The sequence below is a fragment of the Saccoglossus kowalevskii genome, chromosome 16 (genome assembly GCF_978046115.1).
Source record: "Saccoglossus kowalevskii chromosome 16, keSacKowa6.1, whole genome shotgun sequence".
In the NCBI taxonomy this organism is placed as follows: Eukaryota; Metazoa; Hemichordata; class Enteropneusta; family Harrimaniidae; genus Saccoglossus; species Saccoglossus kowalevskii.
The window spans coordinates 33,414,877-33,486,965 of NC_140656.1; the positions used below are offsets into that span (position 1 = coordinate 33,414,877).

Consider the following 72,089-nt stretch of genomic DNA (forward strand, 5'->3'; position numbering starts at 1 on the left):
AGCCAGGGTAATGAAATTAAACGGTACCCACCGAAAAATACACAGGGTCAAAACCCTGACCAACACATTGAAATAAAGTCCAAGATTGGTCGGTTATGTACGTACTTATCCAAAATGAATTCATAACCATTTTAACACGTAGCCAGGGTAGTGAAATTAAACGGTACCCACCGAAAAATACACAGGGTCAGAACCCTGACCAACACATTGAATTAAAGTCCAAGATTGGTCGGTTACGTACGTACTTATCCAGAGTGACTTCAGACCCATTTTAACACGTAGCCAGGGTAATGAAATTAAACGGTACCCACCGAAAAATACACAGGGTCAGAACCCTGACCAACACATTGAATTAAAGTCCAAGATTGGTCGGTTATGTACGTACTTATCCAGAGTGACTTCAGACCCATTTTAACACGTAGCCAGGGTAATAAATTAAACGGTACCCACCGAAAAATACACAGGGTCAGAACCCTGACCAACACATTGAATTAAAGTCCAAGATTGGTTGGTTACGTACGTACTTATCCAGAGTGACTTCAGACCCATTTTAACACGTAGCCAGGGTAATGAAATTAAACGGTACCCACCGAAAAATACACAGGGTCAAAACCCTGACCAACACATTGAAATAAAGTCTAAGATTGGTCGGTTATGTACGTACTTATCCAAAATGAATTCATAACCATTTTAACACGTAGCCAGGGTAGTGAAATTAAACGGTACCCACCGAAAAATACACAGGGTCAAAACCCTGACCAACACATTGAAATAAAGTCTAAGATTGGTCGGTTATGTACGTACTTATCCAAAATGAATTCATAACCATTTTAACACGTAGCCAGGGTAGTGAAATTAAACGGTACCCACCGAAAAATACACAGGGTCAGAACCCTGACCAACACATTGAATTAAAGTCCAAGATTGGTTGGTTACGTACGTACTTATCCAGAGTGACTTCAGACCCATTTTAACACGTAGCCAGGGTAATGAAATTAAACGGTACCCACCGAAAAATACACAGGGTCAGAACCCTGACCAACATATTGAAATAAAGTCCAAGATTGGTCGGTTATGTACGTACTTATCCAAAATGAATTCATAACCATTTTAACACGTAGCCAGGGTAATGAAATTAAACGGTACCCACCGAAAAATACACAGGGTCAGAACCCTGACCAACACATTGAAATAAAGTCCAAGATTGGTCGGTTATGTACGTACTTATCCAGAGTGAATTCATAACCATTTTAACACGTAGCCAGAGTAGTGAAATTAAACGGTACCCACCGAAAAATACACAGGGTCAGAACCCTGACCAACATATTGAAATAAAGTCCAAGATTGGTCGGTTATGTACGTACTTATCCAAAATGAATTCATAACCATTTTAACACGTAGCCAGGGTAATGAACCAATGCATTGCCTGATATTAAATGTTAACTAACGTTTTAGTACATATGTATAAGCATTCAGTAATTTTAATGAAAAAAAAGTACATTTATCTTAGTAATAGTGACACCTGTTGTTTAGTGTGATGAACCCCCACGGTTGGGTACAGGAGCATAGAAGTTTTTAATTAAAATTGTTTTCCATAAGAAAAATGAAACCATCATACATGGCCTTATAAACAGCCTTTTACTTCATAGTGGGGTGGGTGGAGTAAAGCTGTGATTATTTTTATTACTTTCTGACCATCTAGTTTGCCATTTACCATGTCCATATAAACTAAAGCTCCAGCCAATATCAGATTTGACTACTTGTTTCAAGCTATGGCACTTGGAAATGAGTGTTGTGACATGTGGCAAATGTCCAACTGTCTTGGTTAATAAGATTGGCTATATTTCAACTAGAAACAGGTAAACCAGTATACCTGTATGTACAAAGCCAGTGATCGTTATTCAAGCCAAAGAAACTGCATCTATTTATATAAATACACATGGACAGAGAATATTTTCTTGGAGCACTAAATGTGACAATTGCCCTACTGTCTGTGATAAATATACCACACCAGCTACATAGTGCCCGACGAGGAGTTGGGTAGGTAGTGAAGAAAAACATTGACTGAAGCCTGGCAGAGGACTGAATTGTTGTCAACAGCAACAAACATACTGGGAAAGTCAAAGACAGTGAAAAAACAAACAAAAAAAAAACACACAGGCATATAAATACTAACTTTCTAGGATCTTTATTGACTCCAAGTAATCCAGAGTAGAACGAGATGAATCAACGCTATACTCCGCCATCTTTATTTTAATATTAGATGCAACCATTATTCTGTAGGGGACAACGGGTCATAACTTGAGGGGAGTTAACACCCATGATTTTTAAAATGCCTTGATCAATAAGAGTCTAAGTTACAGGGAACATTATTTTCATTTTTCAGTGGACCAATAAATGCATTTGACAGGAAAATAGAAAAACTCTACCACAACAGCAATTAGAACAGCTTGCTGCATTATAAGTATCACTTCCCTGTCAAATTAGTGGTTCATGCTTATTTGAATCTGAACATAACAGGCCAATTCTATCACACCTTGCTAGGCTTGAACTTCCATCCAATCAGAGCATTCCAAATGAACATGATTCTCCACAAAACTAGAGGGCGCTCTGACCAAAAAATTGCCATGATCTAAATAAAAAGAACTGAATGTCCACAGTTATGTCTGTAGGTGTACCTTACCTGCATGCAAAATAAAGTCCAAGATTGGTCGGTTATGTACGTACTTATCCAAAATGAATTCATACCCATTTTAACACGTAGCCAGGGTGGTGAAATTAAACGGTACCCACCGAAAAATACACAGGGTCAGAACCCTGACCAACACATTGAATTAAAGTCCAAGATTGGTCGGTTATGTACGTACTTATCCAAAATGAATTCATAACCATTTTAACACGTAGCCAGGGTAGTGAAATTAAACGGTACCCACCGAAAAATACACAGGGTCAAAACCCTGACCAACATATTGAAATAAAGTCCAAGATTGGTCGGTTACGTACGTACTTATCCAGAGTGACTTCAGACCCATTTTAACACGTAGCCAGGGTAATGAAATTAAACGGTACCCACCGAAAAATACACAGGGTCAAAACCCTGACCAACACATTGAAATAAAGTCTAAGATTGGTCGGTTATGTACGTACTTATCCAAAATGAATTCATAACCATTTTAACACGTAGCCAGGGTAGTGAAATTAAACGGTACCCACCGAAAAATACACAGGGTCAGAACCCTGACCAACACATTGAATTAAAGTCCAAGATTGGTCGGTTACGTACGTACTTATCCAGAGTGACTTCACACCCATTTTAACACGTAGCCAGGGTAATGAAATTAAACGGTACCCACCGAAAAATACACAGGGTCAGAACCCTGACCAACACATTGAATTAAAGTCCAAGATTGGTCGGTTATGTACGTACTTATCCAGAGTGACTTCAGACCCATTTTAACACGTAGCCAGGGTAATGAAATTAAACGGTACCCACCGAAAAATACACAGGGTCAGAACCCTGACCAACACATTGAATTAAAGTCCAAGATTGGTTGGTTACGTACGTACTTATCCAGAGTGACTTCAGACCCATTTTAACACGTAGCCAGGGTAATGAAATTAAACGGTACCCACCGAAAAATACACAGGGTCAAAACCCTGACCAACACATTGAAATAAAGTCTAAGATTGGTCGGTTATGTACGTACTTATCCAAAATGAATTCATAACCATTTTAACACGTAGCCAGGGTAGTGAAATTAAACGGTACCCACCGAAAAATACACAGGGTCAAAACCCTGACCAACACATTGAAATAAAGTCTAAGATTGGTCGGTTATGTACGTACTTATCCAAAATGAATTCATAACCATTTTAACACGTAGCCAGGGTAGTGAAATTAAACGGTACCCACCGAAAAATACACAGGGTCAGAACCCTGACCAACACATTGAATTAAAGTCCAAGATTGGTTGGTTACGTACGTACTTATCCAGAGTGACTTCAGACCCATTTTAACACGTAGCCAGGGTAATGAAATTAAACGGTACCCACCGAAAAATACACAGGGTCAAAACCCTGACCAACACATTGAAATAAAGTCCAAGATTGGTCGGTTACGTACGTACTTATCCAGAGTGACTTCAGACCCATTTTAACACGTAGCCAGGGTAATGAAATTAAACGGTACCCACCGAAAAATACACAGGGTCAGAACCCTGACCAACACATTGAAATAAAGTCCAAGATTGGTCGGTTACGTACGTACTTATCCAGAGTGAATTCATAACCATTTTAACACGTAGCCAGAGTAGTGAAATTAAACGGTACCCACCGAAAAATACACAGGGTCAGAACCCTGACCAACACATTGAAATAAAGTCCAAGATTGGTCGGTTACGTACGTACTTATCCAGAGTGAATTCATAACCATTTTAACACGTAGACAGAGTAGTGAAATTAAACGGTACCCACCGAAAAATACACAGGGTCAAAACCCTGACCAACATATTGAAATAAAGTCCAAGATTGGTCGGTTATGTACGTACTTATCCAGAGTGAATTCATAACCATTTTAACACGTAGCCAGGGTAATGAAATTAAACGGTACCCACCGAAAAATACACAGGGTCAAAACCCTGACCAACACATTGAAATAAAGTCTAAGATTGGTCGGTTATGTACGTACTTATCCAAAATGAATTCATAACCATTTTAACACGTAGCCAGGGTAGTGAAATTAAACGGTACCCACCGAAAAATACACAGGGTCAAAACCCTGACCAACACATTGAATTAAAGTCCAAGATTGGTCGGTTATGTACGTACTTATCCAGAGTGACTTCAGACCCATTTTAACACGTAGCCAGGGTAATGAAATTAAACGGTACCCACCGAAAAATACACAGGGTCAGAACCCTGACCAACACATTGAATTAAAGTTCAAGATTGGTCGGTTATGTACGTACTTATCCAAAATGAATTCATAACCATTTTAACACGTAGCCAGGGTAATGAAATTAAACGGTACCCACCGAAAAATACACAGGGTCAGAACCCTGACCAACACATTGAAATAAAGTCCAAGATTGGTCGGTTACGTACGTACTTATCCAGAGTGACTTCAGACCCATTTTAACACGTAGCCAGGGTAATGAAATTAAACGGTACCCACCGAAAAATACACAGGGTCAGAACCCTGACCAACACATTGAAATAAAGTCCAAGATTGGTCGGTTACGTACGTACTTATCCAGAGTGAATTCATAACCATTTTAACACGTAGCCAGAGTAGTGAAATTAAACGGTACCCACCGAAAAATACACAGGGTCAGAACCCTGACCAACACATTGAAATAAAGTCCAAGATTGGTCGGTTACGTACGTACTTATCCAGAGTGAATTCATAACCATTTTAACACGTAGACAGAGTAGTGAAATTAAACGGTACCCACCGAAAAATACACAGGGTCAAAACCCTGACCAACATATTGAAATAAAGTCCAAGATTGGTCGGTTATGTACGTACTTATCCAGAGTGAATTCATAACCATTTTAACACGTAGCCAGGGTAATGAAATTAAACGGTACCCACCGAAAAATACACAGGGTCAAAACCCTGACCAACACATTGAAATAAAGTCTAAGATTGGTCGGTTATGTACGTACTTATCCAAAATGAATTCATAACCATTTTAACACGTAGCCAGGGTAGTGAAATTAAACGGTACCCACCGAAAAATACACAGGGTCAAAACCCTGACCAACACATTGAAATAAAGTCTAAGATTGGTCGGTTATGTACGTACTTATCCAAAATGAATTCATAACCATTTTAACACGTAGCCAGGGTAATGAAATTAAACGGTACCCACCGAAAAATACACAGGGTCAAAACCCTGACCAACACATTGAAATAAAGTCCAAGATTGGTCGGTTATGTACGTACTTATCCAAAATGAATTCATAACCATTTTAACACGTAGCCAGGGTAGTGAAATTAAACGGTACCCACCGAAAAAGACACAGGGTCAGAACCCTGACCAACACATTGAATTAAAGTTCAAGATTGGTCGGTTACGTACGTACTTATCCAGAGTGACTTCAGACCCATTTTAACACGTAGCCAGGGTAATGAAATTAAACGGTACCCACCGAAAAATACACAGGGTCAGAACCCTGACCAACACATTGAATTAAAGTCCAAGATTGGTCGGTTATGTACGTACTTATCCAGAGTGACTTCAGACCCATTTTAACACGTAGCCAGGGTAATAAATTAAACGGTACCCACCGAAAAATACACAGGGTCAGAACCCTGACCAACACATTGAATTAAAGTCCAAGATTGGTTGGTTACGTACGTACTTATCCAGAGTGACTTCAGACCCATTTTAACACGTAGCCAGGGTAATGAAATTAAACGGTACCCACCGAAAAATACACAGGGTCAAAACCCTGACCAACACATTGAAATAAAGTCTAAGATTGGTCGGTTATGTACGTACTTATCCAAAATGAATTCATAACCATTTTAACACGTAGCCAGGGTAGTGAAATTAAACGGTACCCACCGAAAAATACACAGGGTCAAAACCCTGACCAACACATTGAAATAAAGTCTAAGATTGGTCGGTTATGTACGTACTTATCCAAAATGAATTCATAACCATTTTAACACGTAGCCAGGGTAGTGAAATTAAACGGTACCCACCGAAAAATACACAGGGTCAGAACCCTGACCAACACATTGAATTAAAGTCCAAGATTGGTTGGTTACGTACGTACTTATCCAGAGTGACTTCAGACCCATTTTAACACGTAGCCAGGGTAATGAAATTAAACGGTACCCACCGAAAAATACACAGGGTCAGAACCCTGACCAACATATTGAAATAAAGTCCAAGATTGGTCGGTTATGTACGTACTTATCCAAAATGAATTCATAACCATTTTAACACGTAGCCAGGGTAATGAAATTAAACGGTACCCACCGAAAAATACACAGGGTCAGAACCCTGACCAACACATTGAAATAAAGTCCAAGATTGGTCGGTTATGTACGTACTTATCCAGAGTGAATTCATAACCATTTTAACACGTAGCCAGAGTAGTGAAATTAAACGGTACCCACCGAAAAATACACAGGGTCAGAACCCTGACCAACATATTGAAATAAAGTCCAAGATTGGTCGGTTATGTACGTACTTATCCAAAATGAATTCATAACCATTTTAACACGTAGCCAGGGTAATGAACCAATGCATTGCCTGATATTAAATGTTAACTAACGTTTTAGTACATATGTATAAGCATTCAGTAATTTTAATGAAAAAAAAGTACATTTATCTTAGTAATAGTGACACCTGTTGTTTAGTGTGATGAACCCCCACGGTTGGGTACAGGAGCATAGAAGTTTTTAATTAAAATTGTTTTCCATAAGAAAAATGAAACCATCATACATGGCCTTATAAACAGCCTTTTACTTCATAGTGGGGTGGGTGGAGTAAAGCTGTGATTATTTTTATTACTTTCTGACCATCTAGTTTGCCATTTACCATGTCCATATAAACTAAAGCTCCAGCCAATATCAGATTTGACTACTTGTTTCAAGCTATGGCACTTGGAAATGAGTGTTGTGACATGTGGCAAATGTCCAACTGTCTTGGTTAATAAGATTGGCTATATTTCAACTAGAAACAGGTAAACCAGTATACCTGTATGTACGAAGCCAGTGATCGTTATTCAAGCCAAAGAAACTGCATCTATTTATATGAATACACATGGACAGAGAATATTTTCTTGGAGCACTAAATGTGACAATTGCCCTACTGTCTGTGATAAATATACCACACCAGCTACATAGTGCCCGACGAGGAGTTGGGTAGGTAGTGAAGAAAAACATTGACTGAAGCCTGGCAGAGGACTGAATTGTTGTCAACAGCAACAAACATACTGGGAAAGTCAAAGACAGTGAAAAAACAAACAAACAAAAAAACACACAGGCATATAAATACTAACTTTCTAGGATCTTTATTGACTCCAAGTAATCCAGAGTAGAACGAGATGAATCAACGCTATACTCCACCATCTTTATTTTAATATTAGATGCAACCATTATTCTGTAGGGGACAACGGGTCATAACTTGAGGGGAGTTAACACCCATGATTTTTAAAATGCCTTGATCAATAAGAGTCTAAGTTACAGGGAACATTATTTTCATTTTTCAGTGGACCAATAAATGCATTTGACAGGAAAATAGAAAAACTCTACCACAACAGCAATTAGAACAGCTTGCTGCATTATAAGTATCACTTCCCTGTCAAATTAGTGGTTCATGCTTATTTGAATCTGAACATAACAGGCCAATTCTATCACACCTTGCTAGGCTTGAACTTCCATCCAATCAGAGCATTCCAAATGAACATGATTCTCCACAAAACTAGAGGGCGCTCTGACCAAAAAATTGCCATGATCTAAATAAAAAGAACTGAATGTCCACAGTTATGTCTGTAGGTGTACCTTACCTGCATGCAAAATAAAGTCCAAGATTGGTCGGTTATGTACGTACTTATCCAAAATGAATTCATACCCATTTTAACACGTAGCCAGGGTGGTGAAATTAAACGGTACCCACCGAAAAATACACAGGGTCAGAACCCTGACCAACACATTGAATTAAAGTCCAAGATTGGTCGGTTATGTACGTACTTATCCAAAATGAATTCATAACCATTTTAACACGTAGCCAGGGTAGTGAAATTAAACGGTACCCACCGAAAAATACACAGGGTCAAAACCCTGACCAACATATTGAAATAAAGTCCAAGATTGGTCGGTTACGTACGTACTTATCCAGAGTGACTTCAGACCCATTTTAACACGTAGCCAGGGTAATGAAATTAAACGGTACCCACCGAAAAATACACAGGGTCAAAACCCTGACCAACACATTGAAATAAAGTCTAAGATTGGTCGGTTATGTACGTACTTATCCAAAATGAATTCATAACCATTTTAACACGTAGCCAGGGTAGTGAAATTAAACGGTACCCACCGAAAAATACACAGGGTCAGAACCCTGACCAACACATTGAATTAAAGTCCAAGATTGGTCGGTTACGTACGTACTTATCCAGAGTGACTTCACACCCATTTTAACACGTAGCCAGGGTAATGAAATTAAACGGTACCCACCGAAAAATACACAGGGTCAGAACCCTGACCAACACATTGAATTAAAGTCCAAGATTGGTCGGTTATGTACGTACTTATCCAGAGTGACTTCAGACCCATTTTAACACGTAGCCAGGGTAATGAAATTAAACGGTACCCACCGAAAAATACACAGGGTCAGAACCCTGACCAACACATTGAATTAAAGTCCAAGATTGGTTGGTTACGTACGTACTTATCCAGAGTGACTTCAGACCCATTTTAACACGTAGCCAGGGTAATGAAATTAAACGGTACCCACCGAAAAATACACAGGGTCAAAACCCTGACCAACACATTGAAATAAAGTCTAAGATTGGTCGGTTATGTACGTACTTATCCAAAATGAATTCATAACCATTTTAACACGTAGCCAGGGTAGTGAAATTAAACGGTACCCACCGAAAAATACACAGGGTCAAAACCCTGACCAACACATTGAAATAAAGTCTAAGATTGGTCGGTTATGTACGTACTTATCCAAAATGAATTCATAACCATTTTAACACGTAGCCAGGGTAGTGAAATTAAACGGTACCCACCGAAAAATACACAGGGTCAGAACCCTGACCAACACATTGAATTAAAGTCCAAGATTGGTTGGTTACGTACGTACTTATCCAGAGTGACTTCAGACCCATTTTAACACGTAGCCAGGGTAATGAAATTAAACGGTACCCACCGAAAAATACACAGGGTCAAAACCCTGACCAACACATTGAAATAAAGTCCAAGATTGGTCGGTTACGTACGTACTTATCCAGAGTGACTTCAGACCCATTTTAACACGTAGCCAGGGTAATGAAATTAAACGGTACCCACCGAAAAATACACAGGGTCAGAACCCTGACCAACATATTGAAATAAAGTCCAAGATTGGTCGGTTATGTACGTACTTATCCAAAATGAATTCATAACCATTTTAACACGTAGCCAGGGTAATGAAATTAAACGGTACCCACCGAAAAATACACAGGGTCAGAACCCTGACCAACACATTGAAATAAAGTCCAAGATTGGTCGGTTATGTACGTACTTATCCAGAGTGAATTCATAACCATTTTAACACGTAGCCAGAGTAGTGAAATTAAACGGTACCCACCAAAAAATACACAGGGTCAGAACCCTGACCAACATATTGAAATAAAGTCCAAGATTGGTCGGTTATGTACGTACTTATCCAAAATGAATTCATAACCATTTTAACACGTAGCCAGGGTAATGAACCAATGCATTGCCTGATATTAAATGTTAACTAACGTTTTAGTACATATGTATAAGCATTCAGTAATTTTAATGAAAAAAAAGTACATTTATCTTAGTAATAGTGACACCTGTTGTTTAGTGTGATGAACCCCCACGGTTGGGTACAGGAGCATAGAAGATTTTAATTAAAATTGTTTTCCATAAGAAAAATGAAACCATCATACATGGCCTTATAAACAGCCTTTTACTTCATAGTGGGGTGGGTGGAGTAAAGCTGTGATTATTTTTATTACTTTCTGACCATCTAGTTTGCCATTTACCATGTCCATATAAACTAAAGCTCCAGCCAATATCAGATTTGACTACTTGTTTCAAGCTATGGCACTTGGAAATGAGTGTTGTGACATGTGGCAAATGTCCAACTGTCTTGGTTAATAAGATTGGCTATATTTCAACTAGAAACAGGTAAACCAGTATACCTGTATGTACGAAGCCAGTGATCGTTATTCAAGCCAAAGAAACTGCATCTATTTATATAAATACACATGGACAGAGAATATTTTCTTGGAGCACTAAATGTGACAATTGCCCTACTGTCTGTGATAAATATACCACACCAGCTACATAGTGCCCGACGAGGAGTTGGGTAGGTAGTGAAGAAAAACATTGACTGAAGCCTGGCAGAGGACTGAATTGTTGTCAACAGCAACAAACATACTGGGAAAGTCAAAGACAGTGAAAAAACAAACAAAAAAAAAACACACAGGCATATAAATACTAACTTTCTAGGATCTTTATTGACTCCAAGTAATCCAGAGTAGAACGAGATGAATCAACGCTATACTCCGCCATCTTTATTTTAATATTAGATGCAACCATTATTCTGTAGGGGACAACGGGTCATAACTTGAGGGGAGTTAACACCCATGATTTTTAAAATGCCTTGATCAATAAGAGTCTAAGTTACAGGGAACATTATTTTCATTTTTCAGTGGACCAATAAATGCATTTGACAGGAAAATAGAAAAACTCTACCACAACAGCAATTAGAACAGCTTGCTGCATTATAAGTATCACTTCCCTGTCAAATTAGTGGTTCATGCTTATTTGAATCTGAACATAACAGGCCAATTCTATCACACCTTGCTAGGCTTGAACTTCCATCCAATCAGAGCATTCCAAATGAACATGATTCTCCACAATACTAGAGGGCGCTCTGACCAAAAAATTGCCATGATCTAAATAAAAGAACTGAATGTCCACAGTTATGTCTGTAGGAGTACCTTACCTGCATGCAAAATAAAGTCCAAGATTGGTCGGTTATGTACGTACTTATCCAGAGTGACTTCAGACCCATTTTAACACGTAGCCAGGGTAAATTAAACGGTACCCACCGAAAAATACACAGGGTCAGAACCCTGACCAACATATTGAAATAAAGTCCAAGATTGGTCGGTTATGTACGTACTTATCCAAAATGAATTCATAACCATTTTAACACGTAGCCAGGGTAATGAAATTAAACGGTACCCACCGAAAAATACACAGGGTCAGAACCCTGACCAACATATTGAAATAAAGTCCAAGATTGGTCGGTTATGTACGTACTTATCCAGAGTGACTTCAGACCCATTTTAACACGTAGCCAGGGTAATGAAATTAAATGGTACCCACCGAAAAATACACAGGGTCAGAACCCTGACCAACATATTGAAATAAAGTTCAAGATTGGTCGGTTATGTACGTACTTATCCAGAGTGACTTCAGACCCATTTTAACACGTAGCCAGGGTAAATTAAACGGTACCCACCGAAAAATACACAGGGTCAGAACCCTGACCAACATATTGAAATAAAGTCCAAGATTGGTCGGTTATGTACGTACTTATCCAAAATGAATTCATAACCATTTTAACACGTAGCCAGGGTAATGAAATTAAACGGTACCCACCGAAAAATACACAGGGTCAGAACCCTGACCAACACATTGAATTAAAGTCCAAGATTGGTTGGTTACGTACGTACTTATCCAGAGTGACTTCAGACCCATTTTAACACGTAGCCAGGGTAATGAAATTAAACGGTACCCACCGAAAAATACACAGGGTCAAAACCCTGACCAACACATTGAAATAAAGTCTAAGATTGGTCGGTTATGTACGTACTTATCCAAAATGAATTCATAACCATTTTAACACGTAGCCAGGGTAGTGAAATTAAACGGTACCCACCGAAAAATACACAGGGTCAAAACCCTGACCAACACATTGAAATAAAGTCTAAGATTGGTTGGTTATGTACGTACTTATCCAAAATGAATTCATAACCATTTTAACACGTAGCCAGGGTAGTGAAATTAAACGGTACCCACCGAAAAATACACAGGGTCAGAACCCTGACCAACACATTGAATTAAAGTCCAAGATTGGTTGGTTACGTACGTACTTATCCAGAGTGACTTCAGACCCATTTTAACACGTAGCCAGGGTAATGAAATTAAACGGTACCCACCGAAAAATACACAGGGTCAAAACCCTGACCAACACATTGAAATAAAGTCCAAGATTGGTCGGTTACGTACGTACTTATCCAGAGTGACTTCAGACCCATTTTAACACGTAGCCAGGGTAATGAAATTAAACGGTACCCACCGAAAAATACACAGGGTCAGAACCCTGACCAACATATTGAAATAAAGTCCAAGATTGGTCGGTTATGTACGTACTTATCCAAAATGAATTCATAACCATTTTAACACGTAGCCAGGGTAATGAATTTAAACGGTACCCACCGAAAAATACACAGGGTCAGAACCCTGACCAACACATTGAAATAAAGTCCAAGATTGGTCGGTTATGTACGTACTTATCCAGAGTGAATTCATAACCATTTTAACACGTAGCCAGAGTAGTGAAATTAAACGGTACCCACCAAAAAATACACAGGGTCAGAACCCTGACCAACATATTGAAATAAAGTCCAAGATTGGTCGGTTATGTACGTACTTATCCAAAATGAATTCATAACCATTTTAACACGTAGCCAGGGTAATGAACCAATGCATTGCCTGATATTAAATGTTAACTAACGTTTTAGTACATATGTATAAGCATTCAGTAATTTTAATGAAAAAAAAGTACATTTATCTTAGTAATAGTGACACCTGTTGTTTAGTGTGATGAACCCCCACGGTTGGGTACAGGAGCATAGAAGATTTTAATTAAAATTGTTTTCCATAAGAAAAATGAAACCATCATACATGGCCTTATAAACAGCCTTTTACTTCATAGTGGGGTGGGTGGAGTAAAGCTGTGATTATTTTTATTACTTTCTGACCATCTAGTTTGCCATTTACCATGTCCATATAAACTAAAGCTCCAGCCAATATCAGATTTGACTACTTGTTTCAAGCTATGGCACTTGGAAATGAGTGTTGTGACATGTGGCAAATGTCCAACTGTCTTGGTTAATAAGATTGGCTATATTTCAACTAGAAACAGGTAAACCAGTATACCTGTATGTACGAAGCCAGTGATCGTTATTCAAGCCAAAGAAACTGCATCTATTTATATAAATACACATGGACAGAGAATATTTTCTTGGAGCACTAAATGTGACAATTGCCCTACTGTCTGTGATAAATATACCACACCAGCTACATAGTGCCCGACGAGGAGTTGGGTAGGTAGTGAAGAAAAACATTGACTGAAGCCTGGCAGAGGACTGAATTGTTGTCAACAGCAACAAACATACTGGGAAAGTCAAAGACAGTGAAAAAACAAACAAAAAAAAAACACACAGGCATATAAATACTAACTTTCTAGGATCTTTATTGACTCCAAGTAATCCAGAGTAGAACGAGATGAATCAACGCTATACTCCGCCATCTTTATTTTAATATTAGATGCAACCATTATTCTGTAGGGGACAACGGGTCATAACTTGAGGGGAGTTAACACCCATGATTTTTAAAATGCCTTGATCAATAAGAGTCTAAGTTACAGGGAACATTATTTTCATTTTTCAGTGGACCAATAAATGCATTTGACAGGAAAATAGAAAAACTCTACCACAACAGCAATTAGAACAGCTTGCTGCATTATAAGTATCACTTCCCTGTCAAATTAGTGGTTCATGCTTATTTGAATCTGAACATAACAGGCCAATTCTATCACACCTTGCTAGGCTTGAACTTCCATCCAATCAGAGCATTCCAAATGAACATGATTCTCCACAATACTAGAGGGCGCTCTGACCAAAAAATTGCCATGATCTAAATAAAAGAACTGAATGTCCACAGTTATGTCTGTAGGAGTACCTTACCTGCATGCAAAATAAAGTCCAAGATTGGTCGGTTATGTACGTACTTATCCAGAGTGACTTCAGACCCATTTTAACACGTAGCCAGGGTAAATTAAACGGTACCCACCGAAAAATACACAGGGTCAGAACCCTGACCAACATATTGAAATAAAGTCCAAGATTGGTCGGTTATGTACGTACTTATCCAAAATGAATTCATAACCATTTTAACACGTAGCCAGGGTAATGAAATTAAACGGTACCCACCGAAAAATACACAGGGTCAGAACCCTGACCAACATATTGAAATAAAGTCCAAGATTGGTCGGTTATGTACGTACTTATCCAGAGTGACTTCAGACCCATTTTAACACGTAGCCAGGGTAATGAAATTAAATGGTACCCACCGAAAAATACACAGGGTCAGAACCCTGACCAACATATTGAAATAAAGTTCAAGATTGGTCGGTTATGTACGTACTTATCCAGAGTGACTTCAGACCCATTTTAACACGTAGCCAGGGTAAATTAAACGGTACCCACCGAAAAATACACAGGGTCAGAACCCTGACCAACATATTGAAATAAAGTCCAAGATTGGTCGGTTATGTACGTACTTATCCAAAATGAATTCATAACCATTTTAACACGTAGCCAGGGTAATGAAATTAAACGGTACCCACCGAAAAATACACAGGGTCAGAACCCTGACCAACACATTGAATTAAAGTCCAAGATTGGTTGGTTACGTACGTACTTATCCAGAGTGACTTCAGACCCATTTTAACACGTAGCCAGGGTAATGAAATTAAACGGTACCCACCGAAAAATACACAGGGTCAAAACCCTGACCAACACATTGAAATAAAGTCTAAGATTGGTCGGTTATGTACGTACTTATCCAAAATGAATTCATAACCATTTTAACACGTAGCCAGGGTAGTGAAATTAAACGGTACCCACCGAAAAATACACAGGGTCAAAACCCTGACCAACACATTGAAATAAAGTCTAAGATTGGTTGGTTATGTACGTACTTATCCAAAATGAATTCATAACCATTTTAACACGTAGCCAGGGTAGTGAAATTAAACGGTACCCACCGAAAAATACACAGGGTCAGAACCCTGACCAACACATTGAATTAAAGTCCAAGATTGGTTGGTTACGTACGTACTTATCCAGAGTGACTTCAGACCCATTTTAACACGTAGCCAGGGTAATGAAATTAAACGGTACCCACCGAAAAATACACAGGGTCAAAACCCTGACCAACACATTGAAATAAAGTCCAAGATTGGTCGGTTACGTACGTACTTATCCAGAGTGACTTCAGACCCATTTTAACACGTAGCCAGGGTAATGAAATTAAACGGTACCCACCGAAAAATACACAGGGTCAGAACCCTGACCAACATATTGAAATAAAGTCCAAGATTGGTCGGTTATGTACGTACTTATCCAAAATGAATTCATAACCATTTTAACACGTAGCCAGGGTAATGAATTTAAACGGTACCCACCGAAAAATACACAGGGTCAGAACCCTGACCAACACATTGAAATAAAGTCCAAGATTGGTCGGTTATGTACGTACTTATCCAGAGTGAATTCATAACCATTTTAACACGTAGCCAGAGTAGTGAAATTAAACGGTACCCACCGAAAAATACACAGGGTCAGAACCCTGACCAACATATTGAAATAAAGTTCAAGATTGGTCGGTTATGTACGTACTTATCCAAAATGAATTCATAACCATTTTAACACGTAGCCAGGGTAATGAACCAATGCATTGCCTGATATTAAATGTTAACTAACGTTTTAGTACACATGTATAAGCATTCAGTAATTTTAATGAAAAAAAAGTACATTTATCTTAGTAATAGTGACACCTGTTGTTTAGTGTGATGAACCCCCACGGTTGGGTACAGGAGCATAGAAGTTTTTAATTAAAATTGTTTTCCATAAGAAAAATGAAACCATCATACATGGCCTTATAAACAGCCTTTTACTTCATAGTGGGGTGGGTGGAGTAAAGCTGTGATTATTTTTATTACTTTCTGACCATCTAGTTTGCCATTTACCATGTCCATATAAACTAAAGCTCCAGCCAATATCAGATTTGACTACTTGTTTCAAGCTATGGCACTTGGAAATGAGTGTTGTGACATGTGGCAAATGTCCAACTGTCTTGGTTAATAAGATTGGCTATATTTCAACTAGAAACAGGTAAACCAGTATACCTGTATGTACGAAGCCAGTGATCGTTATTCAAGCCAAAGAAACTGCATCTATTTATATAAATACACATGGACAGAGAATATTTTCTTGGAGCACTAAATGTGACAATTGCTCTACTGTCTGTGATAAATATACCACACCAGCTACATAGTGCCCGACGAGGAGTTGGGTAGGTAGTGAAGAAAAACATTGACTGAAGCCTGGCAGAGGACTGAATTGTTGTCAACAGCAACAAACATACTGGGAAAGTCAAAGACAGTGAAAAAACAAACAAAAAAAAAACACACAGGCATATAAATACTAACTTTCTAGGATCTTTATTGACTCCAAGTAATCCAGAGTAGAACGAGATGAATCAACGCTATACTCCGCCATCTTTATTTTAATATTAGATGCAACCATTATTCTGTAGGGGACAACGGGTCATAACTTGAGGGGAGTTAACACCCATGATTTTTAAAATGCCTTGATCAATAAGAGTCTAAGTTACAGGGAACATTATTTTCATTTTTCAGTGGACCAATAAATGCATTTGACAGGAAAATAGAAAAACTCTACCACAACAGCAATTAGAACAGCTTGCTGCATTATAAGTATCACTTCCCTGTCAAATTAGTGGTTCATGCTTATTTGAATCTGAACATAACAGGCCAATTCTATCACACCTTGCTAGGCTTGAACTTCCATCCAATCAGAGCATTCCAAATGAACATGATTCTCCACAATACTAGAGGGCGCTCTGACCAAAAAATTGCCATGATCTAAATAAAAGAACTGAATGTCCACAGTTATGTCTGTAGGAGTACCTTACCTGCATGCAAAATAAAGTCCAAGATTGGTCGGTTATGTACGTACTTATCCAGAGTGACTTCAGACCCATTTTAACACGTAGCCAGGGTAAATTAAACGGTACCCACCGAAAAATACACAGGGTCAGAACCCTGACCAACATATTGAAATAAAGTCCAAGATTGGTCGGTTATGTACGTACTTATCCAAAATGAATTCATAACCATTTTAACACGTAGCCAGGGTAATGAAATTAAACGGTACCCACCGAAAAATACACAGGGTCAGAACCCTGACCAACATATTGAAATAAAGTCCAAGATTGGTCGGTTATGTACGTACTTATCCAGAGTGACTTCAGACCCATTTTAACACGTAGCCAGGGTAATGAAATTAAATGGTACCCACCGAAAAATACACAGGGTCAGAACCCTGACCAACATATTGAAATAAAGTTCAAGATTGGTCGGTTATGTACGTACTTATCCAGAGTGACTTCAGACCCATTTTAACACATAGCCAGGGTAAATTAAACGGTACCCACCGAAAAATACACAGGGTCAGAACCCTGACCAACATATTGAAATAAAGTCCAAGATTGGTCGGTTATGTACGTACTTATCCAAAATGAATTCATAACCATTTTAACACGTAGCCAGGGTAATGAAATTAAACGGTACCCACCGAAAAATACACAGGGTCAGAACCCTGACCAACACATTGAATTAAAGTCCAAGATTGGTTGGTTACGTACGTACTTATCCAGAGTGACTTCAGACCCATTTTAACACATAGCCAGGGTAATGAAATTAAACGGTACCCACCGAAAAATACACAGGGTCAAAACCCTGACCAACACATTGAAATAAAGTCTAAGATTGGTCGGTTATGTACATACTTATCCAAAATGAATTCATAACCATTTTAACACGTAGCCAGGGTAGTGAAATTAAACGGTACCCACCGAAAAATACACAGGGTCAAAACCCTGACCAACACATTGAAATAAAGTCTAAGATTGGTCGGTTATGTACGTACTTATCCAAAATGAATTCATAACCATTTTAACACGTAGCCAGGGTAGTGAAATTAAACGGTACCCACCGAAAAATACACAGGGTCAGAACCCTGACCAACACATTGAATTAAAGTCCAAGATTGGTTGGTTACGTACGTACTTATCCAGAGTGACTTCAGACCCATTTTAACACGTAGCCAGGGTAATGAAATTAAACGGTACCCACCGAAAAATACACAGGGTCAAAACCCTGACCAACACATTGAAATAAAGTCCAAGATTGGTCGGTTACGTACGTACTTATCCAGAGTGACTTCAGACCCATTTTAACACGTAGCCAGGGTAATGAAATTAAACGGTACCCACCGAAAAATACACAGGGTCAGAACCCTGACCAACATATTGAAATAAAGTCCAAGATTGGTCGGTTATGTACGTACTTATCCAAAATGAATTCATAACCATTTTAACACGTAGCCAGGGTAATGAAATTAAACGGTACCCACCGAAAAATACACAGGGTCAGAACCCTGACCAACACATTGAAATAAAGTCCAAGATTGGTCGGTTATGTACGTACTTATCCAGAGTGAATTCATAACCATTTTAACACGTAGCCAGAGTAGTGAAATTAAACGGTACCCACCGAAAAATACACAGGGTCAGAACCCTGACCAACATATTGAAATAAAGTCCAAGATTGGTCGGTTATGTACGTACTTATCCAAAATGAATTCATAACCATTTTAACACGTAGCCAGGGTAATGAAATTAAATGGTACCCACCGAAAAATACACAGGGTCAGAACCCTGACCAACATATTGAAATAAAGTTCAAGATTGGTCGGTTATGTACGTACTTATCCAGAGTGACTTCAGACCCATTTTAACACATAGCCAGGGTAAATTAAACGGTACCCACCGAAAAATACACAGGGTCAGAACCCTGACCAACATATTGAAATAAAGTCCAAGATTGGTCGGTTATGTACGTACTTATCCAAAATGAATTCATAACCATTTTAACACGTAGCCAGGGTAATGAAATTAAACGGTACCCACCGAAAAATACACAGGGTCAGAACCCTGACCAACACATTGAATTAAAGTCCAAGATTGGTTGGTTACGTACGTACTTATCCAGAGTGACTTCAGACCCATTTTAACACGTAGCCAGGGTAATGAAATTAAACGGTACCCACCGAAAAATACACAGGGTCAAAACCCTGACCAACACATTGAAATAAAGTCTAAGATTGGTCGGTTATGTACGTACTTATCCAAAATGAATTCATAACCATTTTAACACGTAGCCAGGGTAGTGAAATTAAACGGTACCCACCGAAAAATACACAGGGTCAAAACCCTGACCAACACATTGAAATAAAGTCTAAGATTGGTCGGTTATGTACGTACTTATCCAAAATGAATTCATAACCATTTTAACACGTAGCCAGGGTAGTGAAATTAAACGGTACCCACCGAAAAATACACAGGGTCAGAACCCTGACCAACACATTGAATTAAAGTCCAAGATTGGTTGGTTACGTACGTACTTATCCAGAGTGACTTCAGACCCATTTTAACACGTAGCCAGGGTAATGAAATTAAACGGTACCCACCGAAAAATACACAGGGTCAAAACCCTGACCAACACATTGAAATAAAGTCCAAGATTGGTCGGTTACGTACGTACTTATCCAGAGTGACTTCAGACCCATTTTAACACGTAGCCAGGGTAATGAAATTAAACGGTACCCACCGAAAAATACACAGGGTCAGAACCCTGACCAACATATTGAAATAAAGTCCAAGATTGGTCGGTTATGTACGTACTTATCCAAAATGAATTCATAACCATTTTAACACGTAGCCAGGGTAATGAAATTAAACGGTACCCACCGAAAAATACACAGGGTCAGAACCCTGACCAACACATTGAAATAAAGTCCAAGATTGGTCGGTTATGTACGTACTTATCCAGAGTGAATTCATAACCATTTTAACACGTAGCCAGAGTAGTGAAATTAAACGGTACCCACCGAAAAATACACAGGGTCAGAACCCTGACCAACATATTGAAATAAAGTTCAAGATTGGTCGGTTATGTACGTACTTATCCAAAATGAATTCATAACCATTTTAACACGTAGCCAGGGTAATGAACCAATGCATTGCCTGATATTAAATGTTAACTAACGTTTTAGTACACATGTATAAGCATTCAGTAATTTTAATGAAAAAAAAGTACATTTATCTTAGTAATAGTGACACCTGTTGTTTAGTGTGATGAACCCCCACGGTTGGGTACAGGAGCATAGAAGTTTTTAATTAAAATTGTTTTCCATAAGAAAAATGAAACCATCATACATGGCCTTATAAACAGCCTTTTACTTCATAGTGGGGTGGGTGGAGTAAAGCTGTGATTATTTTTATTACTTTCTGACCATCTAGTTTGCCATTTACCATGTCCATATAAACTAAAGCTCCAGCCAATATCAGATTTGACTACTTGTTTCAAGCTATGGCACTTGGAAATGAGTGTTGTGACATGTGGCAAATGTCCAACTGTCTTGGTTAATAAGATTGGCTATATTTCAACTAGAAACAGGTAAACCAGTATACCTGTATGTACGAAGCCAGTGATCGTTATTCAAGCCAAAGAAACTGCATCTATTTATATAAATACACATGGACAGAGAATATTTTCTTGGAGCACTAAATGTGACAATTGCTCTACTGTCTGTGATAAATATACCACACCAGCTACATAGTGCCCGACGAGGAGTTGGGTAGGTAGTGAAGAAAAACATTGACTGAAGCCTGGCAGAGGACTGAATTGTTGTCAACAGCAACAAACATACTGGGAAAGTCAAAGACAGTGAAAAAACAAACAAAAAAAAAACACACAGGCATATAAATACTAACTTTCTAGGATCTTTATTGACTCCAAGTAATCCAGAGTAGAACGAGATGAATCAACGCTATACTCCGCCATCTTTATTTTAATATTAGATGCAACCATTATTCTGTAGGGGACAACGGGTCATAACTTGAGGGGAGTTAACACCCATGATTTTTAAAATGCCTTGATCAATAAGAGTCTAAGTTACAGGGAACATTATTTTCATTTTTCAGTGGACCAATAAATGCATTTGACAGGAAAATAGAAAAACTCTACCACAACAGCAATTAGAACAGCTTGCTGCATTATAAGTATCACTTCCCTGTCAAATTAGTGGTTCATGCTTATTTGAATCTGAACATAACAGGCCAATTCTATCACACCTTGCTAGGCTTGAACTTCCATCCAATCAGAGCATTCCAAATGAACATGATTCTCCACAATACTAGAGGGCGCTCTGACCAAAAAATTGCCATGATCTAAATAAAAGAACTGAATGTCCACAGTTATGTCTGTAGGAGTACCTTACCTGCATGCAAAATAAAGTCCAAGATTGGTCGGTTATGTACGTACTTATCCAGAGTGACTTCAGACCCATTTTAACACGTAGCCAGGGTAAATTAAACGGTACCCACCGAAAAATACACAGGGTCAGAACCCTGACCAACATATTGAAATAAAGTCCAAGATTGGTCGGTTATGTACGTACTTATCCAAAATGAATTCATAACCATTTTAACACGTAGCCAGGGTAATGAAATTAAACGGTACCCACCGAAAAATACACAGGGTCAGAACCCTGACCAACATATTGAAATAAAGTCCAAGATTGGTCGGTTATGTACGTACTTATCCAGAGTGACTTCAGACCCATTTTAACACGTAGCCAGGGTAATGAAATTAAATGGTACCCACCGAAAAATACACAGGGTCAGAACCCTGACCAACATATTGAAATAAAGTTCAAGATTGGTCGGTTATGTACGTACTTATCCAGAGTGACTTCAGACCCATTTTAACACATAGCCAGGGTAAATTAAACGGTACCCACCGAAAAATACACAGGGTCAGAACCCTGACCAACATATTGAAATAAAGTCCAAGATTGGTCGGTTATGTACGTACTTATCCAAAATGAATTCATAACCATTTTAACACGTAGCCAGGGTAATGAAATTAAACGGTACCCACCGAAAAATACACAGGGTCAGAACCCTGACCAACACATTGAATTAAAGTCCAAGATTGGTTGGTTACGTACGTACTTATCCAGAGTGACTTCAGACCCATTTTAACACATAGCCAGGGTAATGAAATTAAACGGTACCCACCGAAAAATACACAGGGTCAAAACCCTGACCAACACATTGAAATAAAGTCTAAGATTGGTCGGTTATGTACATACTTATCCAAAATGAATTCATAACCATTTTAACACGTAGCCAGGGTAGTGAAATTAAACGGTACCCACCGAAAAATACACAGGGTCAAAACCCTGACCAACACATTGAAATAAAGTCTAAGATTGGTCGGTTATGTACGTACTTATCCAAAATGAATTCATAACCATTTTAACACGTAGCCAGGGTAGTGAAATTAAACGGTACCCACCGAAAAATACACAGGGTCAGAACCCTGACCAACACATTGAATTAAAGTCCAAGATTGGTTGGTTACGTACGTACTTATCCAGAGTGACTTCAGACCCATTTTAACACGTAGCCAGGGTAATGAAATTAAACGGTACCCACCGAAAAATACACAGGGTCAAAACCCTGACCAACACATTGAAATAAAGTCCAAGATTGGTCGGTTACGTACGTACTTATCCAGAGTGACTTCAGACCCATTTTAACACGTAGCCAGGGTAATGAAATTAAACGGTACCCACCGAAAAATACACAGGGTCAGAACCCTGACCAACATATTGAAATAAAGTCCAAGATTGGTCGGTTATGTACGTACTTATCCAAAATGAATTCATAACCATTTTAACACGTAGCCAGGGTAATGAAATTAAACGGTACCCACCGAAAAATACACAGGGTCAGAACCCTGACCAACACATTGAAATAAAGTCCAAGATTGGTCGGTTATGTACGTACTTATCCAGAGTGAATTCATAACCATTTTAACACGTAGCCAGAGTAGTGAAATTAAACGGTACCCACCGAAAAATACACAGGGTCAGAACCCTGACCAACATATTGAAATAAAGTCCAAGATTGGTCGGTTATGTACGTACTTATCCAAAATGAATTCATAACCATTTTAACACGTAGCCAGGGTAATGAAATTAAATGGTACCCACCGAAAAATACACAGGGTCAGAACCCTGACCAACATATTGAAATAAAGTTCAAGATTGGTCGGTTATGTACGTACTTATCCAGAGTGACTTCAGACCCATTTTAACACATAGCCAGGGTAAATTAAACGGTACCCACCGAAAAATACACAGGGTCAGAACCCTGACCAACATATTGAAATAAAGTCCAAGATTGGTCGGTTATGTACGTACTTATCCAAAATGAATTCATAACCATTTTAACACGTAGCCAGGGTAATGAAATTAAACGGTACCCACCGAAAAATACACAGGGTCAGAACCCTGACCAACACATTGAATTAAAGTCCAAGATTGGTTGGTTACGTACGTACTTATCCAGAGTGACTTCAGACCCATTTTAACACGTAGCCAGGGTAATGAAATTAAACGGTACCCACCGAAAAATACACAGGGTCAAAACCCTGACCAACACATTGAAATAAAGTCTAAGATTGGTCGGTTATGTACGTACTTATCCAAAATGAATTCATAACCATTTTAACACGTAGCCAGGGTAGTGAAATTAAACGGTACCCACCGAAAAATACACAGGGTCAAAACCCTGACCAACACATTGAAATAAAGTCTAAGATTGGTCGGTTATGTACGTACTTATCCAAAATGAATTCATAACCATTTTAACACGTAGCCAGGGTAGTGAAATTAAACGGTACCCACCGAAAAATACACAGGGTCAGAACCCTGACCAACACATTGAATTAAAGTCCAAGATTGGTTGGTTACGTACGTACTTATCCAGAGTGACTTCAGACCCATTTTAACACGTAGCCAGGGTAATGAAATTAAACGGTACCCACCGAAAAATACACAGGGTCAAAACCCTGACCAACACATTGAAATAAAGTCCAAGATTGGTCGGTTACGTACGTACTTATCCAGAGTGACTTCAGACCCATTTTAACACGTAGCCAGGGTAATGAAATTAAACGGTACCCACCGAAAAATACACAGGGTCAGAACCCTGACCAACATATTGAAATAAAGTCCAAGATTGGTCGGTTATGTACGTACTTATCCAAAATGAATTCATAACCATTTTAACACGTAGCCAGGGTAATGAAATTAAACGGTACCCACCGAAAAATACACAGGGTCAGAACCCTGACCAACACATTGAAATAAAGTCCAAGATTGGTCGGTTATGTACGTACTTATCCAGAGTGAATTCATAACCATTTTAACACGTAGCCAGAGTAGTGAAATTAAACGGTACCCACCGAAAAATACACAGGGTCAGAACCCTGACCAACATATTGAAATAAAGTCCAAGATTGGTCGGTTATGTACGTACTTATCCAAAATGAATTCATAACCATTTTAACACGTAGCCAGGGTAATGAACCAATGCATTGCCTGATATTAAATGTTAACTAACGTTTTAGTACATATGTATAAGCATTCAGTAATTTTAATGAAAAAAAAGTACATTTATCTTAGTAATAGTGACACCTGTTGTTTAGTGTGATGAACCCCCACGGTTGGGTACAGGAGCATAGAAGTTTTTAATTAAAATTGTTTTCCATAAGAAAAATGAAACCATCATACATGGCCTTATAAACAGCCTTTTACTTCATAGTGGGGTGGGTGGAGTAAAGCTGTGATTATTTTTATTACTTTCTGACCATCTAGTTTGCCATTTACCATGTCCATATAAACTAAAGCTCCAGCCAATATCAGATTTGACTACTTGTTTCAAGCTATGGCACTTGGAAATGAGTGTTGTGACATGTGGCAAATGTCCAACTGTCTTGGTTAATAAGATTGGCTATATTTCAACTAGAAACAGGTAAACCAGTATACCTGTATGTACGAAGCCAGTGATCGTTATTCAAGCCAAAGAAACTGCATCTATTTATATAAATACACATGGACAGAGAATATTTTCTTGGAGCACTAAATGTGACAATTGCCCTACTGTCTGTGATAAATATACCACACCAGCTACATAGTGCCCGACGAGGAGTTGGGTAGGTAGTGAAGAAAAACATTGACTGAAGCCTGGCAGAGGACTGAATTGTTGTCAACAGCAACAAACATACTGGGAAAGTCAAAGACAGTGAAAAAACAAACAAAAAAAAAACACACAGGCATATAAATACTAACTTTCTAGGATCTTTATTGACTCCAAGTAATCCAGAGTAGAACGAGATGAATCAACGCTATACTCCGCCATCTTTATTTTAATATTAGATGCAACCATTATTCTGTAGGGGACAACGGGTCATAACTTGAGGGGAGTTAACACCCATGATTTTTAAAATGCCTTGATCAATAAGAGTCTAAGTTACAGGGAACATTATTTTCATTTTTCAGTGGACCAATAAATGCATTTGACAGGAAAATAGAAAAACTCTACCACAACAGCAATTAGAACAGCTTGCTGCATTATAAGTATCACTTCCCTGTCAAATTAGTGGTTCATGCTTATTTGAATCTGAACATAACAGGCCAATTCTATCACACCTTGCTAGGCTTGAACTTCCATCCAATCAGAGCATTCCAAATGAACATGATTCTCCACAATACTAGAGGGCGCTCTGACCAAAAAATTGCCATGATCTAAATAAAAGAACTGAATGTCCACAGTTATGTCTGTAGGAGTACCTTACCTGCATGCAAAATAAAGTCCAAGATTGGTCGGTTATGTACGTACTTATCCAGAGTGACTTCAGACTCATTTTAACACGTAGCCAGGGTAAATTAAACGGTACCCACCGAAAAATACACAGGGTCAGAACCCTGACCAACATATTGAAATAAAGTCCAAGATTGGTCGGTTATGTACGTACTTATCCAAAATGAATTCATAACCATTTTAACACGTAGCCAGGGTAATGAAATTAAACGGTACCCACCGAAAAATACACAGGGTCAGAACCCTGACCAACACATTGAAATAAAGTCCAAGATTGGTCGGTTATGTACGTACTTATCCAAAATGAATTCATAACCATTTTAACACGTAGCCAGGGTAGTGAAATTAAACGGTACCCACCGAAAAATACACAGGGTCAGAACCCTGACCAACACATTGAATTAAAGTCCAAGATTGGTTGGTTACGTACGTACTTATCCAGAGTGACTTCAGACCCATTTTAACACGTAGCCAGGGTAATGAAATTAAACGGTACCCACCGAAAAATACACAGGGTCAAAACCCTGACCAACACATTGAAATAAAGTCCAAGATTGGTCGGTTACGTACGTACTTATCCAGAGTGACTTCAGACCCATTTTAACACGTAGCCAGGGTAATGAAATTAAACGGTACCCACCGAAAAATACACAGGGTCAGAACCCTGACCAACATATTGAAATAAAGTCCAAGATTGGTCGGTTATGTACGTACTTATCCAAAATGAATTCATAACCATTTTAACACGTAGCCAGGGTAATGAAATTAAACGGTACCCACCGAAAAATACACAGGGTCAGAACCCTGACCAACACATTGAAATAAAGTCCAAGATTGGTCGGTTATGTACGTACTTATCCAGAGTGAATTCATAACCATTTTAACACGTAGCCAGAGTAGTGAAATTAAACGGTACCCACCGAAAAATACACAGGGTCAGAACCCTGACCAACATATTGAAATAAAGTCCAAGATTGGTCGGTTATGTACGTACTTATCCAAAATGAATTCATAACCATTTTAACACGTAGCCAGGGTAATGAACCAATGCATTGCCTGATATTAAATGTTAACTAACGTTTTAGTACATATGTATAAGCATTCAGTAATTTTAATGAAAAAAAAGTACATTTATCTTAGTAATAGTGACACCTGTTGTTTAGTGTGATGAACCCCCACGGTTGGGTACAGGAGCATAGAAGTTTTTAATTAAAATTGTTTTCCATAAGAAAAATGAAACCATCATACATGGCCTTATAAACAGCCTTTTACTTCATAGTGGGGTGGGTGGAGTAAAGCTGTGATTATTTTTATTACTTTCTGACCATCTAGTTTGCCATTTACCATGTCCATATAAACTAAAGCTCCAGCCAATATCAGATTTGACTACTTGTTTCAAGCTATGGCACTTGGAAATGAGTGTTGTGACATGTGGCAAATGTCCAACTGTCTTGGTTAATAAGATTGGCTATATTTCAACTAGAAACAGGTAAACCAGTATACCTGTATGTACGAAGCCAGTGATCGTTATTCAAGCCAAAGAAACTGCATCTATTTATATAAATACACATGGACAGAGAATATTTTCTTGGAGCACTAAATGTGACAATTGCCCTACTGTCTGTGATAAATATACCACACCAGCTACATAGTGCCCGACGAGGAGTTGGGTAGGTAGTGAAGAAAAACATTGACTGAAGCCTGGCAGAGGACTGAATTGTTGTCAACAGCAACAAACATACTGGGAAAGTCAAAGACAGTGAAAAAACAAACAAAAAAAAAACACACAGGCATATAAATACTAACTTTCTAGGATCTTTATTGACTCCAAGTAATCCAGAGTAGAACGAGATGAATCAACGCTATACTCCGCCATCTTTATTTTAATATTAGATGCAACCATTATTCTGTAGGGGACAACGGGTCATAACTTGAGGGGAGTTAACACCCATGATTTTTAAAATGCCTTGATCAATAAGAGTCTAAGTTACAGGGAACATTATTTTCATTTTTCAGTGGACCAATAAATGCATTTGACAGGAAAATAGAAAAACTCTACCACAACAGCAATTAGAACAGCTTGCTGCATTATAAGTATCACTTCCCTGTCAAATTAGTGGTTCATGCTTATTTGAATCTGAACATAACAGGCCAATTCTATCACACCTTGCTAGGCTTGAACTTCCATCCAATCAGAGCATTCCAAATGAACATGATTCTCCACAATACTAGAGGGCGCTCTGACCAAAAAATTGCCATGATCTAAATAAAAGAACTGAATGTCCACAGTTATGTCTGTAGGAGTACCTTACCTGCATGCAAAATAAAGTCCAAGATTGGTCGGTTATGTACGTACTTATCCAGAGTGACTTCAGACCCATTTTAACACGTAGCCAGGGTAAATTAAACGGTACCCACCGAAAAATACACAGGGTCAGAACCCTGACCAACATATTGAAATAAAGTCCAAGATTGGTCGGTTATGTACGTACTTATCCAAAATGAATTCATAACCATTTTAACACGTAGCCAGGGTAAATTAAACGGTACCCACCGAAAAATACACAGGGTCAGAACCCTGACCAACACATTGAATTAAAGTCCAAGATTGGTCGGTTATGTACGTACTTATCCAGAGTGACTTCAGACCCATTTTAACACGTAGCCAGGGTAATGAAATTAAACGGTACCCACCGAAAAATACACAGGGTCAGAACCCTGACCAACATATTGAAATAAAGTCCAAGATTGGTCGGTTACGTACGTACTTATCCAGAGTGACTTCAGACCCATTTTAACACGTAGCCAGGGTAATGAAATTAAACGGTACCCACCGAAAAATACACAGGGTCAGAACCCTGACCAACATATTGAAATAAAGTCCAAGATTGGTCGGTTATGTACGTACTTATCCAAAATGAATTCATACCCATTTTAACACGTAGCCAGGGTGGTGAAATTAAACGGTACCCACCGAAAAATACACAGGGTCAGAACCCTGACCAACATATTGAAATAAAGTCCAAGATTGGTCGGTTATGTACGTACTTATCCAAAATGAATTCATAACCATTTTAACACGTAGCCAGGGTAATGAAATTAAACGGTACCCATCGAAAAATACACAGGGTCAGAACCCTGACCAACACATTGAATTAAAGTCCAAGATTGGTCGGTTATGTACGTACTTATCCAGAGTGACTTCAGACCCATTTTAACACGTAGCCAGGGTAATGAAATTAAACGGTACCCACTGAAAAATACACAGGGTCAGAACCCTGACCAACACATTGAAATAAAGTCCAAGATTGGTCGGTTATGTACGTACTTATCCAAAATGAATTCATACCCATTTTAACACGTAGCCAGGGTAGTGAAATTAAACGGTACCCACCGAAAAATACACAGGGTCAGAACCCTGACCAACATATTGAAATAAAGTCCAAGATTGGTCGGTTATGTATATACTAATGGCATATAATATGGTAATTCTGGAACGCCCATTGGCCAATTCAAGACGTGAATGATACTCGTCCTCTGGCTGAAAAAATCTTCGTTGTTCGATCTACTCACACATAGATTCTTATATTATAACATTATATTTCGTAAACTTACCATTGCATTGTTTAAGCTCATTTCATCATTCTTCCGTTCTCGTCTGGATTTGACTTCGCACACAAAGTAAGCAATTTAACGACTAAATTGGTTGACAGTGCAGCAGTGCGGCAATCAATTTGCCTCTAAGTTTGTTACTAGTGTTTTCCTGAAAGCTGCATTGCTTTTAAAACTACTGTCTTGTTAGCCAATACCATTGCTGACGTAGTGTACAAAACAAAAGTAACCCAACTGCGTCTTGGTCAGTCTGAGCTTGTTGTGACGTTCGTTTGTTTGTTAATGTCTTCTCGCAACTAGTCAATCATACTATTTAAGGTTTTTTTGTGTAAACATTTATTTGATCAAATTATCGTGAATAAAAGACTTGTATGTATTTAATTTGTTCATTTTCGTGATTTGTCGAAAGTTGACGAAGGGCGTATATGCATGCGAAATCGAGGCTCATTATCGTGCTAAGAAAAGCATACGCGCATGCGTATTGATTCAGCGACAATCGGCTACCCAAGCCGGAGGGAGATCGTAGTATGAAGATAAAACAACTCATTTAGATCTAAATTAATTAATCACGGTTTGCATTTTATCCGATGCATATTGGAATTTATAATGATCACTCCGATACCAGAATACCGGTGGCTATACAGTATAATTTAGTAATGTCCGCCCTCTCACACAGTGGGGGAGATTGTGCCCTGTACCAGTAAGTTCCAGGTTCCAGGGAAAGTTACAGAATACTACCAGAGTCAATAAAAAAATAGTTGTGGCCAAACAACACGGGCAGCTGACAATTTGTGTCCTGACTAAATGATTTCGTGCTGCTGGTTACATGAGAGTACCACACATGACACTCACAATGTGATTTTAGGGCACGTTTTTGTTAAAATATGTAACATCTGCTCTACTAATCTGAAAGTGACGATTGATAGCTTGTTTTAATGGTATTCAACTAATATCCACGACAGTGCAAATTAAGGGATGGTCATGAATTTCGGTTTTCAATTCAGAATTGTCTCAAAGACAGGAAACAGATGTTGCTATGTCAAGAATTCGAAAAACGCTTGTCGTCTTTGTCAAGGACGGGTAGGCGTTAGATTGACTTAAAACATATGTGATATGTCATGTCCCATTGGGGGGTAAAATATATATTTTGACTTTGTATATAAATAATGTTGTCAATGAAATAATCAAGCAATGTTAGGGAGTTACAATTACAGAAATAGTTTGACAAATGCAACATGGAATACTTCAAATGGGTATGCTAATCATTATTACAAATTATCGTGATTCGTTGAAATGATATATGGGTCCTTCTTGACAGGGGTGAACGTAAGTGTGTTTACAAAGTATACCCGTGAAGAAACATATATAAAAAATAAGAAAACTTGTTCGTCTACATACATGTATTTATTTAAAATAGTGAGCACTTCTCGCAAATTACCAACCTCTACAATTATCATTTAGTTTTTGGTAAAAATACAACTAATTTGTCATATATATAAAACTTCTTATTGTGTTTCCTTCAAGTCACACAAGTCACATATAGTGGTAGCAATGCCCATTGATCAGTAGACTGCGTTACCGGGTCTACTAAATATTAAAATTACTATTTGCAAAGATAAGATCAGAAAATTTCACGTACAATGTTATTAAAAATAACCACAAATACACACATTTGTATATGCAAATATTTACGATTCCGTGACTTTTGGCAAAGCCTGATACCATTCTTGTGCGCGTGGGGATAAATATTTTATCGCCAATTCATTCACGTCTTGAAACACCTTTCCAGGCAATGGTTTTAATTCTCTACTAAGAGTATGTAAATGACAATCTGTTATTCTTGTCATTTGCTTAATTTTCCTGAACGACACAACAATCGGAGTTTCTTTCGGATCAAGAGTCTTACGCACCCAGGCTGTTTCCGGATGAGAAAATGTTTTGACAGTACCATCAATTAATCGATCACCAATTCCAAAATTAAAATAGTGAGCCTCGTCAAACGAAAATTTGATTCCGTTGACATCTTTGTACCTGTATGTAAACTCATTTTTTAAGTATGAAGAATAATCATAAATGTCATCAATTGTCAACAGTTTGGCTTTATAGTGGCCCGCAAATGACGACTGTTCTATCACATTTAACCAATCTGTAGGAAGCTCTATGACATCGTGTATCCGTGAATTCTTTTCAATCAGCCCAAAGTGACGATCTGCAAAGCTGTATGAATGTCCCTCTAACAGCGTTTTATAATCTATTTGCTGGAAAGTTCCCTGGTCAATTAAACTCTGAAGATACCACATAAATTTATTGTTTAAACATTCACCTGCAAATGGCAAAAAAGAAAGTCAGGAAAGACAAACTTGTCACTCAATGCCCGAAATTATTGTCTAGCACAAATATACTATATATAAAAAAGATATTCACCTGGATGGTTATCCGAACTCAAAATAGCATGCCGTGAGGTTATATAGTGAATATGAGAGAAGGGTCACGATTATATAATAAATATGGGAGAAGGACCACGATTATATAATGAATATGGGAGTAGGGCCACGATTATATAATAAATATGAGAGAAGGGTCACGATTATATAATGAATATGGGAGAAGGTCCACGATTATATAATAAATATGGGAGAAGAGTCACGATTATATAATGAATATGAGAGAAGGACCTCGATTATATAATGAATATGGGAGAAGGTTCACGATTATATAATAAATATGGGAGAAGGACCACGATTATATAATGAATATGGGAGAAGGATCACGATTATATAATGAATATGGGAGAAGGTCCACGATTATATAATGAATATGGGAGAAGAGTCACGATTATATAATAAATATGAGAGAAGGACCACGATTATAAAATAAATATGGGAGAAGGACTACGGTTATATAATGAATATGAGAGAAGGATCACGATTATATAATGAATATGAGAGAAGGACCACGATTATATAATAAATATGGCCAACGAATCTCGATTATATAAGGAATATGGGAGAAGGTCCACGATTATATAATAAATATGGGAGAAGGACCACTATTATATAATGAATATGGGAGAAGGGTCACGATTATATAATGAATATGGGAGAAGGGTCACGATTATATAATAAATATAGGAGAAGGACCACGATTTTATAATAAATATGGAGAAGGGTCACGATTATATAATGAATATGGGAGAAGAGTCACGATTATATAATAAATTTGGGAGAAGGTCCACGATATATAATAAATATGGGAGAAGGGTCACGATTATATAATGAATATGGGAGAAGAGTCACGATTATATAATAAATATGGGAGAAGGACCACGATTATATAATAAATATGGGAGAAGGGTCATGATTGTATAATGAATATGAGAGAAGGACCACGGTTATATAATGAATATGGGAGAAAGACCACGATTATATAATGAATATGGGAGAAGGACTACGGTTATATAATGAATATGAGTGAAGGACCACGATTATATAATGAATATGGGAGAAGGACTACGGTTATATAATGAATATGAGAGAAGGATCACGATTATATAATGAATATGAGAGAAGGACCACGATTATATAATAAATATGGGAGAAAGACCACGATTATATAATGAATATGGGAGAAGGACTACGGTTATATAATGAATATGAGAGAAGGATCACGATTATATAATGAATATGAGAGAAGGACCACGATTATATAATAAATATGGCCAACGAATCTCGATTATATAAGGAATATGGGAGAAGGTCCACGATTATATAATAAATATGGGAGAAGGACCACGATTATATAATGAATATGGGAGAAGGACCACGATTATATAATGAATATGAGAGAAGGATCACGATTATATAATGAATATGGGAGAAGGTCCACGATTATATAATAAATATGGGAGAAGGACCACGATTATATAGTGAATATGAGAGAAGGGTCACGATTATATAATAAATATGGGAGAAGGACCACGATTATATAATGAATATGGGAGAAGGGCCACGATTATATAATGAATATGGGAGAAGGACCACGATTATATAATGAATATGAGAGAAGGGTCACGATTATATAATAAATATGGGAGAAGAACCACGATTATATAATGAATATGGGAGAAGGGCCTCGATTATATAATAAATATGGGAGAAGGTCCACGATTATATAATGAATATGAGAGAAGGGTCACGATTATATAATGAATATGAGAGAAGGGTCACGATTATATAATGAATATGGGAGAAGAGTCACGATTATACATTGAATATTGGAGAAGGACCACGATTATATAATGAATATGGGAGAAGGATCACGATTATATAATGAATATGAGAGAAGGACCACGATTATATAATAAATATGGGAGAAGGACCACGACTATATAATGAATATGGGTGAAGGGCCACGATTATATAATAAATATGGGAGAAGGTGCACGATTATATAATGAATATGAGAGAAGGGTCACGATTATATAATAAATATGGGAGAAGGACCACGATTATATAATGAATATGGGAGAAGGACTACGGTTATATAATGAATATGAGAGAAGGATCACGATTATATAATGAATATGAGAGAAGGACCACGATTATATAATAAATATGGCCAACGAATCTCGATTATATAAGGAATATGGGAGAAGGTCCACGATTATATAATAAATATGGGAGAAGGACCACGATTATATAATGAATATGGGAGAAGGGTCACGATTATATAATAAATACGGGAGAAGGACCACGATTATATAATGAATATGGAAGAAGGACCACGATTATATAATGAATACGAGAGAAGGATCACGATTATATAATGAATATGGGAGAAGGTCCACGATTATATAATAAATATGGGAGAAGGACCACGATTATATAATGAATATGGGAGAAGGGCCACGATTATATAATGAATATGAGAGAAGGACCACGATTATATACTAGTAGTGAATATGAGAGAAGGGTCACGATTATATAATAAATATGGGAGAAGGACCACGATTATATAATGAATATGGGAGAAGGGCCACGATTATATAATGAATATGGGAGAAGGACCACGATTATATAATGAATATGAGAGAAGGGTCACGATTATATAATAAATATGGGAGAAGGACCACGATTATATAATGAATATGGGAGAAGGGCCACGATTATATAATAAATATGGGAGAAGGTCCACGATTATATAATGAATATGAGAGAAGGACCACGATTATATAATAAATATGGCCAACGAATCTCGATTATATAAGGAATATGGGAGAAGGTCCACGATTATATAATAAATATGGGAGAAGGACCACGATTATATAATGAATATGGGAGAAGGGTCACGATTATATAATAAATACGGGAGAAGGACCACGATTATATAATGAATATGGAAGAAGGACCACGATTATATAATGAATACGAGAGAAGGATCACGATTATATAATGAATATGGGAGAAGGTCCACGATTATATAATAAATAAGGGAGAAGGACCACGATTATATAATGAATATGGGAGAAGGGCCACGATTATATAATGAATATGGGAGAAGGACCACGATTATATACTAGTAGTGAATATGAGAGAAGGGTCACGATTATATAATAAATATGGGAGAAGGACCACGATTATATAATGAATATGGGAGAAGCGCCACGATTATATAATGAATATGGGAGAAGGACCACGATTATATAATGAATATGAGAGAAGGGTCACGATTATATAATAAATATGGGAAAAGGACCACGATTATATAATGAATATGGGAGAAGGGCCACGATTATATAATAAATATGGGAGAAGGTCCACGATTATATAATGAATATGAGAGAAGGGTCACGATTATATAATGAATATGAGAGAAGGGTCACGATTATATAATGAATATGGGAGAAGAGTCACGATTATATAATGAATATGGGAGAAGGACCACGATTATATAATGAATATGGGAGAAGGGCCACGATTATATAATAAATATGGGAGAAGGTGCACGATTATATAATGAATATGAGAGAAGGGTCACGATTATATAATGAATATGGGAGAAGGATCACGATTATATAATGAATATGAGAGAAGGACCACGATTATATAATAAATATGGGAGAAGGACCACGATTATATAATGAATATGGGAGAAGGGCCACGATTATATAATAAATATGGGAGAAGGTGCACGATTATATAATGAATATGAGAGAAGGGTCACGATTATATAATAAATATGGGAGAAGGACCACGATTATATAATGAATATGGAAGAAGAATCACGATTATATAATGAATATGGGAGAAGGTCCACGATTATATAATAAATATGGGAGAAGGTCCACGATTATATAATAAATATGGGAGAAGGACCACGATTATATAATGAATATGAGAGAAGGACCACGATTATATAATAAATATGGGAGAAGGTCCACGATTATATAATGAATATGGGAGAAGGGTCACGATTATATAATAAATATGGGAGAAGGACCACGATTACATAATGAATATGAGAGAAGGGTTACGATTATATAATGAATATGGGAGAAGAACCACGATTATATAATAAATATAGAAGAAGAACCGCAATTATATAATGATTATGAGAGAAGGACCACGATTGTATAATGAATATGGGAGAAGGGCCACGATTATATTGTGAATATGGGAGATGGACCACGATTATATATTGAATATTGTAGAAGAACCACGATTATATAATATACATGGGAAAAGGACCACGATTATATAATAAATATGGGAGAAGGGGCACGATTATATAATAAATATGGGAGAAGGACCACGATTATATAATAAATATGGGCGAAGGACCACAATTATATAATAAATATGGGAGAAGGGTCACGATTATATAATGAATATGGGAGAAGGACCACGACGCTCAAGACTCTCCTGGGCTCTAAAGATTCTCTGGGGCTCTCAAAACTCTCCTGGACTCTCAGCACTTTCCTGAGCTCTCAAGACTCTCCTGGGCTCACAAGACTTCCATTGGTTCTCAAGACTCTCCTGGACTATCAAGACACTTCAGGGCTCGCATAACTTTTTGGGGCTTTCAGGACTCTCCTGGGCTCTCAATACTCTTCTTTTTCTCGGTACTCTCAAGAGTTTCACGGGCCATGAAGACACTCCAGGGGGCTCAGGATTCTCCTTGGCTCTCAAGACTCTCCCGAGCTCTCCTGACTCTCAAGACTTATCTGGGCTTTCAAGACTCTATTTTGCTCCCAAGACTCTCACGGGCTCCCAAGACTCTCCTGGGCTCTCAAGATTCTTCTTTGCTCTCGGGACTCTCAAGACTTTCTCGGACCCTCAATGCACTCCGGGGCTCTCAATATTTTCTTCTAGGCTTTCAGGACTCTCAAGACACACCTGGGCTCTCAAGACTCTCCTGGGCTGTCAATACTTTCCTGGGCTGTCAAGACCCCTTGGCTCTCAAGACTCTCCCGGGCTCTCAAGACACTTTTGGGCTCACTATACTTTCCTGGGCTCCCAAGACTGTCCTTGGCTTTCAAGACTTATCTGGGCTCTCAAGATTCTATTTTGATCCGAAGACTCTCCTGGGCTCTGAAGATTCTCCTGGGCTCTCAATGCTTTCCTGGGCTTGCATGACCCCCTTGGCTCTCAGGACTTTTCTGGGCTCTCAAGAACCTCTTTTGCTCACAGGACTCTCACAGGCTTTCAATACTTTTCTGTGCTCAATTTCATTCTACATGAGTAGAGGCTTCCACTCAAAATAAAAACAAATACGAACATTCAAAATCTTAAATCTAAGACTAGTTATGCTGTAATGTTGTCTCAAAAATAGATCACCATCTGCAAACTAAATGGAAACATACACTTTGGGAGCCATTGTCATAGAGCCACTAACATACGTGTTACTCAGCCAAATCCATTATGTACACATTACATATTTATCATGACATTATGCCACCCGGTAGAAACCTTAAAAGATAGAGATTTGTGAAATTAGATAAACTTCCTAACGTTTCCCACTGCAAACACCGTCAAGCTTTTTGGTATAAAATAAATGTCTTGTAAACATTATATAGCAATTTTAAAGTCAATGCTTTGATTATTATCTAGGCATATGCAATATCATTACAGATATTATTATTATTGTAAATACGCCATATATTACATTGTCTACATGGTATGGTCAGTCACAGGAACATACCCAATCACGCCAATCACACCTTCATGCGAGCACATGACTGCTAAGTGAATAAACCTTTTATTGAAAGTTCAAATGAGTTCTGTGGGGAATTAAATTTGATATCCCAATCTAACTGAATCCCCAATCTTCTCATCTCAGGATAACTGCATCGCATGCCTGCTTTGGTCAATTATCTCAACTACACCGCGTAGCCATGTTTCTCCATTCATCTAACTTACATCGCATGGCTACGTTGGTTTCTCGTCTCGAGTTAACTGCATCGCACTGCAATTTTGCTCCAACCAACTCTTGCAAACAGCATCTCGTAGTCACGTTGTTGTGTTCATTGAAAAGCTTCGCGTGGCTACACAGATATCACGCTCGACAAACAAGACAGAAAACAAATGCATTCCAAGTGAGAGTCATTTATTTCTTCAAAGAAAAAATAAAACAACTAACAAAGTTAACAACAAATAACTACGTATAAGAAAATGGAATTAATCACGGAATCTACGATGAGCATTTAAGATATATGTGATTACCAGTTTGGCCCGTTCTTGATCACTTGCAGTAGTATGACGTTTCATTGGTAATTTGAGATGTCTTAAGAAGTATTAGCATATCAAACCCACCAAATGTAGCCAGAATTAAATAAATAATTACCAAAACCCATAAATTCAAAAATAAATATAAACCCAAAATACATCGTTTACGCCATTACATTTGTTCGCCTTTTTATTACGCAAATATTGTTGCGATATCGTTTTTTTATCTTAACATAAAAATATTGGACTGTAATTTATCGTAAAACAAAAACATTTTCATCGCAGCACACAATATAATATTGGTTTCGAGAAATTAAACGCATGTGCATGCGGTTTGAATTTATTGTACGTACTAGTAATTCAACCCGAATATTTGCACGTAACAAAAATAACGTTTTTAGTTCGTGAAAACTCCAATCCAGTATGTATATGCAATATGGAATATAAAAAATACTTCCATATTAACCAAGTCAGTACAATGTTTGACTATTCTCTATGTCATCCCATCTCTGTCACGTGGTACGACGAGCCGACGGGAAAATAACTCTGCGCTCGTTGTCAGTATCTGTATGGAGCTAACTCATTCACTACTTATCTTTGTTTGTTTGTTCCGACATTCCATTTAACAATGGTCGTGGCTAACACACTTTAGGGAAAGGAAATTCCTGAAACTTTGCAAAATCTTTGTGATTGGCTGTTTCCGAAGAAAAAAAAACTTTGGGTACCCGATTTAGATTTAATTGCATGTATTTTAACCACTGCCGTCAGAGTAGGGCTTAAGGCTATACGAAAATCGTAAAGTCACAGTTTCCTTGGAAATAAGTTCGAAAACTCTCAATTTGATGAAAACTTTAACTCACAAAACAATATGAAGTTCTTTTACAATTTCTACAGTTTTAACAGTTAGCCACGCCCACCATAAGTACAACGTTTACTTATAAAACAAAATGTTGGGGGGGTGGCATTGAAATGTGCGTTCTCGATTTGTTCAAACAATCGAGATGAGAAGACTATCATGTCATTTAGAGCAAGCAATAAACAACAACAATAATAAACAGGCAGAACGTGGAGCGGGAAATGACCCTGTAGCACAGGACATAAACACTGACTTATATTTGTAAACAGCCAATACTCTATATAGGTTGTTTATAAACTCGATGGCGTCGCATAGTCTTTATTTCGAGAATACTTCTTGGTGTAAAGGAGGAAATTGTACATCAGGACTAACTTTCATTTCCATTAACCGCTTGCTATGTTCGCAGTTTATTTCTCGAAGTTTAGGCAGCAATAACAGTACTTGTGAGAGAAGAGAGTCATCCTCAGGATGGTTTCTACGTAATTCATATTGCAAGGCACGGAGATAACTGTCTTGTAACGACGCAACCAATTGTTTTTCATTCAAACCCGGACGATCTACGGAAGAAGAAGACTTTTTAAGTACAATGCTAACTGACTGGTCCACATAACACATCACAAGACATGTAGGCCTTTTATACCATACCATATCACCAATATATTGAGTATATCAAATATGAAAAATATGAATTCTTACCAGCAGACATAAGTATTACAGCTGACAGCAACGACTTCTCACTGTCCGTCAAACACAAACTGTTTATCCTCACACAGAAATCAAAAATGGCAATGACGAAATCTCCCATAGGTGTCATTTTGGCGTGTTCTATTGACATGGAATAATTCTCAGCGAACACTTCCATTTCATTAGTGTACAAATTATGCAGCATAGAGAGTCTGACCGTCACTACCTCGAAACAACCTAGCTTAGTGATCACCATGCGATCATCTAAATCCAATTGCCGGAATCCTGGCAGGCGTTTTGCAAAAGTAACAACACCTTCAATAAGGTGCGTGAATGACGAGGTAATTGCTCCCCATAACCTCTCCAACGAAGCCGGGGTATGGTGCTGTCCTGCCAAAGCTTTATTCTTGCCTTCAATGTGACGAGACTGGAAAGTATTGTACTGTGTCTGGTGCATTCTGCGAACAAGTTCTTTCACAGTGAGTCGCTCCAATTGTTGTACTTTTTGATCGTATGGACTCGCGGTAGTAGGGATTCTATTAGCCAGTATTGACTCATTGACGCTAGGCTTAATATCGAACCATTCCATTGCTACATCGCATTTATCAATATTGTTTTCTGTCGATGATGTATGTTTATCTTGGTCACACTGGACGTGGTGGTTGTCAACATGATTTGTTTTCCCCATACTGGTATCTATCTTCAATTTGCCAGGTTTTTCGTTTTCTGAGACTTGTTGTGTCACGTTATTGCTAGCGCTTGTCGCGTTGACGTCGGTCTCATTTAACCTAATTCGTTTAGATGTAGCCAGCTCCTCTGGAACAATGTTGTTGGCTTGCTCTGAATTTTGTTCCACCTCTTTTAACAGGAGACTCTTCTTCTTCATGTCTGCTTTAAGTTTTTTGGAACGTCTTCCGAGCTTGCACGCTGAAAAATAAAAAAGTAACAATATATTTTCTTATTTCATAATTTGGCTGATATCTATTTGTCTATTTAGTCTATTTGTAGACACTAGATTCCAACCAGCCGATATCACCCCAATACGGACTTTGCTCCTTGTGATTCGAATACACATAGCAGTACGAGGTGTATAGTTTAAACCCTGCCATTGGCTCACTATGTCGTCATGGTTACATAGGTTGTGGAGGAAATAATCGCGTAACATTAATACCAGTCAAGTCTCTATCACAGGAACAAGGGAAATCACTTTTGAAAAATTGGAAATCTAATATCAGTATTTAAACAAATTCCGTTTGAACTGAATTTCTTGGCAAGAAATCATTGCTCCTTAGATCTTTCTTTGAAGATCACACATTTTTCAAATCAATCTATCCCGGTGTGTTATTTCGACTTGTGCGTTCTAAAAACAACAAGCAATATTTTAAATTATGATAAAGACCTGATACCTAATTACATTGCTTTTGTACCAATTTATTTTCTAATGAATGTACTTTGCTTATCCAATCAAGCCTACATATAAACCCCTTCAAATGGAGGATAACAGCAACACGTGACCATCACGTGACAATACCTTCTTTAGACATGCCGACAGCGAGACATTTAATCCATCTGCAGTACTGACACTGGTTTCGTGTCAATCTGTTCACTGTACACGTCTGATTACCACATTTATAGGCTGTGTGCAGACTCTGACTCCGGGAGAAAAAACTCTGAAAGAATGAGAGACAAATAACATTTTGAATAGTGCGAGTCCCTAGTGTAAAATGTTTCGACCTTGAAGGCTACTACTCACAACAAATTCGTTTATATTTGTTTATGACGTAACAAAAACAAATTATTATGATAGAAACGGAGGACAATTATTACATCTTTTATATAAAAGGTAAAACAATAATAATATAATATAGTTTATTAAAGTGGTATGCTTAGCCCAACAACAACTTACAAGTCACTACAACAACAAAACATGTATATTACAAAGAAAAGTACACAAGTGAAAATACAGTAACATTTAAGCTCTATATAGCGCCTCGCTACGCATTTTAAACCCATATAACATTTTGATAATGGTAACACATATAGGCTATGGTCAGTAAATAGATCAATAAATAAGGATTTTTACTAAAACAAATTTGAAGCAAAATAGAACGCCCTTCCGTATATATTCAGGACAACGAAAAATGAATTTCATCCTCTACTTCACTATGGCAGAAGTTACATATCTTCTCAGACACTTCCTGCCCCTAAAATATTCCTGTTTCAATTGCAAGTAGTAATATATGTGCGACAAGACAAGGAAGATCACAAAATAACTCGTTGTTCATCTTTAATGATGTTGTGCTTAAAAATACGTGTAACAGAGTGGTGAGCATGAATACTACTAAACTTTTATTGGTTGCTTTTGTTATCAATTCGGCACTAAATTATGCTCTTAGAAAAACACAATTCAAACTGAACACTATTGTCAATATCATACAATAGGAACACTGATATGTTTTATATTTAAATTCGGACATTATTTAGAGACAATTTTCTCAAAAAAACGTCTACAAAATGCATAATTAGTATTAACTATTTGGAATACCCAAGAACCTCATTTTATATGGTAGAATGATAATCATATTGTACACGAATTTAATGGATGTCATTGTACTTAATAAAAATAAAATAAAAAATAAAAAATGTTTTCAAAGTCCGAACAATAAGCATTGCTCAAATAAAATTATAATATAGCAGTTGGATGTGTTGCTCACCCTCAGAAAACATCTTATGAAAAAGCCATCACGGTGCCATATAATTTATTTGGGAATCAAAATGTAGCTCAATAATAAGCATATGGTTACGTAATGAAATGACAGTTACCACCTGAAACCACATGTCAAGTCAATTGAAACGAAAGCAAACAATATAATATGAAAGCTTTTGCTAAAGTTCCCATCAAGACGCCACAATACATTGTGATCATCGTCACACATAATTTTCAAGAAACTTTGCTTAGACAACAATCGTAAATTTTGTCAGATGTGATTTAAAAAATGGCGATACATACTTTGTCGCCGCCAGCATACACAGTGATGGATGCCAGTTCAAAAATATTACAAATCCAAGGTTCCCCCTCATTACATCGAAAGGTCGGAAAGGAAGACTTTTGCCTAAAATAAAACTACCAGGTCTATGAATAAAAACTTCATAGAATTAAAAGACAAAACAATTCAGTTCAGTGGTTGGATACTTAGAGAAACCAAGGGAACCAAAATTTCGGAGATAATTCGCTCCATTGACGAATAGTCGGTGATAATGGTAACCAATAGGGCGAGGAAATACTTTTTTACAAACAAATATTTAGAAAAGGGAGAAGGTAATAAGGGTAAATAACATTATTGAACAAGTTGACTATTTTTTCTTGATATGGCATCTTGGCAGAAAACATAACAGCACTCATTTGATGGAATATACACGGCTTTACCAACACACATACTAGTAAGTATTTAGAAACAAAACTTGTGTTTTCTACAACAAATCATACTACATTGGTTTTATCACATAAAATTATTTAAATACGCTCAAAAAATTAAAGTTATTCACATCACATCTTTAATAACAAGTCATTGAAAATGACACAGTCCCCGTTAAGTTCTCTTTGTGCTCGTCATATTAAAGCGGAGGGGTTGTCGCGAGCGTGTCCTTGAAACTTGAGTTCCAAGTGGCGTATACAACAGATTGTTTATTTACATCAAAACACGTGTTTCGTGTCATAGTAATATGGCCAAAATTAAAACAGCCGTTATTCAGCCATCTTTGATCTGATTATGAAACACACTGATATGTATGATGTATGTGCCAAATACGAATGAAAATGGTACATAAATTGTGGAAATATAGTAGTAAGGCCAAAAAGTCAGATGGCTGTCAATCGGCCATCCTTGACCAGATTTTGAAACAAATTGTCATGGACATGCATCCTAAGATGTATAAAGTACATGTATGTGCCAAATTTGAATGAAAACTGACAGAGCACGTCCAAGATACCGCATAAAAAAACAAAAAACAAGATGCCTGCCAGTAGACCATCTTTGATCCAATTGCGAAATAAATCGTCATGGACATGTATCCTAACATGTATAATCTATGTACCAAGTTTGAATGACAACTGACAAAGCATGTCCAAAATAAGACATTTTCAAAAAACAAGATGGCTGCCAGTCGGCCATCTTTGATCCAATTGTGAAATAAATCATCATGGACATGTATCCTAACATGTATAATCTATGTACCAAGTTTGAATGAAAACTGACAAAGCATGTCCAAAATACAACATTTTCAAAAAACAAGATGGCTGCCAGTCGGCCATTTTGAATCGAATCGCTAAACCACTGCATGTGCATATGTCCCACATAAAGTACTAGGCACATGCAAAGAATGAACGGAATCGGTCCAAGGGATTCTGAGATATGACTCCGGACGGACGCACGGACGCACGGACACACGGAAGCACGGACGCACGGAGACCGAATTATAAGTCCCCGTTTTCGGACTTCGTCCGAACGGGGACTAAAAAATGTACATGTACAATACGGTCCAGTATTATTTCACCCGTTACAAATTTACCTTGGCCAATCTGGGATGTAGTGGCACCCTCTATAGATCAATTATAATATTAAAAATGTTTTACCCCCACCCCTGTTCAATATGTCATATTCAAGTCTCAAATCTGTCATATTTAAGTCTCTATTATGTCATATTATTATATCATGTCGACATATTTATGTTTAATAGAAATGAGACTGCGTACCTTGCACCCGTCACATGACACTACACCGTAATGGTAGGTAGATGATTTCTCACCGCACACCCAGCACTGGCGTAAATCAGATTCATCGTTGTGATCTGAAACAGAATAAAGACACATCACTGTTAAACGCAGGACATGTCTTCAATAAAGTGTTTGTTTTTATGGATATTTCCATCTCTATTGCATCAATTTCCACACTCACATACGTCACAATGAGCTACAAATGTTTATAACAAATAAAGAACATATTGCCTGCATTATTATACACATGTTATCATTCAATACTAGTACTAGTATAACACTACGAAAGGCACATTTAATTGTAGTGATTTCTTTGTAACATAAGATATTTTCTTTAGTTTGAATACCTGTCTATCCGAATACCGAGATCATATCAGGCGAGTCAAACGGCACGTTCTGCGTTGAAACCTGATTGACTGACTGAGGTCAATCTGAGGTGAGAGGCATACTTTTGTGTATAAATAATGCAAGCAAACTGACACCATGATCACGTCTCAGCCCCCAAAGTAAATCAAGGTTTTGTAAAAAGGGGGACAAGTGAAAAACTTGTCCAATCGGTGATTTTTTCTCGTTTTATCATAACCTGTTTCATTGGTCTTTATGTGTACTACCTGGCCAGCCAGCGTCCCAAAATACGCAGCGAACAATACCAAACAATTAATAGATAGAAATCAATATTTACAATATTTCTTATCTTTGGAGAATGGTACAAAAGTGCTAACAGTCGTTCAATGACCCAACTAATTTTATAAATTTCTTTATCTGTGATGGGTTAAATGGTAAGTATTTTTTTAATAATATCAAGAATGCAAAAACAAAATTGTACTCATTTTCATAATTGGCAGATGCGCTTATTCATTTCCACATTTTGTTTTCGTCTGTTTTCTGAATACAATGAGGAAAAACAATGTAAGCTATTCTTTAGAGACAATAAAGTATCCCAAATAACTAATTTGTTTGAACAAGTGCCTATATGAATGCTCTGATCATGTGGTATTTACCGCTACATATTATTCTCACACGGTTGAACAAGGAATTCATACAATTAACATAATAAGCATACTAGACTTTCTAGCAACACAATTTATTCTAACCAAAACAGACGTGGCATTGATGAGCATCTTGCGTTTCCAAATCGTAACCATTTCTAACGGATAGTTTAATACACACTGACCCAAACTCCGTACGGGATTAAAACATATAACGATTGGGTTTACAACATGCGTCACTAGATTAGACTCGGGAGTTTTTTTCTGTTATTGGGCCGAGTTCGGAGATCACCGAGCACACAACGTTCGCACAGTAAACTCGCCGACGACGGTCTTAAAGTCTCCAACAATCAGGCTATTGCCGATATGATTCCTAATGTCTCTAAAGTCATTTTCGAGTGGTAGTTTTGCGAACATAATTTCATAAGGCCAGCTATATAGCTATATAAATAGAACGGATAATTCTTAGCCCGACAGTGAGAGGCGACAGTGATAGACGACAGTAATAGACGACAGTAACGTCGAAAATTTATCTCCAGATTTTTGTTAAAGCGGAGGAGTCGTCACCTGCGCATACGCCAGATAGTCATAGCGTGTCATTGTTTACAAACAAGCTTCTACCCATGAGCCATGAGTGTTTTAGCGCGTGTTGTTATCGTCGCTTGGAACTCAATTCCCGCGCGTGCGCAGGTGACGACCCTCCCGCTTTAAATGTTGCCTCCTCCAGACTCGTTAATCATTATCTTTGTAGGTTATTTCAACTTCTCTCCCTTGTAGCACGTGGAAATATTTTAGATGATAACTTTTATTTAAATCCATAATTTATTGTCATAATTTCGCGGTCGTTTTAAATGATATTCGTTTATACATTCCTTATTGTTCTAAGTATAAACGTCTTTTTCAGCATTGTCACTCTGCGGCTTTTTAAAAAGACAACTGACATTTTAAAATACAATTTCAACCAACAAGTATTTTGATATTTTATTTACTTTCGTAACTTTCTATGTGGCATTATATTTTATGCACCATGAATTGATACTATATTCATTTTAGTGGTGCATTTCTTTCTTGTAATGATCAAAAGTTCGTTGTTCATACGAGTAGTAAATAAATATATGTATAAAATTATCTATAAGCTAATTTTGTGTCACGTACTAAACAAACCAATTCAGCTAAATATATATTTGCAACATATAAATAGGGACATAAAATACTAATTATAATGACATTGTGAATGGTAGTTCACTTAATGCAAAATAAACCTTACAAGATGACCTAAATAATAAAACCCATAATCACCAGGAGTTTACGTTTATGGCCACCGCCGTTACAGAGTCATTCTTTCGTTATATTGTTTTTCGTCTGTATTTTCACTATATGTTATGTGTCTTATACAAATTTGGTAATAACAAATAACTCAAAATTGATGAAGTAAAACAAAGTAAAGAATATGTTAACTATGACACCATGGCCGCGTATTTGAGACATTCAACAATGATATACTAGACAGCTTGGAGTTCACTTTGAAGTCAGACTGTCTCCACTTATATGCAGGTCAAGTCATCTACAGTTCAACGAAATCGACACACTTTTGTGGCCGGGGACGCGCCGGGGGCACGTCGGCATATTGTTTTGATATGTGGTACGCGGAAGAAGGTCTCAGATTTTCCGTGAACGCGCTGACTGTTTTTTTTTCCATTTCATTTATTTATTTATTTTCAACAGAATTCGCTGTGTGACCTCTGTTCAATGACAAACTGACGTGAGCGTCTGTATTTTTCGTTCCCGTACGGTTAGATCGTATTGCCGTTGGGTGTCAGGACCCGTTTTATAATATATTGTGTCACAGTTTGTGTGACTATACAAACGACCCTGGTGACATTATTCGTGTGATATACTCCAGTCTGGTTACACGTAAACAATGGGAACAACAGCGTGTTTAGGCCATGACCCTATTTGCGTGTGTGCGTACATGCGTTTGTATGTGTTCGCTTTGGTTGTACGTATGCCCATTTTTTGGTAAAAAACAAGAACATACTGTTTTTTGTCACGAATTGTCATTATTGCCCATAGTAAATTTAATAATACCACCAAATACTATATCATCGTGAATACGTAGGCATTCATACACACAGAGGCTGGGTTCGAGATATACTCAAAAGTAGACCAACCGTGTACCTGTATGTAGGTCGAACAACAGTAACGTTGTAATAGGCATATACCGAAATATTAATCGTTGCTATCGTTAAAATTACAATTTCTTATAACTTACCTGAGGACTTGGATATGTTTGTGTCTCCCATCTCGTTGTTCCTTTGCGTTTGAGTAACATTCTCGCACTGTGGAGCGGACGCCATGCCGTCGATTATTTTCGGTGGCACTTTTTCGTCTGCTGCTGCCTACCGACGACTGGGCCTTTATGATACAAAGGTAGATATACCCCAGCTTATTGTCCACCACTGTCTGCGAATGACTTTCATAAAATAGTTGACAGTGTTGTGTATTTGAGACTTATTTTGACATGATCGATTGTTAGGCATGCAGCCAGTAGCGTTTATGTGTCATGACATTGGCAAGGTCACTTGTGTCATTTGTGTATCCCAGTAGGCTTTGCGTTTTTCTTTTTAGCTATCAGTTTTATTCATTCATTCATTCATTCAATAATTCACTTGCTTATCATCGATGTATTCACCATTCTGTGTACACCTCGTTTTATGCTGTTATATTTTGAAAGATAACGATTGTTTATCTCTTTAGTTGTAATTAGTTGTAAAGAATATTTCATTGGTTTTATAGCGTTCTTCTAGTAAATAGAGACAATGAATGAAACAACAAAAACAAACAAATAATGGTAATTAATTATAATAAAAAAATAAATGGAATAGTGAATAAATAAATAATTTCATTTACAATCGAAACAAAAAAAAAAGATAAAAAATTAAAGAAAATTAATTCGTTTATATTTGTTTACGTTTAGTAGACTAGTAGACGCTGACTTAATATAAGTGGCTGTTGGTAATAGTATATGTTTGTTGTATCTTGCCGATAATTGATATATTGTATTGATTATTTAAGTGTTCCCATGAATTACATATCTTACGTGGGTAGTACTAAATATTACCATGACCGCCGTGTTTTTGATACTAGTACATTCTTAGGATTTTTTCATGGTATATTATGGTACACATCATGGTATATGGGTGATTTTATCCAAAGCACCATAATGTTTAACATTATGTGGCGTTTGCAGGTGTCTGGGCCAGTCCACTGCCTCTGTCGTTTTAAATGTATGGCGACCTGGAGCAGACAGTCTATCTAGGCCAAGGTCACCTATACTGAACGTCGCGTCTGTGCTTCACTTTTACGATAAATACGTGACAGACTACTGCTGTGATTGGGCGTATATTTAATTAAATTTGATTTAAATTAATAACAGATTTCACAATTCCTGGTTAGTTATTACGTGATACAATGTATCGACAACATTTCCATATCTTGTTTTTTATTCCTGCAATATTAATCAATGGGAAAGTATGGTTGTAGTAAAAACCACTGACAACGTAGATTGATGTGAATGGAATTAATTCTTTTGTTATACAATTCTTCTCAACCAATGAAACAACGCGACAATGTCCCCCGACCAATAAAACAACTCGAAACACAATATTACAAGCCTATATATAATATATTCTAATTACAAAAATATTGCAATATTTTTTTGACGGCTTGCGATCTGGATGGCATAAAAAATCGTTTTTTTTTTTTAATTCACAATTACTCGGATGAAAACAAAGATTCTCCCTGAAATCACTCGAATACAATCGTCATCATCTTTGGTATTATTGTTTATCTTATTTATTTACAAGTTGGAGGCCATCGGTTCATAAAAGTACAAACGATTAATATTTCTACAATTTCATCTCTGAGTTTAAGAATGTTGTAAATACAGGCTGCCACCTTTTGGATAACGCCTGGTTAGTTACATTTCATAAATGACGGCGGATAAAAGAAATTATATGTATTTATGTGACATAAAATGAGGAAAGTAACAAGAAATGGCATTCAATTTCTGGCAACTTGGCACAATCATTGATCTAATTCTAGTACACCATTATCAGACTCTACACGCAGGGAGTGTGCTGAACAGCAATGCGTGCAGGATATTTTCAATAGACGAAGATTCTGACAGACGTAGGATAATTTTTGACACATCAGACTGATTTAGAATTGTTGATAAGTACCAGGTGTATCTACTAGTACGTATTATGTACCTGTGCCAATTTTGGTATAAGTAACTTTTCAGCCTGAAGGTAAACGTTTTGATGAACGAGGTAGAGTAGAGTAGAGTAGAACCGAATGTTTTGAAAATTACATTTAAATAATAGATACATGTATTTATTTTTGTAACTAGAAATAGTACAATCCTACGGACACTACTAAATACAGTTATCACTTACTATTTTCACAATATACTTAGCAAAGTGTGTGACAAGATGAGTATCCACAGCACTCAATAAATAAACTATCTTTAACAATTTTGGTTTATTTTTTCGAAACATATGTAGTGTTTTTTTCAAAGAAATGTTTGATTTAAATTCTACATTGAAGCACTACATTGTGTAATGCGCCTCATTTCACAGGTTGAGTCACATAGTTGACAAAGACTCTTCTATACTATGTAGCATACTTATTTGCGAGGATATTTGTTTTAGGGTTAAAGCGGCAATGTTAAAGCGACAATGGCTGTAACTATCGATCTTTTTCTTTTTTATTTCTAATAAGACATTTCCTGTATCATTAGTATCAATTTTCAATGACCATCGCTGAAAGTGGACACTGAAAGCATAGCATATACACTATATACGGAAGTTGTACATCCGGGGATGTACATTATATCACTTTGCATCAAGCTGTGGTCTCCAGAGGTTTTGTATCAAGCTGTGGTCTCCAGAGGGCGCCATCTAGTGAAATCAACGATTTCAATGTTAGCGACTACTCGACCGCTAGTTTTCACATCACGCTGTATGTGATATAGCCTTGCGTGGACTCACTTTGTGTCCATGCAACTGTGTCTGTGTCATCTCTATGTGGTTATTTTTAAACTAAATCACAGCTATTGCCGCTTTAACGAGTTTAGACCGATATTTTAGCTGTGGTTAGATCGATGGTGTATTTTCCTAATTCAGTTATTATAACATTATATTATGGTGATATGTTTGTTACACAAAGGAAATATCTACACGCATGGTAATGGATACGCTGTGTATGCAACCAACATTTATAAGAGAACTGGTGATGGTTGTAGAACCATAACTGCCTCAGCTCAAAGATTGTTATGTAATACATGGGAATGTGAAGGGAAATGTATTGTAATGTTACCTCTGTGTAATTTACAATATATCTGCATTAACCTTCACTGTGAAGGACAATATGGGAGTTGACTTAAATGACTGGTAAAGGCAAGGCTGGTCAAATTTTGCAAAAACGTAGTTAGAATTTCCAGATACGCAATCAACACATTGTGGGATATCAAAATATGGATGATAAACAGTAAGTGATATTTCCAGACATGTAGTTGGAATTGAATTAACAAAGGAGTGACCTATTAATACATGAAACATACTCACACATATCCGTACATATCCTGTCTTATTGTGTGTGGACAAAGCTGTCATGCACACAATCGGAAAAATATGTTATTACTGTAAATAATTATGAACAATAAAAACTGAAATTTAGAAACTATAAACAATTAATAAGGAAAATATGTGATTTGCTATACAGTTTCCAGAAAATTAGTCCCAGAAGTGCAATACGAGTCCTCAAAACATACAGTTTGGTGACAGTTGGGAATGATACCAAGATTTAACAATTCCATGAGAACATCGCAATGTTCTTTTAACACATGAAACAGATGTGCATTGGTAAAATTTTGTATAGTTTCAGTAGGCATACAAGCACCTGTATATATTTTGACAATAAAGCCCTCATTCACATTGTGCAAATACAAATAGGCCATGGGCCAGGATAGGCTATCGTGCATTCCCCCCCCCCCACAACTCTGCCATACCAATTGTTTAACCATTGTGGTCTACTCAATATGAAATCAAGTGGTAACAGTGAATAAACTGGGACTCGGTGTTCATTTTCCACATATTTTAGATGGTACCTCTGAAAAGTCATATTTCTGCTGTTGTCACCACACAAAATGCAAACCATATTACCACGACTATTATGATGTTTAAATAAATAGCAAGAATAGCAATTGTTGGTAAAATTGAAGGATAACATCTGCTGATTATATTATGTCAAAATGTTACATTTTATGTCAACATTTGCATAACGGTGGCCATATTGAATATTTAATGAGCAAAACGCTTAATTTCAGTATTTTTTGACAAATGCAATATAATCATGTTTAATACATGTCATTATAGGTTTGTTTGGTCAAGGAATTTATTTTTGCTATTTGTAAGGTAAGAAAATCAACTGATATTAAGAGATTAACACTTTTTTGTGATATTAGTGTCAAGAAAAGGAAGAACCTCTCACATATATGTGTGCATGATTCTTATAGATAATCTGTACATTTCCAGATACTATGTTTTGGCTGTAACAGATTTGATGACCATCAAATAAATTAATGCCATCATAGAAAATTTACTCGCTTTTCATTGAACGCACATTTTGGTATCCTTTTAACCATTTTCTAACCAATTTTTTTTCTATTAATTTGCAGATTGTGCATTATGGCTGAAATAACAACAAAATCAATGATTTGAAGTAACACAATGGAACCACCATCGAAAAGAAAACGGCCATGTGTACGACTTCCTCCCACTGTCTGTATAGTTCATGTGCCAGGCTTAAAGTATGGCGAACTGCAGTTATTCTCTGGGATGAAAGATGCTCAAAATAAATTGGCCAAACTGCGTGAGATTAAAGAAATGTGGCTTGCACAACCTTTTGGATCTAACCACATGATGAAAGATACATGTCAGCTCATTCTAGATCAGATTGCAGAACACCATGGTTTCCACTGGCAATGTTATAAGCGTTTTACAATGAACCTTGATAGACTGAAACTACATCACAGGGTGCTGATACAACTCCACAACGTTCGAGTCGCAGAAGTGCAATTGACAAGATTATATTCAACCCTGATTGTATTTTCTGAGGTTCAGAGAAACGAAAGAAGGTCAAAGTACATCAGAGCTGGACTAGCCAGGGGATGAACCAGTTTGAATTTGATGGCTGGACGTCGGTTCTGGAGATGGCTGAGAAGAAAAGGGACGAGTGCCTATTAACAAGGATCAGAGGTTATGATCTTTTTGCTTGTGAGGCAAAGTTCCATAAGAGCTGCCGAATGAAATATATGCAGAACCCCGAGAAATGGCAGAGTTCTAATGAAGAGGCATGATAGCAGCAGCTTGACTTAGAAGACCCCTATAAAAAGGCTTTTGAAGTAGTGTGTGACATTGTGGTCAAAGAGATCCTTACAGAACAGAAGATTGTGAAACTATCTGTCTTGAGGCAGGTGTATATTACCAGTCTTGAAAACAGCAAACAGTATAATCCAGAGTATCGAAGTGAGAAACTGAAGGCAAAGCTGAAATGTCACCACCCTTTCAAAGAGAGACTCTCATTTTGTGATCTTGGAAAGTTCCGGTCCTACATTGTATTCAGCTCTGAAATTGATGTCCAATCAGCAGTAAAGCATGCTTTCCAGTCGGGATCAAAGGGTATTATTGAAACTGCTGGGTCACAGTTGAGACAGTCTATTCTAAATGGTTTCTCTGAAGCACCTGATCCCAAATGGCCGCCAAATCCCTCTGATCTTCCTCAGATAGATACAGTCATACCAGACTTACTCAACAAACTACTATGTTACATCATAACTGGAATGCCAGCTGCCACAACAACTCGGAGCCAAAGATTAGTTCAGTCAATTGGACAAGATATCTGCCGTGCTGCCGCCAGTGGATCTTGGAAACTCCCAAAACATATACTAATGTGCATGGCTTTACGACACATGTTTAGAAGAGAAAAACTCATAACACTTCTGAACAGAATGGGACACTGTGAGAGCTACTCCTTTGCAATGGAATTAGAAACTGCCCTGGCTCAGACTGCCATCCAGTCAGCAACACATCTCTTCAACCAGATCGTCAGATTACCATCAAGTCCATCTGTTTTCCATTCTGAGTTTGATAACTTTGATTCATTATTGAATGACTTAACTGGCAAAGGATCCGTCCATACAGCTCATGGAATAATGCTACAAGAAGTTGAGGGTGACATAGGTGAAAGTTTTCTTGAAATGCCTTCTCAGACAAAGAACAAACAACGTTCTCTGCATCTAACAAAAGAAGTCACGCTCCCTGACTGCTATGTCACTAACAGGCAGAGTCCGAATCTTCAAGTTACAAAGCTACATTATCCAGACAGCACAAAAGCAAGGGAAGCTTCAACTAAGCTGCAAATGATATGGATCATGATAAGAATGATGGCAAAATATAAAGAACATGTCCCTGGCACCTTCAAAGCTCACAACAATAGATTATTATTCAGTCATCAACCATTCTATTACCGAGTACAAAACTGTACAAGAGTGCTTGCGTGCTGCAGAGGAGGCCACCAAAGAAGTAGGACAGCCTTATGTAATTACCACGTTTGACCTGGGGGTATGCATGACAGCATACCGTCTGATATGGAATTCATCTGAAAGGTACAAAAATCATATCATCCTCATTGGAACCTTTCATTTGGTATGTGCTTACATGAAGATGATTGGCAAGAAGATGGCAGGATCTGGCTTGATGGATTTACTCCTGGAAGCAGGGTTGATCAGTGGTGGTTCCTTGGCTGGTGTGATTTCTGAAAGGCAGTACGACAAAGCACTACATTGTCACAAGGTAATGCTGGAATGTCTAGAGAGACTGTTGAGTGTTGACTGTTGACTGTTGAGTACCTTAGAGATAAGGATAATGTTGAAATATTCTCTTCCCTCTCTGGAGAATCTTCAGATAAGTTGCATGCCCTGGTAGAATCTCCCAGCCAAGCTTCTTTGGATGCTGTGGCAATGGACCAGTCTGTTATCTGTGTGATAGACGAGTATACAGAGTTTAGACAGGCAATCGCAAATGGACATTTAGGGAAAACTGCCCAGTTCTGGTTGTCATACATGGAACATGTTCGTCTCATTCTGGCACTCCTACAGGCTGTGAAGACAAATTACTTCCTCCTGTATGCTGATTGCATTAGTAGAATGACATCACTTTTCTTCAGCTTCGATGGATACAACTACACTCAGTATCTGACATACTTTTCAGTGTTCTTGGCCAATATGGACAGGTCACACCCAGGAGCTGTCTCCATCATCAAAAGAGGAGTATTCAGTGTAGCTCGCTCGTTCATACCAGGTAATCGATGTGCAGTTGATAAAATGATGGAGGAGACCTTCATGAGACATGCTAAGTCCCATGCTGGAGCTGGAACCAGTGCTGCAGGCATATCTAGCCTGCTCACCAATTATGAAGCATATCAAAGATGGGTGCGGACCACACATGCTAAGTCTCTTTATGTAGATGCGACACTTGGTATGGCTCATATGGCAGACAATGGAGAAGGCAGTAAGCATCGTCCAACCTAGGTCAGAAAAGGAAAGCAGCTGGTACGAAAAGCCCAAAATGCCATAGACAGCTTTATGAATCCATTTACAGTTGAAACAAAGGACAAGCTCTTAATCCTCTCAGGATCTCAGGAAGTGCAGCTTCTGATAGTGTTGCTGAAACCATTGGTAAAAAGGTATGTGATAACTTCATTGAGATGCGATCAAAGACTGGCAAAGACTTCTTTGAACCTGTGAAGCGACTGAAACTCAAAACTTTGAGCGACATGAACAAGATCTCCAAAATGACGACAACTAAAAATAAAGTTATCCAGTATAAGCAGCAAGGCAGTATTGCTTTCCATCTTTTTGTCAAGTCTCAGAATGCAGGCTTGCAGCTTGACCTGAAGAAATTGATGAGCTACCCACTAACAGCTGTGCCCTACAGCATTGCCACAGCTGATGGCTTCCTTGCCAAGACTGACAAATCAAAGTGCTTCCATTATCTTACGAAAGATTGTACTGATGCTGATGTACCACCAACAAGTTAGACGTTGACTGAGTATGATGGCAATGCATCGTTTTACATCATTAAAGACTTGCCTGGAAACTTCAGCAAGATCTCCAGCAAGGTATTTAACACCATGGGCAAGTCAGGAGATGTAGTATTCAGCACAGATCAATACTTACCTGGTTCAGTGAAGTCCATGGAGAGGTGACGATGTGGCTGTGGGGAGAAGCTGATACTAAAAGAAGAAGCAACCAAGAGGCCACCTGACTGGAAGCTGTTTTTATCCAATGATGAAAACAAGATTCAGTTCATCAAATTACTGCTAAGGCTATGGAGTAGTGACCAATATGCTTCAAGACTGCTTAGAAGACAAGTAATCTTCATATGTGAAGGGATTGCATACCTACTCACATCTATAGATGGTCAAAAAACAGTTTCACAGGATGTGCCTCAGCTGAAATCGTCACAAGAAGAAACTGACTCATGAGTGATACTGTATGTTAACTATACCAGAAGCAGGAAGTACCCATTTGTTTGAGTGAGAAGTCCAGATTCAGATATATTCTTCATCCTGCTTTATTATGCTGCCTCTGTAGAAGATATAACAATTCTTTTTGACACAGGAGTGGGGAACAAACAGAGGCTGATCAATGTCAGCAAACTCAGTGCAGAGCTTGGCCAGGATAAATGTACAGCTATAATGGCTCTCCATGCATACAGTGGCTGTGACAGCACAAGTGCATTCAGAGGGATTGGTAAGCTTAAACCAATTAAAACACTGCTATGCCTACCAAATTATATTTCAACCTTAAAGAAGCTAGGAGAGACATGGGATGTAGGGGATGAGCTCATTGATGAATTAGAAAGCTTTACATGTGCCATGTATGGTAGAGCATCCAAGGTGTCCAAACTGAATGATCTAAGATTCACTCACATAAATGAATTATGTGCCAAAGATAATCGTCATGTTCCTTCAGGCTATGTGGATATGGCTACCCTGCCACCTTGTAGGAGGAGTCTCACACAACACATTCGGAGAGTCAACCATCAAGTAGGAATTTGGAAGCGGGCTCATATTCCTGAACCAAAGGTACCAAAGCTAAGTCAGGGTCATGGTTGGGAAGAAAATGACCAAAACATAGATCCAATATGGTATGACGGAGATCTTCTACCCCGACAGCTGGCTGACATAGCTCAAGTCACATCAGACAGTGACAGTGATTCAGAAAGTGACACATTGATGATGTCCAGCATAGATTTGAAAGTGATAGTGGTGACAGTGACAGTAATTATGAATAAGTAATGGATTTTTGGTAGCCCTTGGTCAAGTAAATATTAAGTTGACATTCGTTGACTAAGAAACATCTCAGAGGAAAAGTTGTAATATTTAATTAGCATTAGTATTAGTAAATTTGATTAATACTCAAATCGCATTGTATTTAATTTGCAATACAAATATGGCGACATTTCCTGGATATTAATAAATTTTATTAGAATGTTGATCTCACTGTATTTAATTAAAGTTCATAATAAGTATTAGTCAGTTTTGTTAAATTGTTCATGTCACTGCTCTGGTACATGTCACATATGTTAATTTGTTTCTTCAAACTTTTTTCTAGTGTAGACGTTGACATTTGTGAACATGTGTTCACGAACAATTTTGAACAGTTACTTGACAGTATATGTTCAAAATAGTATGTATAATGTTTATTTGTGACAGGACAGGATGTCTATTATATGAAAGTTAATAAAAGTGAAAATGTCACAAAATAATAATTTTCTGTTGTATTTAATTTTCATTGTATGTAATTTACTATCTGATATTTCAGTATTTTACAGCAACAGAAACAACCAAAAGTTAGACAACAGGTAACTTAAGTATGATGGACATTATCCTACAAAATTGAATATCGAATACGACTTGAAAAATAAACCATTTACCCCAAAACGTAAATAAACTATGGTGTTTATGTCAATACTGGCTAATTTGCCGACCTTACAAATAGTAAAAATGAATTCCTAGACCAAACAAACCTATAATGACATGTATTAAACATGATTATATTGCATTTGTCAAAAAATACTGAAATTAAGCGTTTCGCTCATTAAATATTCAAAATGGCCACCGTTATGCAAATTTTGACATAAAATGTAACATTTTGACATTTCGTTATAATCAGCAGATGTTATGCTTCAATTTTACCAACAATTGCTATTCTTGCTATTTATTTAAACATCATAATAGTCGTGGTAATATGGTTTGCATTTTGTGTGGTGACAACAGCAGAAATATGACTTTTCAGAGGTACCATCTAAAATATGTGGAAAATGAACACCGAGTCCCAGTTTATTCACTGTTACCACTTGATTTCATATTGAGTAGATGGTTAAAAAAATATTGGTATGGGGAGATGCACGATAGCCTATCTTGGCCCATTGCCTAAAACAAGACATTAAACTTTTTTGATAGTAACAAGTAAGTGTTGTATAAACCCTGAAGCACAGAATTTGCATGATTTTTTCTCCCCGGCCATTCACGCAAACTGCAAACGAAGTCTTTTACCTCATCTATAGTTGCTGACACTTTGCAACCGCCTTGATGGATGTATTGTGACGTATTTTGACCCCGGATTCTGACCTTGCATTTAGGCTACATTTACTGCCCTTTCATACCACTTCAGTTTCCTTTCATTATTTCATCCAGATTCCACGATATTTAATATTTAAAACCAACATTCATTTCACAGTCACTCTATTTTTTACTTTTCTAAAATTATTTTACTGATCAAAAGACTTTCCACTCCCATCATGCAATCCCCCATAGTACTTTCGGAAACACAGAGGCGATCGCCAGCATATCTACAAATAACCTCGCTCTCAGGAGCTGAGGAATAAGCATCGTAAGTCAGGGGTAATTGAAACCAAAAATTGTCATTCCAGCTCAGCAGCCAATCAGCGACGGCCTTACAGTCAGATGACAATTTCGGTTTCAAATACCCCAGGAAGTGTTCTATGTTCTTCGTGTAATTAAGTGTTCGTATGCTAGGGAATTTTTTTATCGGTTGGCTTAATATAGCCCCAACGGATCGCATATTTGTGAAAGATTGGTATTTTGTCCAGATTTGTAGGAATCTGAAAAACGCGTTTCACAACTTGTCTCTTATTTAGTTTTATGCTGCATTCAAGATGGTGACGCCATATAGTAAATATCGTATTTATTTTATTATTACGTGTGCGCCAGCTGACTGTGATTGGAAGGTAGCGTCCAAGTCAAACCTCATATTTGTGATTTCCATAGATGGCCGCATTGGATTGTGGGAAAATCAATGTTTATCAACACAAATCTCGCACATGCGCAGCGCGACGACTGAGGCCCTTTAATTTCTGTATTCTATAACATTAAGTTCATGCTGACATCCATTCTTAGGTAAAAACGTTAATGAAAACATCGTATATTCAACGTGTTGTAGGTTATAAATAAATAAATAAATGTTATGTTTTATAGAGTTAACTTACATTTTACACATCTTAGTACGGTACTATACATCTTGAGCCAAATTAAAAAATAACACACACTTATATCAAACTGGTTACCTTTTATGTCGAATGACAAACCAACATTCCATGTAAATGCCATCATACCACAATAACATTCTGGTGTGACTATGCCCTCTAGTGGTAGAATAGCCTGTAAATTACTATTTGTTTATAAACCAATAACGATAAAACTAAGTATAAAATTCTTAAGCCCCTTTCACAATTGGCGCCTCACTCGTGCGATAATTTTTTTTTTCGAAAATATTTTTTCCGTCCTGTTGTAGAAGTGTTGTCTTTGAGTCGCAAGCAATATATAAAATCGTACGAGAGGTGAACGACCACTGCACCAGGATACAACAGTCGTGAGACGTAATCGTGCGATTATTTTCATGTTTCCGGGTGCAACAGTCGTACAACGGCTGCAACGGTTGAACGATGATGCGACCAAGTCGCACGACATATGCGTTTTGTAGCGCCATGTGTCGCGCGACCTAGCGACCCGTTGTACGACTACTACAGCCGATCGTACAAGGCTACGACCCATTGTGCGACACACCGCACCACCTGTCGCGCGATGTGTTGGCCTATAAATACGATGGCTCAGATCACTTCGGATCATTTAGTGAAACAAATGCTAACATATGGTTGTCCTGGGTGATACCCAGTCCAATTATTGCGGTGACGGCCGCTGTAACATCGGATACAATTAAATCGCATGGATGCATACCATATGTCCAGTGTAATATTAGGATTATTATTAATAATAATATAGAATCGTAATTTTTGTTGTAACCATGCATGTTTTGAAACACAAATATTATATTTATTTAGTATACAGTGCCTTCTCAGACTTAGCAAATGCAAGAGCCTCCCAGGAGCTATTGGTCGAGCAGCAGCCATGTTTACAGTATGGATGGTCCAGACATTTGGGATGAAAGCTCAGGAATTCTCGAGCTTATATTGGGGGTGAAAAAAAATCGTACAACGTTGCAAAGGGGGCAAGACAGGTCTTCCAATAGTCTTAGGGTGGTACAACGGACTCGTACGACAGGACGCATCATCGTACGACATGGAAATACTCATGCAACACTCGTTCGGGGTCTTACGAGTGCGTGCAAAGTCGCACAACACTCGTACTACCTGTCGTGCAATTATTTTTTATCGCGTCAGTCGCTCAAAATATCGGAGCAGCACGGTTTTTTTTCCCGACCGAGATGCGACCATTTTGTCGCATCTGGATCGTACAATAAGTGGTACAACGGCTACAACGAGTCGTACAACGGGAAAAATTTCGAGTCGCAAACCGTTGTAGTCTGTTTGGCACCAGTTGTGAAAGGGGCTTTACAAACAATCAAAATGTCAAACGATAGAGCCTACCTCTCAAGTTCTATGTAACACTGCCATCATACCACGATTACATTCTGGTGTGACTATGCCCTCTAGTGGTAGAATAGCCTGTAAATTACTATTTGTTTATGAACCAATACAACGATAAAACTAAGTCAAAATGCAGGAAATAGCGTTTCGGAGAGTCTAGATTTCAAAAATGTTTCGGGGAGCATGCCCTGGACCCCGCTAGTAACGATGCGCCTTAGGCGCGAGGGGTGCAAATTTCGTGCCGCCTCTGCAGAAATTTCAAATGTTAATACGCGCGAAGACTCGTCTCTGGTTCGAATTCGGAAGAAGAGCGAATTCGGATGAAAATATGCCACATTTAGAGCCCCAGGACACAGTCAGCTGGCTCACAAGTGATAATAAAATAAAGGCGATATTTACTCTATGTGGGCCGCCATCTTGAATACGGCATGAAACTAAATAAAGAGACAAGTTGTGAAACGTGTTTTCAGATCCCTACAAATCTGGAAAAGTACCATTCTTTTACAGCCAAACGATCCGTTGATGGTAATATTAAGCCAGCCGCCAAATATTAATCCAAAATTCGGCCGAATTCATTGTTTTTCTGTCGAAAAATCTATTGCATATTAACACCTAATTACACAAAGAATATAGAACACTTTCCCGCCAGGTGACTGTGCCCAATGACACCCAAATAAAGCTGTATGCAAGATCTCCGAATTCACTTTCGAAACACTATAATAAATGAACAGTACAAATGCAAAGAAATATTGTTTTATTACTTTTAAAAACCAAAATTATACAAAAAAGTGTCGCCAGTGCGCACGACGTCTTTTATTTTTTATTTATTTGAATATGAATATATATATACAGTGTACGTGCATAAAAATCACGTGGTAGAACAAAACAAAACGTGGACGGTAACGAAGAGACGTCTGTACGTCATAGTGGTCAAATCACTACAGTCATGGAATGTTCATTTCACAGCGGGTATCAATGTCATATTTCTTTTGTATTATATATTCACTCGTTTTGGATGAATCTTATGCCCGGGGATCAAACACACTCAACGAAATTGACATCACTGGGCGTGAATTCTGCGTACATCTACATTGCCATGCAGTCGGCAATTTTATACATGTTGTTGCTACTTTTGCTGCTGCTACGAATTTCAATCAGCATTTACCGAACAGGAATGCCACACAACGAGTCTGGTCTAACCAGAAGTGAAACTAATAGTGTTCTCCTTAAAAAAGAGTATCCACCTTAAAACTTGTGTTTTACACACGCTTCAATTCATATAAAATAAGCTGAAGTATGGACCAGTGATTTTTTTTCCAGAATTTAACACATTTTTCAAACATGTTATCAATGAAGGAACAAGGCATGCACTGTCTTGGAATGCCTACATGTGAGCACTTTGGGGGTGGCGTGCATTCCCTAGCATATATGCCTACGCGTGGACACTAAAGGTCATTTACACGTCCTGGGACGCATGTGCACATATCGGCGGTAAGAGGGTGTCGTGGGTTTCCTTGGATGTATGTGTACATGTGGGCGCTATGAGGGTGTCGTGGGTTTCCTTGGATGTATGTGTACGTGTGGGCGGTAAGAGGGTGTCATGGGTTTCCTTGGATGTATGTGTACATGTGGGCGCTATGAGGGTGTCGTGGGTTTCCTTGGATGTATGTGTACGTGTGGGCACTATGAGGGTGTCGTGGGTTTCCTTGGATGTATGTGTACATGTGGGTGCTATGAGGGTGTCGTGGGTTTCCTTGGATGTATGTGTACATGTGGGCGCTATGAGAGTGTCGTGGGTTTCCTTGGATGTATGTGTACATGTAGGCGCTATGAGGGTGTCGTGGGTTTCCTTGGATGTATGTGTGGGCGCTATGAGGGTGTCGTGGGTTTCCTTTGATGTATGTGTACATGTGGGTGCTATGAGGGTGTCGTGGGTTTCCTTGGATGTATGTGTACGTGTGGGCGCTATGAGGGTGTCATGGGTTTCCTTGGATGTATGTGTACATGTGGGCGCTATGAGGGTGTCGTGGGTTTCCTTGAATGTATGTGTACGTGTGGGCGCTATGAGGGTGTCGTGGGTTTCCTTGGATGTATGTGTACATGTGGGTGCTATGAGAGTGTCGTGGGTTTCCTTGGATGTATGTGTACATGTGGGTGCTATGAGGGTGTCATGGGTTTCATTGGATGTATGTGTACGTGTGGGGCGCTATGAGGGTGTCGTGGGTTTCCTTGGATGTATGTGTACATGTGGGTGCTACGAGGGTGTCGTGGGTTTCCTTGGATGTATGTGTACATGTGGGCGCTATGAGAGTGTCGTGGGTTTCCTTGGATGTATGTGTACGTGTGGGCGCTATGAGGGTGTCGTGGGTTTCCTTGGATGTATGTGTACATGTGGGCGCTATGAGAGTGTCGTGGGTTTCCTTGGATGTATGTGTACGTGTGGGCGCTATGAGGGTGTCGTGGGTTTCCTTGGATGTATGTGTGGGCGCTATGAGGGTGTCGTGGGTTTCTTTTGATGTATGTGTACATGTGGGTGCTATGAGGGTGTCGTGGGTTTCCTTGGATGTATGTGTACATGTGGGCGCTATGAGGGTGTTGTGGGTTTCCTTGAATGTATGTGTACGTGTGGGCGCTATGAGGGTGTCGTGGGTTTCCTTGGATGTATGTGTACATGTGGGTGCTATGAGAGTGTCGTGGGTTTCCTTGGATGTATGTGTACGTGTGGGCGCTATGAGGGTGTCGTGGGTTTCCTTGGATGTATGTGTACATGTGGGCAGTATGAGGATGTCGTGATTTTTTTGGGATGTATGTGTGGGCGCTATGAGGGTGTCGTGGGTTTCCATGGATGTATGTGTATATGTGGGTGCTATGAGGGTGTCGTGGGTTTCCTTGGATGTATGTGTACATGTGGGCGCTATGCGGGTGTCGTGGGTTTCCTTGGATGTATGTGTGGGCGCTATGAGGGTGCCGTGGGTTTCCTTGGATGTATGTGTGGGCGCTATGAGAGTGTCGTGGGTTTCCTTGGATGTGTATGTACATGTGGGTGCTATGAGGGTGTCGTGGGTTTCCTTGGATGTATGTGTACATGTGGGCGCTATGCGGGTGTCGTGGGTTTCCTTGGATGTATGTGTGGGCGCTATGAGGGTGTCGTGGGTTTCATTGGATGTGTATGTACATATGGGTGCTATGAGTGTGCCGTGGGTTTCCTTGGATGTATGTGTGGGCGCTATGAGAGTGTCGTGGGTTTCCTTGGATGTGTATGTACATGTGGGTGCTATGAGGGTGTCGTGGGTTTCCTTGGATGTATGTGTACGTGTGGGCGCTATGAGGGTGTCGTGGGTTTCATTGGATGTATGTGTACATGTGGGCAGTATGAGGGTGTCGTGGTTTTTTGGGGATGTATGTGTGGGTGCTATGAGGGTGTCGTGGGTTTCCTTGGATGTATGTGTACATGTGGGTGCTATGAGGGTGGCGTGGGTTTCCTTGGATGTGTGTGTACATGTGGGTGCTATGAGGGTGTCGTGGGTTTCCTTGGATGTATGTGTACGTGTGGGCGCTATGAGGGTGTCGTGGGTTTCCTTGGATGTATGTGTACGTGTGGGCGCTATGAGGGTGCCGTGGGTTTCCTTGGATGTATGTGTACATGTGGGTGCTATGAGGGTGTCGTGGGTTTCCTTGGATGTATGTGTGGGCGCTATGAGGGTGTCGTGGGTTTCCTTGGATGTATGTGTACATGTGGGTGCTATGAGGGTGTTGTGGGTTTCCTTGGATGTATGTTTACATGTGGGTGCTATGAGGGTGGCGTGGGTTTCCTTGAATGTGTGTGTACATGTGGGTGCTATGACGGTGGCGTGGGTTTCCGTGGGTTGATAAATGTATGTGGAGAGTATGGAATGAATATGTAAATTTGATGAGATACTGTGTATGGGAATGTTATGTGTCGATATGTAGAGATTATTGGACAAGGTGGCAGTGCAATGAAGTTATTATATATGTAAGTAGATATTGTCGATGAACGTTGGAATATGGCGGGTTGGTAATTGTATGTGGCTATTGAGGGAATTATTGACATGTAGCGGGTTGATATAGAAATGATGACAACAAGAGTTGTTCAGACCTTTCGTACTACTATATGTAGACCATGACATGCATATGTTCCTTTGCTGCAAATAAAATCATTGTATATAAAAAAAAACATTCTCGGTTTTTACAAAAGGCGACAGCTGTAACATGGGTACCAATGCATGGACCTTGAGTGGAAGTGACTCCACTGTCCACTGCTATGTTGCCGAGATGTAATCCTAAAGATAAAGTTCCTCCACTGATGACTGGTTACAATATGTCTGATATCACTGTTTCATATTTTTTTAAATATATGTTTTATATAAAAAAATATTGTTCCATAGATAGTCTTTCCCCCAGTTGTACTTTTTCGTCATTGTTCCGACTATGTCGTTTCTGTAGGCACTTGTCCAGGAGTGTGGAAATCCACGGGTGGATCTGTCGTTGATTGGCTGGAAGTCTGGGCACCGTTTTCAGAGTAGTAAATAGTCTGTGACGGCGGAGGGATACTGACAGTTGTAAAATGTCCGTATCTATTTTGGACGGCAACAAGAGCTTCCTCAGTTGGCGGTTCGAACTGCATAGCTTCGTTATAAGAAGGAGGAGGACTACCTGGACGCAATGACGGCGGAGGCGATCCAGGCGGTGGAGGTGGCGAGGCCATGGGCGGATAAGGATAAACGGTGGCAGGATGTGGACGGACGTTATTTCTTCTAGATCGACTAGCTCCATATTCATCTTTTTCGTCATCATCAACTATAAATAATTACAATGCATATTATATTAGATCAACCTGACTCAATTCTACACTTTCTATTCAACACATGTAAGATATGGGACTTTTTCTGATTGAGGTTTCAAAATATGTATAAACTATTCGGCTAGTAGATTTGGAGAAAATGATATGTAATAATGTAAAGAAAACATGTGGAACATAAGTGGGACAATAAAAAAAACACAGTAACTGGGTACATTAACTGGCAGCAATTGCAATATACCACGAACCATTGGCCCTGGTTAAAGTTACAGGTAGTAATTGCAATATACCACGAACCATTGGCCCTGGGTACAGTAATTGGCAGTAATTGCAATATGCCACGAACCATTGGCCCTGGTTAAAGTAACAGGTAGTAATTGCAATATACCACGAACCATTGGCCCTGGTTAAAGTAACAGGTAGTAATTGCAATATGCCACGAACCATTGGCCCTGGGTACAGTAATTGGTAGTAATTGCAATATACCACGAATCATTGGCCCTGGTTAAAGTAACAGGTAGTAATTGCAATATACCACGAACCATTGGTCCTGGTTAAAGTAACAGGTAGTAATTGCAATATACCACGAACCATTGGCCCTGGTTAAAGTAACAGGTAGTAATTGCAATATACCACGAACCATTGGCCCTGGGTACAGTAATTGGCAGTAATTGCAATATGCCACGAACCATTGGCCCTGGTTAAAGTAACAGGTAGTAATTGCAATATACCACGAACCATTGGTCCTGGTTAAAGTAACAGGTAGTAATTGCAATATGCCACGAACCATTGGCCCTGGGTACAGTAATTGGCAGTAATTGCAATATACCACGAACCATTGGCCCTGGTTAAAGTAACAGGTAGTAATTGCAATATACCACGAACCATTGGCCCTGGGTACAGTAACAGGTAGTAATTGCAATATACCACGAACCATTGGCCCTGGTTAAAGTAACAGGTAGTAATTGCAATATACCACGAACCATTGGTCCTAGTTAAAGTAACAGGTAGTAATTGCAATATACCACGAACCATTGGCCCTGGTTAAAGTAACAGGTAGTAATTGCATTATACCACGAACCATTGGTCCTGGTTAAAGTAACAGGTAGTAATTGCAATATGCCACGAACCATTGGCCCTGGGTACAGTAATTGGCAGTAATTGCAATATACCACGAACCATTGGTCCTGATTAAAGTAACAGGTAGTAATTGCAATATACCACGAACCATTGGTCCTGGTTAAAGTAACACGTAGTAATTGCAATATGCCACGAACCATTGGCTCTGGGTACAGTAATTGGCAGTAATTGCAATATACCACGAACCATTGGTCCTGATTAAAGTAACAGGTAGTAATTGCAATATACCACGAACCATTGGCCCTGGTTAAAGTAACAGGTAGTAATTGCAATATACCACGAACCATTGGTCCTGGTTAAAGTAACAGGTAGTAATTGCAATATGCCACGAACCATTGGCCCTGGGTACAGTAATTGGCAGTAATTGCAATATACCACGAACCATTGTTCCTGGTTAAAGTAACAGGTAGTAATTGCAATATACCACGAACCATTGGTCCTGGTTAAAGTAACAGGTAGTAATTGCAATATGCCACGAACCATTGGCCCTGGGTACAGTAATTGGCAGTAATTGCAATATACCACGAACCATTGGCCCTGGTTAAAGTAACAGGTAGTAATTGCAATATACCACGAACCATTGGCCCTGGGTACAGTAACAGGTAGTAATTGCAATATACCACGAACCATTGGCCCTGGTTAAAGTAACAGGTAGTAATTGCAATATACCACGAACCATTGGTCCTGGTTAAAGTAACAGGTAGTAATTGCAATATACCACGAACCATTGGCCCTGGTTAAAGTAACAGGTAGTAATTGCATTATACCACGAACCATTGGTCCTGGTTAAAGTAACAGGTAGTAATTGCAATATGCCACGAACCATTGGCCCTGGGTACAGTAATTGGCAGTAATTGCAATATACCACGAACCATTGGCCCTGGTTAAAGTAACAGGTAGTAATTGCAATATACCACGAACCATTGGTCCTGGTTAAAGTAACAGGTAGTAATTGCAATATGCCACGAACCATTGGCCCTGGGTACAGTAATTGGCAGTAATTGCAATATACCACGAACCATTGGTCCTGGTTAAAGTAACAGGTAGTAATTGCAATATACCACGAATCATTGGTCATGGGTACAGTAATTGGCAGTAATTGCAATATACCACGAACCATTGGTCCTGATTAAAGTAACAGGTAGTAATTGCAATATACCACGAACCATTGGCCCTGGTTAAAGTAACAGGTAGTAATTGCAATATACCACGAACCATTGGTCCTGGTTAAAGTAACAGGTAGTAATTGCAATATGCCACGAACCATTGGCCCTGGGTACAGTAATTGGCAGTAATTGCAATATACCACGAACCATTGGTCCTGGTTAAAGTAACAGGTAGTAATTGCAATATGCCACGAACCATTGGCCCTGGGTACAGTAATTGGCAGTAATTGCAATATACCACAAACCATTGGCCCTGGTTAAAGTAACAGGTAGTAATTGCAATATACCACGAACCATTGGCCCTGGGTACAGTAACAGGTAGTAATTGCAATATACCACGAACCATTGGCCCTGGTTAAAGTAACAGGTAGTAATTGCAATATACCACGAACCATTGGTCCTGGTTAAAGTAACAGGTAGTAATTGCAATATACCACGAACCATTGGCCCTGGTTAAAGTAACAGGTAGTAATTGCATTATACCACGAACCATTGGTCCTGGTTAAAGTAACAGGTAGTAATTGCAATATGCCACGAACCATTGGCCCTGGGTACAGTAATTGGCAGTAATTGCAATATACCACGAACCATTGGTCCTGATTAAAGTAACAGGTAGTAATTGCAATATACCACGAACCATTGGTCCTGGTTAAAGTAACAGGTAGTAATTGCAATATGCCACGAACCATTGGCCCTGGGTACAGTAATTGGCAGTAATTGCAATATACCACGAACCATTGGTCCTGATTAAAGTAACAGGTAGTAATTGCAATATACCACGAACCATTGGCCCTGGTTAAAGTAACAGGTAGTAATTGCAATATACCACGAACCATTGGTCCTGGTTAAAGTAACAGGTAGTAATTGCAATATACCACGAATCATTGGTCATGGGTACAGTAATTGGCAGTAATTGCAATATACCACGAACCATTGGCCCTGGATACAGTAACAGGTAGTAATTGCAATATACCACGAACCATTGGTCCTGGTTAAAGTAACAGGTAGTAATTGCAATATACCACGAACCATTGGCCCTGGGTACAGTAATTGGCAGTAATTGCAATATACCACGAACCATTGGTCCTGGTTAAAGTAACAGGTAGTAATTGCAATATACCACGAACCATTGGTCCTGGTTAAAGTAACAGGTAGTAATTGCAATATACCACGAACCATTGGCCCTGGGTACAGTAATTGGCAGTAATTGCAATATACCACGAACCATTGGTCCTGGGTACAGTAACAGGTAGTAATTGCAATATACCACGAACCATTGGTCCTGGTTAAAGTAACAGGTAGTAATTGTAATATACCACGAACCATTGGCCCTGGGTACAGTAATTGGCAGTAATTGCAATATGCCACAAACCATTGGCCCTGGTTAAAGTAACAGGTAGTAATTGCAATATACCACGAACCATTGGCCCTGGGTACAGTAATTGGCAGTAATTGCAATATACCACGAACCATTGGCCCTGGGTACAGTAATTGGCAGTAATTGCAATATACCACGAACCATTGGCCCTGGGTACAGTAATTGGCAGTAATTGCAATTTGCTATAAACATGGTAGATACAGTATTTCATATAAATCAGTATTGTCGTGTAGCCCGTTCGAATGTTGTGTAACCAAACAGCATATTATACACGCGTTGCATATGTACATGTAGCATGGAATCCGTATTGAATATGACGCGATATGACGACAGTAATGAAACCCAGCAAAATGTAGCACTGTCGTGTATTGTCAATCCGTTAATGAATTATGCTGTGCGCAATGGGTGTACACTCACTATGTAAGTCTTCGACAATCGCAGTTGAACACATGCATCTATCAATTTGAAAACTGATCAAAACTCGACATCACGAAGGTCTTGAAAATTACTTTCGTTTCCGTGATGTGTATTGTATCGCTACAAATGATCTATTCCCAGTCAGTACCCACTTACATTACATGTAAGTACACAATCACAAAAACATTAGGATAGTTAGTTGTTCCATGCTCAAAGTGGGTCGATTACTGTGTGGAGAACATTACATCTGACTTGGAGTCAGAACACGCTATTTGCAAATCCTATTCATGTATATGTACTCTATATTTACGGCATTATATTATATACTTTTTTTAAAAAGTTAATACACACGTGACCCGACATCACTATCTCCTATGTGTAGATCCTCCTGGGTAAATGATTATAAATGGTATTTTTATTTAACAGACGTACTAAATAGGAATTTATTACTCATTATTCCTTAATTAACACAACACAATTATTTATCTATCAGTTATTAGTATTCTAATTACGAGATTCGGTTCTGAGCAGAATAATAACATAATTGTGCAAAAGCAGTTCAAAATGAGAAAAAAAAAATATCTATATTCTAAATGAAGATTGATTTCTATAATTTAACTTGAAAAGGGGTGAGGCCAAGAATCAATAAAAGTAAAAGCACTTTAAACAATACGAATATGACGTCACTGTTCTAGAACATATTAAGTGATACTTACGTGCAAAACCTACATACATAAGTCCCCATAGAACGCTCCATATCCATCCCACTATGAGAATGGCGAACGCTAACTGGAATATACCACACCAGAAATTGAAACAAAAATGCGCCGCTCTTAGACCAAATGAGGTTTTATTGCAACAAAACAAGGCTCCAAATGCAGCAAGGATACTCCCTGTAATATAATTGAGATTAAACTAAACGTTAGTGTGTTTTAGTGTGTGACATAGCTATTGAAATAACTGATGTTATAATGTAGTCTGTAACGAAAATACATAGTAATGTAACGTGCGGACCATTAGTTCTGTTGACAGCTTTGAAATGTCCATAGCTTATGTTTCCTTTATTTATTGTTGTTTGAATTCTCATAGTGAAATACAACAAAGTGTACCAGTGTAGTTTCCACCATGGTATATAATTAGTTGGAATATTATAATAATATGAAATAATAACAATAATGAATACTCATTTCTTGTACGACAACTACAAATACACAGACTTGTTTCGTAACTAACAGAGTATATTATTAAACGTCTCCTTTCACAGGTTGCCAGAAATGCAATATACAAGAGAAGTGAATAATGCGAAACGAATTGTATATATTTTATTTGTGTTTAGCCATTAAACTTATTGCATATTTTACACGTGGTGAATTTTAAATTCACATTAATAATAATATTATAGTGTTGTAAGTGTTGCACCGTTACAGGATCACCGCCATCAGTACAGTCAGGTCGGAATTTACTTTACAATGGCTGCGCTGTGTGACGTGAAACGTTTTTTTTTTTTTTTTAATGTAAGGCCACACTGATTTAATTTTATGGATGACATCCTCTGAAGACCCCAAAACTAATGCGAGAGGGCGAAAAAAAAATGGCCAAAAAAAAAAAAGCTGCTAAAACCACAGGACTACGGAGCTATTATTACGAATTTAACCACAGTGTATCAAAAAAACAACTGTGTGACGTGAAACGTTTTTTTTTTTTTTTAATGTAAGGCCACACTGATTTAATTTTATGGATGACATCCTCTGAAGACCCCAAAACTAATGCGAGAGGGCGAAAAAAAAATAGCCAAAAAAAAAAGCTGCTAAAACCACAGGACTACGGAGCTATT

The 72,089-nt window shown here is 38.3% G+C and overlaps 2 protein-coding genes across 2 annotated transcripts in view; both read right to left on the reverse strand.

Moving 5' to 3' along the window:
* Window positions 1-38,861: 38,861 nt before the first annotated feature.
* Window positions 38,862-48,874, reverse strand: LOC102804741 (nuclear receptor ROR-beta-like). Its single transcript, XM_006817562.3, has 5 exons — window positions 48,573-48,874; window positions 45,291-45,385; window positions 42,069-42,207; window positions 40,550-41,464; window positions 38,862-40,410 (listed from the first exon to the last, which is right to left on the reverse strand). The coding sequence occupies exons 1-5, from the start codon at window positions 48,655-48,657 to the stop codon at window positions 40,172-40,174; spliced, it is 1,473 nt and encodes a 490-aa protein (XP_006817625.3). The 5' UTR covers window positions 48,658-48,874; the 3' UTR covers window positions 38,862-40,171.
* Window positions 48,875-65,690: 16,816 nt separating this feature from the next.
* The window catches only part of LOC102809471 (uncharacterized), a 13,246-nt gene continuing 6,847 nt past the window's right edge, over window positions 65,691-72,089 (reverse strand). Inside the window, exons 2-3 of the mRNA XM_006824320.3 lie at window positions 70,972-71,148; window positions 65,691-66,153 (exon numbers count right to left, since the gene is read on the reverse strand). Of these exons, the coding sequence (XP_006824383.1) occupies window positions 65,783-66,153; window positions 70,972-71,148 (548 nt within the window). The 3' untranslated portion in view covers window positions 65,691-65,782. The remainder of the gene's footprint in view (window positions 66,154-70,971; window positions 71,149-72,089) is intronic.

Bases quoted from the DNA above. Each gene is read 5' to 3' on its own strand.
- LOC102804741 (XM_006817562.3), bottom strand. From the start codon at position 48,657: ATGGCGTCCGCTCCACAGTGCGAGAATGTTACTCAAACGCAAAGGAAC. The intron at 42,208-45,290 runs GTACGCAGTCTC...TCATTCTTTCAG, and splicing joins TGTCATGTGACGGGTGCAAG to AGTTTTTTCTCCCGGAGTCA. The intron at 41,465-42,068 runs GTATTGTCACGT...TTTATTTTTCAG, and splicing joins TGTCGGCATGTCTAAAGAAG to CGTGCAAGCTCGGAAGACGT.